We start from the raw sequence: 72,089 nt of genomic DNA on the forward strand, positions 1-72,089 counted from the left end.
TCGTAAACCAAATAAAACTGAGCAGTGGCGGCTCTCTCGCAATGAATCGATATCACTATTCATATGACCTTTGACTAATAAGCTGCTGTTGGTAGGCTGAGCCCTGTAGTGTGGCGGCTCCGCGAATTGTGGCCTGTTTGGTGGACGTATGTGCTGAGTATCGAGCCTTCCGTGGGGCCCCTGTACCTTGGTGTTGGCCCTTGGCGGGCGACAATCATTGAGGTGATGCTATCCCGCGTAAGTTGTCGAGTACTGACGTGGCTTGTGCTGCGATATATCAGAAGGGCGCCGAGCTGTCAAAGCAGTGTTCACAGTCGTTTTGCTTTGCCTTCATTCTATTTGTTGGGTATGGATGTCCGTGTCTCCAAGGTATTCGAAGGGCGATGTGATTGCAAGATCTGGTGGACATTTTAAACCGATTCATTGGCCGATATATACAATTTGTCTAATGCGCTGACCTTATGCGTCCGTGGTGCTTGTGAAACCGTAGACACTGGTAAGAATACATGTGTTAACTATTATCGTCCACCTTCCCTTAATTCTTCTGATTTTTAAAGTAAGTAATGTGTCATGTATTTTCAATTGGAGGCGCAGTGAAATGTTTGGTATTATCATTTACCACGGATGATGAATTGTTCGTGTAAGAATGTAGGTCTGTTTTGCTGTTTTATTGGCCTACTTATCATTTGTTTCAAGTTTATTTGAAGCTAATGCCAAAGGCCTATGTTGTTGAAGAAAGTGGCTCAGATAAATTTTAGTCTGTTCCAGAACGGATTACTTTTCCATTAATTGGTGGCTGGCTGGCTGGCTGTTTTGAAGGAAGAGACCAAACTGCTAGGTCATCGGTCTCATCGGTGTAGGGAAGGACGGGGAAGGAAGTCGGCCGTGCCCTTTCAAAGGAACCATCCCGGCATTTGCCTGGAGCGATTTAGGGAAATCACAGAAAACCTAAATCCGGATGGTCAGACGCGGGATCATTAATTGGTGGGGCTACTGTGTGTAGTGATGAGTTTTGAATGTCATGCGTGTGTCCTTGGAGATGATTGAATGGTTTGGCAGAAAGGAACACTTTTCTGATATTATTACCTTATTGCTGAAATTTGTTTTTAATATTTGTAGCTGGTTGATGTGTTAATGAATATTAACTCCTTTTTAGGGGTTAAAATAAACTTTAAAATTTTCTGTAAGTTATTTAAATTTGCACTGAATTTTAAATGAATTTCTCATTACTTGGTCCTTTAATTAATTAAAAAGGCTTAATCGGCGGCTATGTAATTTGTGCTCTACCACTCAACGAAGTGTCTGAAATCCTCACTGGTCCAGCCGTTCCCGGTTTTCGAACCTGGCTGAATTAAGAGGCCGTGGTTATCACCATTTCAAATGGTTTGTAAAGAGCGTATTTATGCTCTGGTCGGGCAAAAAGTTTCTACCTAAGCACCTTCATTCACTAGCTTTTTAGCCTCTCAGCTTGTTTTAATTCTTCTACTGTTCTATGGAGGCGAGTGTGCCCTGGAATACTTCCGCTTCGTAGCGAGCAACTCGAATATGAGTTAAAAATACATGGACAGGTAAATCATTGGAATATAAATGAATTGGGAGCGCGTTTGCGTCCTGCTACTGAGCACCCGGTGATCATCACTCCTGAAAGCATCGATGGGCTAGGTTAGTCTATTGCGTTTTACTCTTCATCCATTTTAGAACTGGCTCAAGGTATTCCCTTTCTTAGTGACATTTACTCTACCTATACGCGATAGTGTCGGGTGTAAGACTTCCTTACTTTCAGCCGAGCGTCAGGAACTGTTATCGATGTGGTAATCCATGGCATTTCGTGCGAGACTGCACGAGCAATCTTGGTCAACACGGTCGTCGGTATCGCACCCAAACCATCCAAACGGTGTGCCCATATTAGATCGGCACAGGGTAAGAAACTTCCTTGTAAAAAACTTCCTTGTTTCTGTGCGCAGTATTCTCACGAGCCTGTTTGTGCTCTTCTTTTCCATGCTTGAATATCAATGGTATCTCGAGTTTTGTGCCATTTGGAAGTTGCCGTCCTAGTGTGCCTCCGATCAGGGATGTCGTGCTGTCAGTGAGCAGATATTCTCCGACAGGTGAAATGCGAGAGAAATTTAATATCGTAGAGTTTTCATGGCCAGTTAATATTTTAGTAGTTAACGGTCTCACTGTTAATTTACCTTTGGGTTGCGATTTTACACCCCATACTGGGCTTGTTCTTGATTACTATGGTAACATGTTGAATCTCAAGTTTTGTCCTAGTGTACGTATTGCTCTTTGCTCTTGTTGGGCGCGTTTTATTGTTAATTACGTGCACCAGCGAGGTCATGGTTTCGATCTTGCTCACTTTGACTTTGACCGAGGGAGGAAGTTGTTGCAGGTACTTCAGGATTTTCCCGATGTTGTATCTGATAGACTTGGTGTTGCTAGTAGAATTGAGTATAACATCCATTTGAAAGAAGCTGTACCTGTTAGTCCAGCTACTTGTAGACTATCCACTCCCAAGGCCGTTTGGTATGATTCGCGAAGAGATTATTTGGGTGTCCACCTCCCCTTGTGCCTCTTCTACGGTTTCGGTTTCCAAGAGGCAGGGAGGCGATTGTAGAGCTATTGTCGAATATAGAATTCTCAAAGAAAAGGTCACCTTACAGTCCGTTTCTGTACAGGACCTACACAGTTGTTTTACTTGGTTTTCGGAGGCGCAATATTTTACTGTTTTAGATCTGAACCAATATTTTATCAGATACCCTTAGTTCAGGTCTGAAAACATGTAACCTCCATCTACACTTATTGGATCTTTACAAATTCAGTCGTGTTCCGTTCGGGCTTTACACCGGAGCCGCGGTATTATGTCGATTTTTAGATAACGTGCTCGGAGCAAATATGTTTAAATACGTCTACAACTAACCAGAATGTGTTTTTGTCTACAGTGCGAGGTTTGATTAACATTTGGTTGATCATCAGCGAGTGTTACTTCCTTTTAGAGAGGCAGGTCTTACGATCAAATCATCTAAGATCGACTTAGCTAGACCGCTGGCTTCCTTTTTGGGTCATTTAATTTTGGTTGAGAGAATCAGAATATATCAGGGCGTACTCGTGATCTGCGTAGCTTTCTACCATCTACGAATAAGAAGGGCGTAGCCAATTTTAATGGCATGGTCAATTTCCGAAACTGATCCCAAATTTTGCTCAGTTAGCCGATCCCTTCAATTAATTGCGTAACAAAGGAGAAGATTTTGTTTGGGGCGAAACACAACACGCCTCCTTTCAAGGTGTCAAGGAAGCTCTGGCTAAACTTCCCATTTTAGGAATTTCCAATTTTGAACTTCCGTTTGTCGTTCAAACCGACGCTTCGGACTTCGGTGTGAGTGCTGTACTTTAGCAGGAGATTGAGGGGCAAAGATGTCTTGTAGCTTAAGCCTCGAGAGGATTATCACCTGCAGAATTAAAATGTTCTGTGCATGAATGGGAAAGCCTTGTTGTTCTCTTCGCCCAAGAAAAGTTCAAATTTTATTTAGAGATAGTGAGTTTCAGTTCGAAACAAATAATTAGGCATTAAGCTGGGTTCTGGGACGATCCACAAGAACGGGAATAGTTGCCTGTTAAGATGCCCCTACATCCGCATTTAAGTTAAAGATTAGGCACATTAAAGGCACTGACTATCAAGTCACCGATGCCCTTAGCACAATGCTCGACGAACATGAGCATACTGAGCCAGTCGATGTTGTTCATAGAGTGAGGCATACGGGAGCCGTACTGACGGAAGTTCCGGAGTTATATGCTGATCTTAAACTTAACCAAGACCAAGTTCCTGTTATTCAACCTACTCCATGCCGCTTACAAGAGGAAGAGCAGGTTAAAGATTATGTTCTGAGCAAGGACATTGTTTGTCGTAAGGATACCCAATGCAAGAGACTAAAGATTTATCTCCCTAGTGAATTAATGCCTACCGTGTTTCATTATTTTCGTAACTCCGTTATAGGGGGCCACTTGGGACTATATAAAACACTTGTTAAAATTAGGGAACATGTTATTAAGATAAGGGACATGTAATGTGGCCTTTCTTGTATAAGGATGTTCTGCGTTGGTGGGGGAGTGTGAAAAATGCAAATTAGCTAAGCCTAATCCCGATTCTAGGAACGGTTTTTTGCATTCTGCTTGCGACGATCGCCCCGTGGACCAAAAATTGTATATATTATGTAGGTCCCCTCCCTCGTATCAGGAACGTTATGTTCTTGTGGTAGTAGATGCGTTTACCCACTTGACCATTGAACATCTAAAATCTTTTCTGTTTCGGTCAACCTAAAAGCTTGGTTAGCGACAGTACACTCGCATTTGTCTTTGAGTTCAGAAGATTTTCTTTTCAAAATGGCATTCAGCATGTTAAAACTATTCCTTATTATCGTCAGGGATTGTTTGCCGAGAGAGTGAATAGGAACCTTATATCGGCGCTTATCATCTTCCATACTATGGCCTAGAAGAAGTGGGACAGTTCCATCCCATGGCTTAATTTTGAGTTTATACCGCTCAGCATGAAGCTATTAGAACAACCCCAGCCAATGGCTAATTTATGAGGTCTTGATGAAATACTGACCGGCAAGATCAAATTTCTAAGGGACTAAACTGCTGAGGTCCTCGATTCCCAGACTTACACACTACTTAAACTAACTTATGCTAAGAACAACACACACTTACCCGAGGGAGGATTCGAACCTCCAACGGAGGGGCAGCGCAGTCTGTGACAAGGCTCCTCTAACCATGCGCCACTCCGCTCGGCAAGATCTAATCGGGAGTTATAGAACGTAAGTGGAGTAAGCTTACGAAGAAAATCGACTTAGCCCATCGAATGCAGCGTCTTAGATATAACTGGGGCAGGCACCCCTGTAAAAATAATGCTGGTGATAACGTACTGATGCATAACTTCGGCTTGGGCCAAGGACGGCAGCTAGAATCTTCTGGTAAATTGTCTCCCTGCTTCATGAGCACTTGTTGGGTTCTTCAGTTATTGATTCCAGTCAATTATACTAGTGTGTAAGCTTAAGACTGGCTGGTTATCTAGGGTACATGTTAGACAGGCTAAGGAAAGCCTTGAATTTTAGCCCTAAACTGCGCTAGGGTTCGGTATATTAGATTAGATACATTAGATTAGTTTTTCGTTCCATCGATCCGTGCTGAGGAGATCCTCGTGGATGTGGAAAATGTCAATTGTTTTAAAGCTGAAATGACAATACTAATAGTATGAGTATATACAATACATAATTTGTTTCTATTAATAAATTCGTCAATGGAGTAGAAGGTGTTAGCCACTAGTAAGTTTTAAACTGATCTTTATTTGTAACTAAATTTTTTATGTTTGCTGGAAAATTATTGAAGATCAGTGTTCCTGAGTAGTGGACCCCTTTTTGAACTAAAGTAAGTGCTTTTAAGTCCTTGTGCAGATCATTTTTGTTCCTGGTATTGTATGTATGAACTGAGCTGTTTGTTGGAAAAAGAGATATATTATTTACGACAAATTTCATTAAGGAGTAAACATACTGAGAGGCAGTCGTAAGTATAGCCAGTTCTTTGAAGAGGTTTCTAACGACGTCCGTGATTTTACTCCACAAATAATACGTTTTACACGCTTTTGGGCTCGGAAAACTTGTTTTGAGTTGAAGAGTTACCCCAAAATATTATGCCATATGACATTATGGAATGAAAGTAGGCAAAGTATGCAAGCTTTCATTTTTATGTCGCCTATGTCTGCTAACGCTCGAATTGCAAATACGGATTTGTTAAGGCGTTTCTGCACTTCTGTGGTGTGCTCATTCCAACTGAATTTATTATCAAGTTATAATCCCAGGGATTTAAGACTGTCAATCTCTTCTATCTGCTCTTCTTCATACATTATGCATATGCTGGGTGGAAACCTCTTGCGGGTTCTGAACTGCATATAATGAGTATTTTCGAAGTTTAAAGTCAGTGAGTTGGCTTTAAATCATTTATTAATATCCATGAAAATATCATTAGCAGATCTTTCTAGAACTACACTCGACATACTATTTATTGAAATACTTGTGTCATCTGCAAACAAAACGAACTCTGCTTCTGGCAGTGTAACTGATGAGAGATCATTAATGTACACAAGAAAAAGCAATGGCTCTAAGATGGATCCTTGTGGGACACTACAAGTAATTTCTTCCGATACTGATGATGACTGATGAATTAATTCACTAGTCCCTTGCACTGACACCCTTTGTTTCCTGTTAGCGAGGTATGACTTAAACCATTTTGCAGCACTGACTGTGACACCATAGAATTCTAATTTATTTAAAAGGATATTGTGGTTCACACAATCAAATGCCTTTGACAAACCACAGAAAATACCTGCTACTTGTAATTTATTATTTAATGAATTTAGTACATTTTCACTGTAGGTGTCGCAGGTTTGAATCCTGCCTCGGGCATGGATGTGTGTGACGTGCTTAGGTTAGTTAGGTTTGAGTAGTTCTATGTTTGAGGGGACTGATGACCTCAGATGTTGAGTCCCATAGTGCTCAGAGCCATTTGAGCCAACTGTAGGTGTAAATAGCCTTCTCGATATCAGAACCCTTCAGAAATCCAAACTGTGTTTTTGATAATATGTTATTTGTGGTCAGATGGGTGGGAAGCTGCCTGTACATTACTTTTCCTAAAATTTTTGAGAATGCTGGCAAAAGTGAAATCGGTCTGTAGTTCGATGGTATCTCTTTAATCCCTTTCTTGAATAGAGGCTTAACATCTGCATATTTTAGCCAGTCAGTAAATGTCCCAATTATAATTGATTGGTTACACAAGTAACTTAGAATTGTACTAAACTTACAAGAACATGCCTTAATTGACTTGGTTGATATTTCACTGTAACCACTAGAATGCTTTGATTTTAAGGATTTTAATATGGAAGTTATATCTTTTGGTGAAGTGAGTGACATATTCATGTACCTTGAGCTATTTGTAAAGACTAGTTTCAGATATTCAAGGGCATTATTTACTGATCCTGACAATCCCATTCTATCAGTAATGGATATAAAGTACTTGTTAAATAGATTTGCCACACTATGCCCATCGGTTAGTAATGTGTCATCTACGCTTAGTGCTATTTGCTCCTGTTCCTTTCTGGTTCTACCGGTCTCCTTCTTCACTATATCCCGTATTGTTTTTATTTTGTTCCCTGACATTCCTATCTTCTTCTCATAGTGCATTTGTTTAGATGTCTGAATTACTTTTTTAAATATTTTACAGTATTCCTTGTATTTAGCTAAATCATTAGCATTGGAGCTATTGTTGGTCGACAAATACATTTTCCTTCTTGTCTTACAGGAAATCTTTTTCCCTTGTGTAATCGATTGTTTTATTATCGACTTCTGTTTCATTTGAGTAACTTTTAGAGAAAAATAGTTTTCAAACATGGTACTGACATTGTTCATGAATGTGTTATATTTTTCATTCATGTCTTGAGCACTACAAACATCTTTACAGTTCATATCTTTGAGCAGTTTTCTAAAACACTCAAGTTTTGGTTGATTGACCACTCTCCTGTACTCAGATTTAGCAGTCTTGATAATCTGCTTAGAATTTAGATATAAAACAAGGAGCTGCATGTCATGATCTGATAGTCTATTTATTACATGTTTTATGATATGATTTTGTTCCTTTGATTTGCCTATAAAAATGTTTCAATGGCTGTCCTTGAGGATTTAGTGATCCTAGTTGGAAAGTTTACAGTATGAGTTAGATTGAAAGACAACATTACTGACTGCAGTAAATGTTTACTGGAAGATTACATTAGAAAAACTGTATTAAAGCCACCAGCAATCAAACTTTCTTTGTTTCTTCCGGTTAAATAACCCAAAAGAGCTTCTAGATGATTCATGAATAGATTATAATTTCCTGCAGGTGCTCGGTAAGTAGTTACTATTATATAGGATCTGCTACAGAACTCAAGTTCTGTTGCACATGCTTGTAGATGCTGCTCTAAAAAGATTTTATTAATGTCAATGTTCTTGAATTTATGGCAGTTTTTATAAATGCGGCAACTCCTCCTCCATCCATATCTACTCTGCAGGAGTAGGAAGCTAGCTTAAATTCTGAAATGTCTAACATATCTGTACCAGTGGTCACTTGATGTTCAGAGAGGCAGATTATGTCAATTTGGTTAGATGAATTAATTTCATCAGTACAAATGAGTAGTTCATCAAAAAAATGGTTCAAATGGCTGTGAGCACTATGGGACGTAACTTCTGAAGTCATCAGTCCCCTAGAACTTAGAACTACTTAAACCTAACTAACCAAATGACATTACACACATCCAATCCCGAGGCAGGATTCGAACCTGCGACCGTAGCGGTCGCGCGGTTCCAGACTGTAGCGCCTAGAACTGCTCGACGACTCCGGCCGGCAGTAGTTCATCAACTTTATTTCTGAGTCCCGGAATGTTCTGGTGTAATAAAGGTAACTGATACTGCATGGTAATGGGATTACAACTGCTTTGGCGAAGATGAACTGGCAGTTTCTGATTACTTTCTGTTAAACATTGTTTAAATGGAGGCTGTATGCTAAAATCTGACTCCTGTTCATCCGTATTCTCAAACTCAGTGTGTCTGCCAATCTCTCTTAAAACTCGTTTTCTTTCCTCCTTCCCTATCCTAAAAAAGGCATCCCTATGACAACTGTGACCACTGGTGTTTTACCACTTGTGACAGTGTCCCCCCCATTAAGTTTTCTGCAATCAACCCGGGCAGTTTTCCCTTCACTATGAGCTTTGGTTCGGGAGGCTGAGCCGTGGTAGCATTCTCGCAATATATCGATACCACTATTCATACGATCTTTGACTAACACGATGCTGATCGAGCGCAGCGAAAGCTAGTGCACCTGCTCCGAGCGTGGTGGGCAGTATAAACTGAGGACCGAGCTTTACGTGGGACCTCTTCGCCATGGTGTTGACTGCTGGCGGCCGACAAATATTGGGGTGATGTTAGCACTTGTAAGTTAACGAGTACCGACGTGACCTGTGCTGTGATTCATCAGAAGGGCACCGAGCTGTTACAGTAATGTTCACTGTTATTTTTTTGCATATGGATGCCCGTATCTCCATAGTATCGTAAGGGGAACGTGATTGCAAGATCTAGTAGACATTTTAAACAGACTCATTGCCGGTATGTCATTACAATTTATCTCATGTGTTAATCTTATGTATCCGTGGTGCTTGTGAACCTTTAGCCAGTGTTAAGCGTCGTGTTCCAGAAAGAAGCTCATTTTGAATGTTTAGGGTGTGTATTAGTATATGTTTTAACTGTTCTCGTCCACAATTCCTTATTTTTTCTGATTTTTAAGGTAAATGATGGTCATGTAGTTTTCAATTAGAGTCGCAGTGAAATGTTTGGTATTATCATTTACCTCGGATAATAAATTGTACGTGTCAGAATATATGTGTGTTTTGCTGTTTTATTGGCCTATTTATACACTGAAGCGCCAAATCATCTATTATAGTCACGCATATCCAATTACAGAGGTATATAAACAGGCATAAAACGGCACTGTGGTCAGCAACGCCTTTGTGAGACGAGTGGCCGGCGCAACTTTAGATCGGCACTGCTGCTACAATGGCACGTTGTCAAGTTTTAAATGAGTTTGAACGTGGCGTTACAGTCGGTGCACGAGCTTTAGCACAAAGCATCTCTGAGGTAGAGATGAAGTGGGGATTTTCCCGTGCGACCATTTCACTATCTCGCCTGCGCCCATCAATACCAAAATAGGGCTTTGATGACTTGCCTGGTAGGACGAGTCTTCTTCCAAATTGAGGCGAGCGAATGGACGTGTAGGGGTATGGAGACAACTTTGTAAGACGTATGCTTTGACGGCGATGGGCGAGGCATGACAAAATCTCTGACCAGAGAGTAGTTTATCGTTAGTTGTTGCCTGTCGCTAGTCTGCGCTTGACTGCGCGAGTGGACAGTAGCGAGTCGGTGGTAGTCTGGTGTAGTCTGCGTGAGTCGGCGGGAGTCGGCATGCGTCGGCTGTGTGCTCTGGTCGCGACTCTGGTCAGGATTCTAGAGGATGAGTGCTGTTGTAGAAGGTAAAGAAGCAGCCTTGCGCATATTTGGTAATGTATGTTAATTGTAATTTAATTTGTTCAGTAAAAATGCCCCAATAATAATTTTTATAATATAAAGTAACTCTTTTAAAGAAAAGCATTCATTTCAATTTCCAATGCATTATCATTGCTTCCAAGAATAAAAAAAAAGATATATATATATACGCCAGCATTGAACGAAGCTGTGTCGAAAAATGACTAATTAAGAGCAGATATAATTGCAGTTTTATTGAGGTAAGAATTTTTGCTTTTTTTATTCAGAATACAGGGCCGAAGGACAGCGCTGCTGTCCTTATAAAATTCAACAGGTTTCAAAATTTTTTATTATTTTTGGTGTTTAGGAATTTTTCTGTTTCGAACTTGACATTAAATGTGAATAGAATTTTTGTGATAACATTAAATGTGAATGCATTTCTGCACACAGACTATAAATGGGAGCCAACTTTGTTCTGAGGTTACAATATTAGAAAGATTCATTTAATAATTATTATTATTTTGTGGGGAGGCTACGCTTGGCACATTTCCATTTAACAATATTTTGTGGGTAGTTACACTTGGCTCCATTACCATTTTTGTATTTCTGCTGGGGAGGTTACACTTGGCGACATCCGGCCAGGATCGTATTTCTTTGTGAATCTTCTGATAAGTAGTCACATATCTGCTCTTATTTACTTAAACGTAGTTTGCATTTGGCGAAACGCATTTTACTAATTTCTTACTCTTTCTTTCACAGATCATCGGCAATTTGTTGTTCTTTGTTGTATTTGTGTTTGTTGCATTTTGCATTGTTTTTGTTTCATTTGTGAATAATTTTGATTAGTGAAAATGCCGCGAAAAACTGTTAACAGTACATCGCGATGTGTAATGAGTGAAATAGCCGACTCTAATAATTTGACCGATAATACACTCCTGGAAATTGAAATAAGAACACCGTGAATTCATTGTCCCAGGAAGGGGAAACTATATTGACACATTCCTGGGGTCAGATACATCACATGATCACACTGACAGAACCACAGGCACATAGACACAGGCAACAGAGCATGCACAGTGTCGGCACTAGTACAGTGTATATCCACCTTTCGCAGCAATGCAGGCTGCTATTCTCCCATGGAGACGATCGTAGAGATGCTGGATGTAGTCCTGTGGAACGGCTTGCCATGCCATTTCCACCTGGCGCCTCAGTTGGACCAGCGTTCGTGCTGGACGTGCAGACCGCGTGAGACGACGCTTCATCCAGTCCCAAACATGCTCAATGGGGGACAGATCCGGAGATCTTGCTGGCCAGGGTAGTTGACTTACACCTTCTAGAGCACGTTGGGTGGCACGGGATACATGTGGACGTGCATTGACCTGTTGGAACAGCAAGTTCCCTTGCCGGTCTAGGAATGGTAGAACGATGGGTTCGATGACGGTTTGGATGTACCGTGCACTATTCAGTGTCCCCTCGACGTTCACCAGTGGTGTACGGCCAGTGTAGGAGATCGCTCCCCACACCATGATGCCGGGTGTTGGCCCTGTGTGCCTCGGTCGTGTGCAGTCCTGATTGTGGCACTCACCTGCACGGCGCCAAACACGCATACGACCATCATTGGCACCAAGGCAGAAGCGACTCTCATCGCTGAAGACGACACGTCTCCATTCGTCCCTCCATTCACGCCTGTCGCGACACCACTGGAGGCGGGCTGCACGATGTTGGGGCGTGAGCGGAAGACGGCCTAACGGTGTGCGGGACCGTAGCCCAGCTTCATGGAGACGGTTGCGAATGGTCCTCGCCGATACCCCAGGAGCAACAGTGTCCCTAATTTGCTGGGAAGTGGCGGTGCGGTCCCCTACGGCACTGCGTAGGATCCTACGGTCTTGGCGTGCATCCGTGCGTCGCTGCGGTCCGGTCCGAGGTCGACGGGCACGTGCACCTTCCGCCGACCACTGGCGACAACATCGATGTACTGTGGAGACCTCACGCCCCACGTGTTGAGCAATTCGGCGGTACGTCCACCCGGCCTCCCGCATGCCCACTATACGCCCTCGCTCAAAGTCCGTCAACTGCACATACGGTTCACGTCCACGCTGTCGCGGCATGCTACCAGTGTTAAAGACTGCGATGGAGCTCCGTATGCCACGGCAAACTGGCTGACACTGACGGCTGCGGTGCACAAATGCTGCGCAGCTAGCGCCATTCGACGGCCAACACCGCGGTTCCTGGTGTGTCCGCTGTGCCGTGCGTGTGATCATTGCTTGTACAGCCCTCTCGCAGTGTCCGGAGCAAGTATGGTGGGTCTGACACACCGGTGTCAATGTGTTCTTTTTTCCATTTCCAGGAGTGTATTTGCGACACTCAGTGTAATGATGACAATCCTCCATTTACTGACAATCAGTGCGTACTGACCACTAATAATGATTTTTATCTTAATGATGAACAAACGAATTCAATTGTGTCCTCTGTTAATTTGAAGACAATTGATGATGCAGGACGTTCTGTTGCAATGAACGTTGCCCAGTTTAACACACCCGGTTTACAAAATTTACGTAATGAACAGACAAATTTTTCTAACGAAAATGAACAGTGTACTCAAAGTTCGGCAGATTTATTTGATTCCAAAGTAGTGACTAACAGTGCACATCCGATTGGCAAACCTTTTCGAGAATCACAAAATGACCGAATGGTTACACAAAATGTGACAATTGCAGGTACGCCATCAAACAGCACAGAGAATAGAGTAGGTAATATTGGCTTGGATCAAATTATGGCACTATTGCTACAACATAGTGCAAATTTCAAACAACTTAGTGAAAATTTCAAACAACAACTTAATGAAAATTCCATACAACAGAATGAAAAGCAAGACATCAATCACAAACAACTTAGTGAAAATCTCAAAAAACAACTTAATGAAAATAATGAAAATCTCAAACAACAACTTAATGAAAAATTAGACAACAATTCCAAACAATTGAATGAAAAATTAGACTACAATTTCAGACAGCTTAGTGAACAGATTACAGCCGTTGCCGCGCAATGTCATGATACTAAAGAACAATTGCGTGAGGAAATTGAGGCTTGTGCTAGGAAAAGTAGTGAAGAAATTAGATCTGTTGCTCCAGAATTGAGGGATATGCAAACAGCTACAATAGAAACACTTAGACACGAAATCAGTGCAGTCGCTAAACAATGCTCTGAAAACACAACACAGTTACGCGAGGAGTTTAAATTAATGTCAGCAGAACTTTCACGCACATTGGACGCAAAAGTAGATGCGAAATTCGACCAACAGAACAGTCAAATTGACGAACGCTTTAATCACCACCTACAAAACAGTGAAACGCGTTTCCGTAAATTTATACAGGAACAGAATAAAGGAAAGCAACAAGTTATGGAAACAATTACCGCACAGAGACAGGAAGATAAACGCAAATTGTTTACGAAAACAAAACCATACGTAGACAACAATATTGCTACTGTATCAGACGAAATTAATACAATCAAACAGTTGAACACCGAATTGCGTGATGAAATTTCCGATCTTAAAACAAAAACAGATACACTCACAGTACACTTTCAGACAGTGACCGACAGACTCGAACAATTAGAACTAACACAGGATTCCGATGTCATCAAAACTGACGTTAAAAAATTGAACAAAACCACACGTAAAATACAAAAACAAATTGATGCTTTTGACACTAAAAATGATGATCAGGTTAAAATACTGACTGAAAAATATGATGAATTGGCCAGTCGTATTGACGTTATTGAAAGTAATAATGACAGGAAATCAGACGATACTTCACCGATTTCGTTTAATCAAACACCTGAATTCCAAAATTCACAGCAGACGATCAGTGAGATAGATTCGTCTAATAATACATTACGTAGAAAACTGTCAACTTTACAGCAAGAAGTAACAGAAATGAAAAATGTTTCACTCAATAACACGGCACGGTATACGCCACATTACGAACATTTCTCACACTCGTACAGCCAGTATAACTTAAGTAATTTACAGAAACTACGTGACTTAAAATCCGAAAAGACACAGACAAACAGATTCTTATGCAATTCTGAACCTGTTCACACATTCAGTGACGATAACGTTGGTTATAAGCAATTTTTGTCCGTAAAAAAATCTAAGGTATTTGAAAATGACAGAACACAGTTACACGCATTGAACTGGATACATCGATTTATTTTTGTACTTTCACCGCCATTGCCTGTAATGCAGAAACTAGCTTTGGACTTGATACAACAACATGCTTTGAATTTTCACCGGCATTGCCTGTAACGCAAAAGCTAAAGTTTATTAGCAGCGCGTAATAGACCTCAGGGGATTCATTACGCTTTAATGAATATGTATCGTAGCGTACACAGGGCCCTGAGCCGTAGTAGTGCTGTTTCATCTTTAGTTTTCTGCACTGGTGCCTTCTCTTCTACTATCCTTTATATCTATTAAAACAGCTCTTCAACTATTGCCCTATCTAGGATTAAGAATGTGTAAAGAAAACCCGATAAGACAAGTTTTACCGAAAGTGACAATTTATCTTTAGACATTCCAGAAATGACAACCACGAGAACTGTAATATCAGAGAAAATTTTAATCATCAGTATGTGTAAAATTATCAGCAACAGGTACCACATTTTGGTAACAATACAGGTTTTTCTCCGCAACAGCAACAAAACCAACCGGTTAGCATACCTAACTAACAATGCAGTCTACAAGGTCAACCAAGCTTTAATGTTTCGCCGCGTACGCATATAGCGTCAGCTCCAACAAATAATAACGCACAGCAACAAGGAAATAAGTACGTACAGAGAACACACTACTTCAATTCCTATCGTACTGCACCATATAGAAATGACTATCACGACAGACGTAAAAATAATGAGCACAATTTTCAGCGTACATTTAATAACAGTCTATCTTATCAGCAGCAAGAACATCAGCAACAACATATTATTATGAATGAACCAGACAGTAGGTATCATCCAAAACGTAAGACGTCAGGAAGAAATAACAGAACAGTTCAAATAGTGGAAATGCCACAGTATCCTCCCGAAAATAATGACACGTCAGATGGAATTTGACTAGATACGGTACAGGTTGCATATTCCAGTAACGCAAACAATACTTTTGACACGCAGAATCTTGTTGGCGAGAATGTTATTTGAAACATGCTTTGTTGAATGCACCACTTTTATCGCACCCAGATCTTACTAGAAATTTTTCCATTGCCACCGACAGTTCTAACACCACTTTAGGCATACACATTTTTCAGGAAATTGAAGAAGATGGTTGCACAGTAATTAAAAACATCGCTTTTGCAAGTCGCATTCTGTCACCTGCTGAACGAAATTATTCTGTTACAGAACTTGAAACATTATGTGTTGTATGGGCTTTTACCAGATTTAGGCATTTTCTTTATGGAAGACACACTACCGTTTACACAGATCATAGAGCGATACAATTTTTACTTTCGGCTAAATTTACACACGACAGGTTAAGTAGATGGAAACTTTATTTGCAGGAATTTAATTTTACAATTGTTCACATTCCCGGCACACAAAATATTGTAGCAGACGCACTATCCAGTTCTCTTAACAACAATCAGCAAGACATCGCAACCAACTTCTGCAAAGCAAATTACAGCGTCATGTACATTCAACAAGTAGCATTTGAAAATTTCATTTCGTCGTCATTACAAGACATAGCACAAGAGCAGAGTAAAGACAACGTTTGGAAAGAAATTAAACACCTTTGGCAAGATAGGAATAATGTTACCCTTAGAAACCATTACACTGTACGCAATGACATTCTGTTTCGCCGCCCTCATCCTGACAGCAACAATTGTTTATTATGCATTCGTGACGAACTTGTTAACAAATTAATCTGGTATACTCATTTAAGTTACGCACATTACGGAGCCAGAAAATGTTTTCCTATACTGTGACAGAACTGTTATTTTACCAACATGGAGAAACGTATTCGACGAGTTTTAGCGTCATGTAAAATTTGCCAGAAAGCTAAATCAGACACGACTTCACATATTCCTCCACTACATCCCATTGTACCTGTTAAATCGAGACACATGGCTGCTGTAGATATTTGTGGTCCGATTCCCAGAACTAATAGAGGTTTTTGCTACATCTTTGTCGCTGTTGAACTCACTTCAAAATTTGTTACCTTCAGTCCGTTTCGCAAAGCCACTGCTAAAAATGTTTCGAAAGCATTTGTAAAACATTTTTTATTTCATGTAGGGCATGTGTTGAAAGTAATTTCCGACAATGGACCACAGTTTCGATCTGCTATATGAACACGTATGTAACGAGCTAGAAACATTTCTCCGATCTATATATCTGGGTACCATGCTTCTTCGAACCCTTGTGAACGATTAATGAAAGAAACTGGTAAACTGTGTAGAATATACTGCCATAAAAAACATATTGATTGGGACACACACATAATATCATTCCAGGATGTAATTAATTCCATACCAAATGAATCTACTGTGCTATCTCCGTCTGTTATACTGAAAAATGTTGAACCACCTAACAAAATTAAGGAATTAGTAACCTTTCCTACATCTCGTCGACTACTACACCATGAAATAATTGACATTGCGCTGAACAACATCAAACGTGCCGCAGAGCGCCGGAGAATACAGCAAAAACAGGTTTGTACACGCCGTGACTTTCAGATTGGACAGAAGATATTAGTACGTACACACTATTTACCCAATAGAGGAAAAGGTAGGTGCAGTAAATTTGAGCTTCTATACGCAGGTCCATATCGGATTCGCAGCATTCCTCACCCCAATGTAGTACACGTCGAAACTTTGAAAACCAGAAAAACCAAAGGGAACTACCACATGTCGAACATCAAACCTTTTATTGAATGAACATACTTTGTGATTTATCACACTGTAATGCCATTTTCTAATTTTTTTATGACCACTTAAGCAATTATATTCACATGAACACTTACTGATAAGTATCGTATTTTTTCTTGGCAAGTGCCCGGCAAGGTAAGGTTAGCAGGTCGCTTTTCTTGTCGTTACACATCAGACCGTGCATATTTTCCATTTTTTATGTATGTATGATTGTTTTAATGTTTTGTTTGTATGCACTATGAAATAGTTAAGATATAACAAACACCAGTTGACTTTAACATTTTTGCCATATGATATCTCAACATTGTGACTACTTTACTTTTTTTTTTTTGCTGCTACATTGTGATACACTGTGTACACTTTTGCTTCTGAACACTGTCGATGTTTTTGACATATTACGTTTTCTGTCATGCTATGCTGTATGCTCAATTATGTTACTATAAACCAGGTTTTATTTAGTGGGTACATGAATTAAATGTAAGACATTAATCTTTGTTCATCATTTTCAGAAAGAAATAACGTGCAAACGAAATAAATTTAACAGAAATGGGAATTTCACCTTCGGAATGAACGAAAGAGGATGCAATACTTCGTGATGAAGAGTAAATGGGTCAGAATTAACAAGCATTAACAAGAATATACTACACACATCGTAGAATATCAGTGTTAACTAATTTTTTCTTTCAGAATACGAGGCGATTGATGCAGGCTGTCAGACAGAACTACACATCTCAGTTTTAGTGATGAAATATGCTAGAAATAAGGAATATTTGTATACTGAATAATGAAGTGACTTTTTTGCAGATGATAAAGAATGGTGATGAATAATGATGAAGAATATGCTACTATGGATAATGAAGTTTTTCTTTACAGGTGATGATAATAATGGAGTTATGATAATATGAAAATAATGATGAAGTTTATATATGCTACTATGGATAATGTTTTTCTTTACAGGTGATGATAGTAATGAAGTTATGGTAGTATGAATAATGAAGTTTTATCTTTACAGATGCAGATAATGATGAAGTTTATATAATTACTGTTAGTTAAGTGATGCTATGTAGTCATTTAAGTATTTGTTGCAGTTCGTTTTGACAATATGTCTTATATCGCATGGTATGATGACTGAAGGTTTTGGAAAGGACTGCTAGAGAACATATATTTTTTATACACATTTCACTACCTGTTAATTCGAAGTTCACTACTTTTCAGCATAATATGCGTTTCTTCTTTCAGTTGAATAATCCATTTTATATTTTTGCAGGATAAATTATTCATGAAATTAATATGCTATAAGCAGTTGTTCATTAAACCTATGTCATTTATGAATGTGATCACATATACTCTACTTGTTTCATAACCTTGCTACACCTGACTTATGACGAATGACGTTACACATCTTCGTTTCCAGCGATAAGTCAAAAGCAAATATTTTCATGCCCCTGTAATTAATTATCGATCCCAACGCAATGCATTGCTAGCACAAAATAAGTGTATTATCAGTCCCAAATAATGCTACCAATTTAACAGAATTCTGAGTAATACTGATCAGCTCTGAATAGTATGTCACTTCAATAATGACTTCTGAATAATACTGAATGATGCTTTGTAATAATGCATAAATACTATGCACATAATTTCTGTAAGTAATATTTTTGTTATCCTCTATAAATGCTATGCCAATAATTAACGCTTGTTTTGAATGATCACTTCTGAAGAATACATAAAAAAATGCTCTGTAACTGGCCAATGAATGCCACTGATTACTGTAATAAGATGACCTATGATGCCAATGATTACTATAATTAGATTAATTATGTATAAATGCTAGGCCAATAATTATCTCATTTTGAATGATCATTTCTGAATAATGCATAAAAAATGCTTTGTAACTGGCCAATGAATGCCACCGATTACAGTAATAACATGACCTATGATGCCAATGATTACTATAATTAGGTTAATTATGTTTAAATGCTATACCAATAATTAACTCATTTTGAATGATCACTTCTGAATAATGCATAAAAAAATGCTTTGTAACTGGCCAATGAATGCCACTGATTACTGTAATAAGATGACCTATGATGCCAATGATTACTATAATTAGATTAATTATGTACAAATGCTATGCCAATAATTAACTCATTTTGAATGATCACTTCTGAATAATGCATAAAAAAATGCTTTGTAACTGGCCAACGAATGCCACTGATTACTGTAATAACATGACCTATGATGCCAATGATCACTACAATTAGGTTAATTATGTTTAAATGCTATACCAATAATTAACTCATTTTGAATGATCAGTTCTGAATAATGCATAAAAAAATGCTTTGTAACTGGCCAATGAATGCCACTGATTACTGTAATAAGATGACCTATGATGCCAATGATTACTATAATTAGATTAATTATGTACAAATGCTATGCCAATAATTAAATCATTTTCAATGATCACTTCTGAATAATGCATAAAAATGCTTTGTAACTGGCCAATGAATGCCACTAATTACTGTAATAAGATGACCTATGATGCCAATGATTACTATAATTAGGTTAATTATGTTTAAATGCTATAACAACAATTAACTCAGTATGAATAATGACTTCTGAATAATGCGTAGAACGATGCTTTGTATCTGGCCAATGAGTGCCAATAATTATTATATTCAGATAATTTATGAACATTATTCTATAATACTACATACATGGTACAGAAATGTTCAGTAACTGGGCGATGAGTGCAAATGAGAATAGAATTTTTGTGGTAACATTAAATGTGAATGCATTTCTGCACACAGACTATAAATGGGAGCCAACTTTGTACTGAGGTTACAATATTAGAAAAATTCATTTAATAATTATTATTATTTTGTGGTGAGGCTACGCTTGGCACATTTCCATTTAACAATATTTTGTGGGTAGTTACACTTGGCTCCATTACCATTTTTGTATTTCTGCTGGGGAGGTTACAACTTCATTAATCCATAGAACCTGTATGTCAGCAGGAAACTGTTCAAGCTGTTGGAGGCTCTGTAATAGTGTGGGGCGTGTGCAGTTCGAGTGTTATGGAACACCTGACATGCCTAGATACGACTCTAACAGGTGACACGTACGTAAGCACCCTGTTTCATCACCTGTATCCATTCATGTCCATTGTGCATTCCGACGGACTTGGGCAATTCCAGAATGGCAATGCGACAGCCACCAAGGTCCAGGGTTGCTACAGAGTGGCTCCAGGAACACTCATCTGAGTTTAAACACTTCTGCTGACCACCAAATTCCCCAGACATTAACATTACTTAGCGTATCTGGGGTGCCTTGCAACGTGCTTCTCTGAAGAGATCTCCAAACCCCACACTCTTACGGACAGCCCTGCAGGATTCATGTTGTAAGTTCTCTCTAGCACTACTTCAGACATTAGTCAAATCCATGTCACGTGGTGTTGCTCACTTCTGCGTGTTCGCGGGAGACCTACAAGATATTATGCAGTTGTATACGTTTCTTTGGATCTTCAGTTTAATTTGCTTTTTTGTTCTGCTTTCTTTGAAGGCAATGCTAAAGTCCTACGTTTTTTAAGAAATAATATAGTGCGTCTGTACTCTTTAAGTGGCTCAGATAAATTTTAGGCTGTTCCAGGACGGATTTGTTCTCTCAGAACTGTTATGGGCTAATGTGTATGCCGATGAGTTTTGATTGCCATGCTGCTTTAACGGTTTGGCAGAAAGGATTATTTTTCCTATATTATTACCTTATTATTGAAATTATTTTTTTAGATATTTGTAGGTCGTATCTTAAATCCTTCGGTTAACATGTTAAAGACATTTAAGTTGTCAAGTTTTGTAATAAGAGCCAGATTAATTAATTATATCCACTGAGTATTTATTTAATGCATGGCTGTGACTTGGAGTTCTGTGTAAGTAAAATTATTTGTGCTGCAGAAAACTGTGGTTAATAACATCGTGTAGACCACTGCTGGTACGTGTGAGCTGGGATCGGGCGTCTCTTACTCACGCCTCATCGGCTTGCTTAGCCTGCTGTTTACGTCATCTGGAGTGCAGACGCTCGGCAGCTCTCACCGCTATCTGTCTTTCACGCTGTTTGTTCCAAACGCTGCCACACTACTTAATGTACTTGTTCAAGTTAAGTTTACACTTAGAAGGGAAATGGACAGGTTAAAGTTAGATACAGTGGGAGTTAGTGAAGGTCGGTGGGAGGGACAGGACTTCTGGTAGGCGAATACAGGGCTATAAATACAAAATCGAATAAAGGTAACTCAGGAGTAGGTTACTAATGAATAAAAAAAACATAGGAACTCCGATAAGCTCTTATGAACACCACAGCAAACACATTATTACAGCCAAGAAGCCCACGCCCATCACATTAGTTCAGGGTTATACACTCCTGGAAATGGAAAAAAGAATACATTGACACCGGTGTGTCAGACCCACCATACTTGCTCCGGACACTGCGAGAGGGCTGTACAAGCAATGATCACACGCACGGCACAGCGGACACACCAGGAACCGCGGTGTTGGCCGTCGAATGGCGCTAGCTGCGCAGCATTTGTGCACCGCCGCCGTCAGTGTCAGCCAGTTTGCCGTGGCATACGGAGCTCCATCGCAGTCTTTAACACTGGTAGCATGCCGCGACAGCGTGGACGTGAACCGTATGTGCAGTTGACGGACTTTGAGCGAGGGCGTATAGTGGGCATGCGGGAGGCCGGGTGGACGTACCGCCGAATTGCTCAACACGTGGGGCGTGAGGTCTCCACAGTACATCGATGTTGTCGCCAGTGGTCGGCGGAAGGTGCACGTGCTCGTCGACCTGGGACCGGACCGCAGCGACGCACGGATGCACGCCAAGACCGTAGGATCCTACGCAGTGCCGTAGGGGACCGCACCGCCACTTCCCAGCAAATTAGGGACACTGTTGCTCCTGGGGTATCGGCGAGGACCATTCGCAACCGTCTCCATGAAGCTGGGCTACGGTCCCGCACACCGTTAGGCCGTCTTCCGCTCACGCCCCAACATCGTGCAGCCCGCCTCCAGTGGTGTCGCGACAGGCGTGAATGGAGGGACGAATGGAGACGTGTCGTCTTCAGCGATGAGAGTCGCTTCTGCCTTGGTGCCAATGATGGTTGTATGCGTGTTTGGCGCCGTGCAGGTGAGCGCCACAATCAGGACTGCATATGACCGAGGCACACAGGGCCAACACCCGGCATCATGGTGTGGGGAGCGATCTCCTACACTGGCCATACACCACTGGTGATCGTCGAGGGGACACTGAATAGTGCACGGTACATCCAAACCGTCATCGAACCCATCGTTCTACCATTCCTAGACCGGCAAGGGAACTTGCTGTTCCAACAGGTCAATGCACGTCCACATGTATCCCGTGCCGCCCAACGTGCTCTAGAAGGTGTAAGTCAACTACCCTGGTCAGCAAGATCTCCGGATCTGCCCCCATTGAGCATGTTTGGGACTGGATGAAGCGTCGTCTCACGCGGTCTGCACGTCCAGCACGAACGCTGGTCCAACTGAGGCGCCAGGTGGAAATGGCATGGCAAGCCGTTCCACAGGACTACATCCAGCATCTCTACGATCGTCTCCATGGGAGAATAGCAGCCTGCATTTGCTGCGAAAGGTGGATATACACTGTACTAGTGCCGACATTGTGCAAGCTCTGTTGCCTGTGTCTATGTGCCTGTGGTTCTGTCAGTGTGATCATGTGATGTATCTGACCCCAGGAATGTGTCAATAAAGTTTCCCCTTCCCGGGACAATGAATTCACGGTGTTCTTATTTCAATTTCCAGGTGTGTATTTGGCCGTAGGGCTAGGTACTGGCCCGTCCGACCGGTTAGCCTGCTAGTTTGCGATAAATAACGCACAGCGATATCTCCAATGCTGAGATGACAAGGTCTTTATTCGTTCGTTCGGCAATTAATACAGGACGTCTTTGAGACGCAGTGTAGTCGAGGCAAGATTGGAGCGAAAACGAATAAGTGACTTGTTGAATTGTTAGTCACGAACTAAGTATGTAATGGTACTTAAGAACTAACATGGAGAAAACAAGAACATGTAAAGAACTATATACTAACAAGGGAACCTCCCCATCGCACCCCCCTCAGATTTTGTTATAAGTTGGCACAGTGGATAGGAGTTGAAAAATTGAACACATATCAATCGAGAAAACAGGAAGAAGTTGTGTGGAACTATGAAAAAAATAAGCAAAATATACAAACTGGGTAGTCCATGCGCAAGATAGGCAACATCAAGGAGAATATGAGCTCAAGAGCGCCATGGTTGCGTCGTTAGAGTGAGCAGCTGCGGAATGAGGGGTCCTTGGTTCAAGTCTTCGCGCGAGTGAAAAGTTTACTTTCTCCATTTTCGCAAACCTATGATCTGTCCGTTCGTTCATTGATGTCTCTGTTTTAGTGAAATAAGTTTAGTGTTTGTGTTTTGCGAACGCACCGCAAAACCATGCTATTAGTAAACGAAAATACGTGCCTTTCCAATGGGAACGGAAACCTTTGATCGCAAGGTCATAGGTCAACCGATTCCTCCACAGGAAAACACGTCTTATATATTCTATACGACAATGGTGACGGCATGTGCGTCACATGACTGGAATGTATTGTCGACCCACCTAACTTGTACACTTGGCGAAAGGGTAAAAAGATTCTTCTACCTTGCCCGATTTAGGTTTTCTTGTGGATACATACTACGCCACATTTACCTCGCATCGGACGGACGGACAGATAATAATTGTCTGAAAATAAAAAGTTACACTTTTCACTCGAGGGAAGACTTGAACCAAGGACTTCACGTTCCGCAGCTGCTCACTCTAACCACGGGATCACGGCGCTCCTGAACTCAGTGAGCTCACACTATCCTTGATGTTGCCTATCATGCACATGGACTACTCAGTTTGTAAATTTTTTTTTATTTTTTTTCATAGTTCCACACAACTTCTTCCTGTTTTCTCGATTGATCTGTGTTCAGTTTTTCAAGGCCTATCCGCTGTGCCATCTCATAACTATATCTGAGGGGGGTGCGATGGCGAGGTTCTCTTGTAAGAATAAACGGCACGGAGTAACGGACACAACACAGCGCTCCTAGCGGCCGGCGCGGAAGTAATTTATCCGCGCAAAATAATAAACTTGCGGTGTGACACACGGGTGGAGCACTCGTGAACCAACTACACTGCAGTGCACTGCGCTGCACTGCTAATTGTAGTCGCTACAACAGCCGCTTCGGCAGGAGCGCAGCGCCATCCAGGAAGCGCGCCGGGAAGAGGACGCGTCGAGCAAACCTGGAGTGCGCTGGTCCCCTGGAGCTGACGTCATTTTCAGTGGTGACGTCGGAGCTGCTGTTGCCGGACCACGTTCTGGGCGATGCTGTGTTCCCCGAATTTCAGTGGGGAGGGGGGGATGGCTCGTTGAAGATGTAGGCTGGTTTGACCCTATCTGTTACAACAGTGGCTCGTTTTCCAACAAGAATATCCAGTGTGCGACTTCCCCTACAGATGATTCGATGTAACCCGGTGTAAGGCGTCGGGAGGGTCGGTTTGACGCCATCAGTTTGTAACATAACGTGAGTGCACGTCCTGATGTCTCTGTGTACAAAGGAGGCTACAGATCCGTGCCTAGACGGTTGCAGAGGTCGGATTTTCCCGACATGATCACGAAGGCGACTGGCGAAAATAGAGGGGACTACATCAGGCTGTGGAGTTACGACTACAAATTCGCCAGGCAGTCGTAACGATTCTCCATACTCTAGTTCTCCAGAGGAACTGTCTAGATCTGGTTTGCATGAGTTTCGTAAGCCAAGCAGGACCATCGGACCACCCGGCATCGTGCACATCAGGGCTGCTTTGAATGTGCGGTGCCATCTCTCTATCATGCCGTTACTGGCTGCATGATAACTGTTTGTGTTGTGGTACCTCATTCCACAGAACGCTGTTAGATTTGCGAACAAATCAGATTCATATTGCTTACCAGGATCTGTGGTGATGTGCAGACAGCCAAATCGTGACACCCAGCTTAATGTGAAGGCATACGCCAAGGTTTCTGCAGAGACATTGTCCACTGGGGCCGCTTTTGGCCAACGCGTGTATCGGTCGATCATCGTCAGCAAAAATGTATGAATGTTTGAAGGTGGTAACGGTCGCACGAGGTCGATGTGTACGGGTGGTGGTTTCAGGAAAGTTTCCTATAGGTGCGTGCACCTGGCGGCCGACCTTACTGCGCTGGCACTGCGTACAACATCAGCTCCACTCACGGCAGTCATTCTTCATCCCTAGCCAAACGAAGCGATCTGAGATTAGGCGTATTGTAGTTAGGACTCCAAGACAGCACAGGTTGTGCAAAGATGTAAGGGTGTTTTTCCTGAATCTTGCGAGTAAAAAGAGTCATGGTTTGGCTGCGGACAGCCGGCCGGAGTGGCCAAGCGGTTCTAGGCGCTACAGTCTGGAACCGCGCGACCGCTACGGTCGCAGGTTCGAATCTTGCCTCGGGCATGGACGTGTGTGATGTCCTTAGGTTAGTTAGGTTTAAGTAGCTCTAAGTTCTAGATGACTGATTATCTCAGCAGTTAAGTCCCATAGTGTTCAGAGCCATTTGAACCATTTGGCTGTGGAAACGTCACAGTGCAACTCGATGCCTGTGCGAGGAACGTTGACTAACTGCGGATCCTATGTAGACTGTTTTTCTGCAACAACTCTTGTAGTTCCGGGTCTGTAAGTTGTCCTTCTGTGACTTCAGTGTAGTCTGTGGTGGAGACGCTGCTGACACGGGAGAGGCAATCAGCTACTACATTCTGAATTCCGGATATATGCTGGATATTCGTGTTGAACTGCGTGATATACAGTAGTTGGTTGTGCTGCCTTGGTGAACAGTTAAAACTGTTCTGTCGAAAGGCTTATATCAGCGGCTTACGATCTGCGAATATGGTGAACTCAGGGCCTTCAGCTGAGGACGGAAATATTTGATTGCCTCGTATATCGCTAAGAGTTCTCGATCACAGGCTTACACTGAGAAGGCGACAATTTCTTCGAAAAGAAGGCAAGAGGCTGCTACGCCTCATTGTTGTATTGTTGCAACGCTGCACCCGCAGCTGTCTGGTTTGCATCTACTACCAACGACAACTGTGCACTCGACTCAGGATGCGCCAACAACGCGTCGTCAGCTGTTTCTTGTTTAGCCTGTTCAAACGCAGCTGTCCTGCGGTATGTCCACTGTATTGTTGCGTTACCTTTGCATTTCGGACCTGCCAGCATAGCCACTGTATGTGGTAGATGTCTGCGGTAAAAGTTCCACATCCGCAAAAATCATCACAGCTCCTTAACTGTGGACTGCCGTGAGATCTGTAGGATGGCTTCCACTTTTTCAGGTAAAGATACTGAGCTAGACAGAGGGATTCGATGGCCAAGGAACTCTACTTGTAGTTGACCAAAAATACAGTTTGCTCTGTTAACAATGACGCCGTATTTTCTAACCGTTTAAAAACTTGTAGGAGACGCTGGCGATGTTACTCTGGGGAGACTGAAAATACCAATATATCGTCAACGTAAGCAAACCAGAATGGCAGACGTTGCAACACTGAATTGATAAATCCCTGCCAAGTGTGTGCAGCTTTTCTGAGGCCTAAAGTCATGAATTTACTTTCAAACAGGCCGAATGGCGTAATTACAGCCGTCTTCAGGATGTCTTCTTCGGCGGCAGGTATCTGTGTGTATGCCTTGGCGCAGTCCAACACGCTGTACAGGCGGGCATCGCTCAACACTTAGTTGTAATCGAGAAGCAACGCAACTGGGTAACGATCGGGCGCTGTACGGGGGTTAAGTGCTCTATAGTCCCCGCACGGACGCCACGCACCGCACATATTAGGCACGAGATGTAACGGCGATGACCAAGGGCTACTGGACGGTCGCATGGTACCCTCTCGAACCATATTATCAAACCCGGCCTTGGCGATAGCTAACCGATCCGGGGCCAACCGTCGTGGTCTAGAGGATGATGGCGACCCCTCGGTGGTCATTATACAGTACAATGTGCAATGCTTCACTTCTTTAGGTTTACCAGCAGGTTTTGTCAGCGCTGGAAAATCCCGAAGTAAAGCGGCGTACTCACTGTCTGCTGCTTCAGTGAGCTTGGCGGATTGGATGGTTGTGTGGTGCCAGAATCCTGCATCCGTTAGTCCAGTGGTTTGGTCGACCAGGTGTGTGTTGGTGATGTCAGGCAGAAGATTGTAATGTGCCAGGAAACCCGCTCCTATTATCCGGTCGGCGACGTCCGCGATCGTGAAATCCTGCGCAATCGCTGTTACTGGCCCGTCCGACCGGTTAGCCTGCTAGTTTGCGATAAATAACGCACAACGATATCTCCAGTGCAGAGATCACAAGATCTTTATTCGTTCGTTCGGCAATTAATACAGGACGTCTTTTAGACGCAGTGTACGTCGAGGCAAGATTCGCGCGAAAACGAATAAGTGACTTGTTCACTGCTTACTAAAGAACTAAGTATTGAACACGTACTCAAGAACTAACATGAAGAAAACAAGAACATGAAAAAAACTATATACTAAGAATAAAAGGCACTAACGGACACAACACTGTGCTGCTGGCGGCATGCGCAAAATAAAATACTTGTGGTGTGACACATGAGTGATGTACACGTGAACCGAACTACACTGCATTGCACTGAGCTACACTGCTAATTGTAGTCGCTACATATATGCCAAATAGCTCCACAGATGAGAACGAGATAAAGGAAATGTGTTATTAGATAAAACAAATTATTCAGACAGTTGAGGGAGACGAAAATTTAATAGTCATGGGGGACTGGAATTCGATAGTAGGAAAAGAAAGAGATGGAAAAGTAGTAGGTGAACGTGGACTGGGGGAAAGGAAAGAAAGAGGGAACCGCCTTTTGGAATTTTGCACAGAGCATAATTTAATCATAGCTAAAACTTAGTTTAAGAATAATGAAAGAGGCCTGGAGATTCTGGAAGGTTTCAGATAGATTACATAATGATAACACAGGGATTTAGGAACCACGTTGTAAATTGTAAGACATTTGCAGGGGCAAATGTGGAGCCTCACCACAATTTATTTATTATGAACTGCAGATTAAAAGTGAAAAAACTGCAGAGAGGCAGGAATCTACGGAGATGGAACTTGATAAACTGAAAGAACTAGAAGTTCTAGAGACTTTAAAATAGAGCACCAAGTAACGATTGACTAGAGCAGGGGAAATGATTACAGTGGAACAAGAATCGGTAGCTCTGAGAGACGAAATAGTGAAGGCAGCAGAGGATCAAGTAGGTAAAAAGACGAGGACTAGTTGAAAGCCTTGGGTAATACTTGAGATACTGAAATTAATCGATGAAATGTGAAAATAGAAAAATGCAAAAATGAAGCAGGTGAAAGGGAATAAAAATGTCTAACAAATGTGACCGACAGCAAGTGCAAAATGGCTAAGCTGGATAACTGTAAGGATGTAGAAGCATACATCACTAGGGGTAAGACAGAGACTGCCAACAGGAAAATTAAAGAAATCTTTGGAGAAAAAAGAATCACCTGTATAGATACCAAGAGCTCAGCAGGAAGACCAGTCCTCACAAAGCAGAGAACTGGAAGAAGTATATAGAGAGTCTATGCGAGAACGATGTTCTTCAGGGCAATATTAAGAAAATGGAAGAGGACGTAGAGGAAGACGAGCAGGGAGATATGATGCTGCATCAAGAATTTGACAAAGCACTGAAAGACGTAAGTCGAATAAAAGCCTCGGGAGTAGACAAAACTCCGTTAGTGTTACTGATAGCGTTGGGAGAACCAGCCAGGACGAAACTCTTCCATCTGATGAGCAGGATGTATGAAATAGGCAAACTACCCTCAGACTTCAAGAATAGTATAATGCTCCTAGTTCCAAAGAAAGCAGCTCCTGACCGGGGTGAAATTTACCGAACTATCAGTTTAAAAAGTCACGGCTGGAAAATAATAACACGAATAATTTACAGAAGAAGGAAAAAATTCGTAGAAGCCAACCTCGGGGAAGAGTAGTTTGATTTTCGGAGAATGTAGGAATACGTGAGGCAATACTGACCCTCCAAATTCTCATAGAAGATATGTTAAGAAAAGGTCAACCTATGTTTATAGCATTCGTAGACTTAGAGAAAGTTTTTGTCAATGTTGACTGGAATTCTCTCCTCCAAATTCTAAAGGTGGAGGAGTAAAAGGCTATTTACAATTTGTACAGAAACCCGAGGGCAGTTATAAGATTCGAGGGGCACGAAAGAGAAGCAGTGGTTCAGAAGAGAGTGAGACAGGGTTGTAGCTTGTCTCCGATGTTATTCAATCTGTTTATTGAGCTAGCAATAAAGGAAAGAAAAGAAAAATTTGGAGTTAGATTTAAAGTCCAGGGAGAAGAAATAAAGACTTTGACGTTTGCCGATGGCACTGCAATTTTGGCAGAGACAGCAAAGGATTGGAAGAGCAGTTGAACGAAATGGACATTATTTTGAAAGGACGATGTAAGATGAACATCAACAAAAAACAAACGAGGTTAATGGATTGTAGTGTAATTAAATTAGGTGATACTTAGGGAATTAGATTAGGAAATGAGACACTTAAAGTTGTAAATGAGTTTTGCATTTTGGGGAAGCAAAATAACTAATGATGGTGGAAGTAGGGAGGATATAAAATGCTGACTGTCAATGGCAAGAAAAGCGTTTCTAAAGATGAAAAATTTGTGAACGTCGAGTATAGATTTAAGTGTCAGGAACTCCTTTCTGAAAGTATTTGTATCGAGTGTAGTCACGTGTGCAAGTGAAACATGGACCATAAGCAGTTTAGACAAGAAGAGAATAGAAGCATTTGAAATGTTGTGCTACAGAGAAACGCTGAAGATTAGATGGGCAGATCACATAACTAATGAGGATGAACTGAATAGAATTGGAGAGAAGAGAAGTTTGTTGTGCAGCCTGACTAAAAGAAGGGATCGGTTGGTAGGACACATTCTGAGACATCAGAAGTCACCAGTTTAATACTGGAGATAAGCGTGTGGGGTAAAAATCCTAGAGGGAGACCAAGAGATGAATATGGTAAGCAGATTCAGAGGGATGTAAGTTGCAGTAGCTACTCAGAGATAACGAGGCTTGCACAAGATAGAGTAGCATGGAGAGTTGCATCAAACCAGTCTTCAGACTGAAGACCACAGCAACGACAAGAGAAAAACCTCACAGCTAAAACTGCTTTCATTCTGCAGTATGAAGGAAGGAAGGAAGGAAAGAAGTAAAGATATACGGAAGGGAGGAAGGAAGAGTAGGGTTTAACATATCATGGACTTCGAGCATAAGCTTAGAATGTTTCAAGTACAGGAATGCAAATTTGCCGTTCCATTTTCATAGTATCCATCCCGGCGTTTGCTGGAGCGGTTTAGAGGACCTATGGGAATCCTGCATTCTAGTGGCTGGACTTGTGGATTTCTGCGTCGTCCTCTTTCCTGTGGTGACAGTATCTACTAGGTGTATTTCATGACATCGAAAAGTACTCTTGGACAGGCTCATACATGGGCTACTCAGAGTGATGTTTGATTTTCTGCTAGTAAGTATATATGTGTTGATTTTAACCATTCTCGCCGAAATTTTAATTTACTTTACCAGATATTAGAGAGTGTATCTCAAGTTTTAAAGATCACTTAGGTATCTGAGCCACATTCTGAAGTCAAAGCTATCGTGGCTACCACTCCCAGGGGACCATCAGGTGTGGTTTGCTTAGCGAACATCATTTGTTCTCTAGGAGAGGTGGGGACGGTCAGCTTGATGGTGCCTCACCGGTTGGATTAGCCAGGGTGAAAATAGCATATGCAACTCATTCACACAGAATTAATGGGTTACAAAAGTAGAGTTATACATCACCAAAAGTAACACACTTAATATTCCAAGAGTTCACCTATTAAGATAAGATTACAAACATGAATGACTTACATTGACTCGGAGCAAAAAATGAAGAATTATGTAACTGAAGAGGCGTTTAGGGTATAAAGAGAAAGTTGCCAAAGCAAAATCAGTTGTCCGAAACTGCACACCATTGCACAACTGTGATACCAAAATTAGCTTTGCCTAACACTCAGTACCAAGCTGCTCCATCCGATGGGTTGTAACATTCTTCCTTGATATGTCGACAGTTAGTTGAGGCCTTACTGGTAAAGCCGCCCTGCGGTCATCCGTTGTGTGAGTAACGTTACTTTGGTGACGCATTGCACGTTTCAACCGGTGTCAAGAATGCTCGGTCGCTTTCGTGTCATCAGATATCGCAAGCAATTCCATTCGGCTGTTTGCCGTATCCTAGAGGAAAATTTTCAGGAGATGAACTCGATGTACTCGAGGATTATTGTCTTGAGGGACGAAAGGTTGTTTGTAGGGCTCAACAATAGGCATGAGGATTCTGTCTATCGGTAGTGATGAGCAGAGTCCAATATGCGTATATGATACCAGCCCTAAATAGGTTTGACTCGCCTCCTCGTTGAATCCATGAGGCTCAGTGCTTGAGACTTTGTGTTGATACCCCTCCACTATGTTCTTCTGCAAAGATCATAAGGCGTAGGATAAATCCTGCACTCTTCGGTGAAAACATTGGGTCGACATTAATTCAAGTTATATTCCATGTGTACCATTACCAAGTTTCTTCACACGTCACGTTGATGTGGCATTTGTACTGTTGCTCGTAATGGATACTTAGAGGTTAAGTTGTTCGTGTCTGGATCGACGTACCCCCATTCACCTCATCTTATCCCATACTCTGGAATGGAAGAGCGCAGAACTGGTAGATTCTCCTCGATATACCTACAAACCATAATTCGTAGGTAGCAGTCATCAGCCAATGTTGTTGGTCACAGACGACCTCTAAGATTCAAATCTTTAGTGTTTTGCGTCTCACTATAACTGTGTAATGTTCGAAAGGCCTCGCTGTGATGTATATCAATAAGACGGGACACCCTGATCTCCTGAAAGCAGCAGCGTAAGCACTGTCCAACCTAGAAATGATTTTTTGAAACCTGAGCACAATCCGCACTGTCCCTTTCACGATTGAAGACTCTGGGCACTCTATGCAGTTGGCTGTGCTGTCGATTTCCTGTGTCAAGAGAGTATTGCTAATGAAATTCCCGAAAAAATTAGTTTCAGATTACGACGGAGGTGCGAGACTCTTTTTGTATACTCGTACATACTTCAACAACTTAAATGGATGCACCCGTTTAGTGAGGCACATTATCTGACGAGAAGTATCCGGACACCTATGAATGGACATTGATACGGGATGTTCCGCTTGTATTATAGCTTAAACTTCGTTGAAATACTGTCAGTAAAGTATCTGTGCGTGGAGAAGGCAGCCCGTTGTTCCTCAGGACTCGAATCCAGAGAACGCAGTGATGAAGGACACTGTGGACTGAAGCGAGGTGCACGGTCTGAACCATCTCAAAGTAGTTCTATTGAATTCAGATCTGTACTCTGGGCAAACGTATCCATTTCAGGAGTGTTGTTGACGACAAAACACTGTCTTCCAGTGTCAGGGTGCATTGTCATGCTAATATAATTATCATCCACGAAGTGATCTTCTACCACATGAAGTACACTATGCTGTAAATTGTGTTGATTTCCTTATGGATTTAACGTTTTCTTAAGCGCACTGTGGGAACTGTACCCTACCCACGAGGAACACCCCTCCTGCGTTCTTCAGTCTTTGGAATTCGCCAACCGATACCCTGCCATCTTACTGCCACAGGGTATAGAGCGATACCTCATTCACTATGAGTCAGCCAGTATCACGTGACGTCCTTCTACTCCACCTCAGGTGTCGCTTAGCACTTACTTCAGAAATTTGTTGGTTATGAAGATCTGCTGACCAACAGTCGACTTGACAACCCATTACCATCAACTGCCACCCATGACTAGTCATAGCTGCTTCTATGGCACCTCACTGGACGTTGTAATACATGATCACAGTAGGAATAAGGTGGGAGATCATATACGTTTCCTCAAATACCTGTAGTAATGATGCAGCTATCCTGAAACACTCTGTGCTCTAGACAAGAGGGAGGGGGCTGGGGACAGGCACTCTAGTGTGGTTCATCATGTTTATACAGTTTGAGGACCGAGTGTGTGAATACGATATTGTAGTGCCTGTGTTCATGATAAGTGCGATGCAATGTTCCTTAGGCACGGCAGCGGCTAAAGATCTTGTGACACACATGACATGTATACGCAGTTGCGATTATGGACGATCGTCAGTTCTATAATGGATTGATGGAATGAAAATTTGTTCCCGACCGGGCTTCGAACCACGATTTCCCGCTTATCGCGAGCGGTCGCTTTAGCATTCGGCTATCGGAACGCGACTCACTGCCAAACCCAAACTTTCACATTTCGTCAGCCATGTACATACAACCTGCGACTGTACATTTATTATGTATATTCCCATTCAGGGGATACATTTTAACTGCAAATCGCATGCGCGGTGATGGCAGATAAGTACGATGCTGCAGCACCCATGTTGCTCAGAAGTACGATGCAGTGTTCCTGTGCACATGCATGCGTGTGAATATCTTTGAAATGATGCGAGAGGGAAAGCCTTTTATTTCAATTAAATATGGAGTGGGCAACGACAAGAATATGTGACGGGGATTAGTAGGAAAACGTATCAGTGGTCTACTCAGGCAAGACGGTTATGATTGTCGAAATCATTTGTAACCACACTGCAAGGTTACGACTCCACACTGCTGTATAAAATGCTAAGCAGATTTGAAACGCCACGCATTGCCCGAAAATGGCAACATAGCGTTTAACACATAAAGTAACCCCATCCATGCACCAACGAGACAAGAAAGACAGCGGTGTAAACGGATGCCAGTCGCACTGGGCTCGAACGACCCAGGTGCATGATTTCTGTCTTATCGAAGTTTGAAAGACTGACTCAGAACCACGCTGGCCAGTAGCCAGAAGAAGTCATGGAAGCGAGAGGGTACGTGCAGAGCGTTCCAGACTCGGTCACTTGGTGAACAGCTGACCACTGGAGGCTGTTGTTTTGTAAGTTGTCGTCGATTGTAAACTATGCGTATGATGAGATGAGCGTCAGGATTATTACATATCATAATTAGATGCTAGCTCAATTCATTAACTACAAATATGACAGTAATGATTATTAAATTAACTCATTGCAACTAATTAAGCTTGATTTGACGTACCAGACAGGTGAATATTTCGCTCTTCGAAGCACGTGCCTGTATTCAATTTCTTTGCGCAACATTACTTTCCGACTGTTGCGGCAAAGATTTAAGTCGGAGTGTAGTAATCTGTTTGGCTCTTAGAAATTTTCTTCTGGCTCACTTCGTAGCATTACAGGAGGATCCGTGAGGTGATCTATGAGGCAGAGCACCTGCACCAACAACGTACAACTCACACACAAAGATCCGTGAGATACGTTCCGAATAATTAACTGAAGTTTGATTACTGTATGTGTAATTGTTTTCCTTATACGGGTTTATTAAATGGTCGTGCAGTGTGTGTTTCATTCAGACTAATGCACAGTGCTGTCTAGAAAGTCCATTGACGTCCATACGCAGCTAATCTATATTTACGGCTGTCCCCCTCATTTTTTAACACAAACGAAACTTGTCAAGTGACAGAGGACATCATCTCTCTCAGATGACACACACGATGGACATCATAAATGATACTGCAGACATTGTGATGCCACCAGTATGTAACTTATTTCAGACGAGAGATGTCAGACGGTCCACGGTTTAGATACCTCATCTGACAAGAAGACCGCGATTAACCCTATCTTTTCTTGTGATACCTGCGAGGTGTTCAATAAATTCATTTTTAGTCACCCCGAAGTGGGCCTCTGAAAACAAGCTCGATACATTGGTGGTACAGGTGTTTTAATATTTTGTAACGATTTCGCCTATCACTCCAAATTATTTTATTTAAATTAACATCGACCGTGGAAGCCTAAGAACATATTACTGCTGAGAGAATCTGAGTCCAATCAAGGATATTGGCGCACACTGTGGTAGTCACGCTCCGTACATCGCCAACTCTAAATCAAATTGTGCAAGTAAGTTATTTCTCTACCAGTATTCGCCCCTCTAAAAGTCTTTTCGTGCAGCGTGAAATTAGCGACCGTGGACACTGACATTCCTGCATGTTTTTCAGAATGATTAACGGATAGTGTTTCTTCGCAGTGGCAGTAAGAGCGAGAAGAGTTAAGTTATCCGGTGCTCCGCATGCATTCTTCTAATTATTCAGCTTCAGTAAACGGTTTCATGAAAATTTCAGAGTAGATTGTGGGTTCTGTGGCGTCACCTTGGACAGACAGCAACAAAAAATAGACTATGGGAATGTAACAAGGTTAACAAACGAGAAGTAGCCATAAAGTTGTGATTTTCACCTCTAAAAAATAAAGTTAGGTTATTATACTTTTTGTTTGTGTGAATGGCTCCAGTTCTAGTACACACTGAAATTTCCGTGCCGCGATACCCTAAATCGCTCTGGCGGGACCAAAACAATAAGGCCCAACCTATCGGCAAAGCGGAGTAACACGTGGTACTTCGAGTTCTGCTTTTGAAAACAAATAGCGCTGCGGCAGTCCTAGATCAGTTCGTACGAGTTTACAACAACTATGTACCACAATACACCGCGGAGACCAGCCTCATGGTTTATCTCCTAATATCATGTCGGACGTCCTTCTGCCCGGCGTAGTGCCGCCCCTCCACGTGGCATGGACTCAATTCGAAAGCCCCCTGCCGAAATATTAAGCCATAGCGCGTCTGTAGCCGTGTGTAATTGCGAATGTGCCGCCGGTGCACGATTTGGTACACGAACTGACCTCTCGATGGGGGCCATGACTCATAAATGTTCAAAGGTATGCTTCTCGAGTGATCTGGGTGACTAAATCATTCACTATAATTGTTCAGAACGTTCTTAAAGTCTATCGCGTACAACTGTGGCCCGGCGACATGGTGCATTGTCATTCATAACACAAAATCCAGTACAGGAATAGCTGCAAATGGTTTCCATGTAGCCTAACATACCAATTTCCTGTCAGAGATCGGTTCAGTTGGACGAGAGGACCAGGTACATGACATGTAAACACAGTCTTCAGCAATAAGGAGCCACCACTAGCTTGCACAGTGCCTTGTTAAAAACTTGGCTAAGGACTTCGTGAAGTCCGCGCCTCACTAAGCTCTTACTATTCTACTGGCCATTAAAATTGCTACACCGCGAAGCTGACGTGCTACAGACGCGAAATTTAACCGAGAGGAAGAAGATGCTGTGATATGCAAATGATTAGCTTTTCAGAGCATTCACACAAGGTTGGCGCCAGTGACGACACCTACAACGTGCTGACATGAGGAAAGTTTCCAATCGATTTCTCATACACAAACAGCAGTTGACCGGCATTGCCTCGTGAAATGTTGTTGTCATGCCCCGTGTAAGGAGGAGAAATGCGTACCATCACGTTTCCGACATTGATAAAGCTCGGATTGTGGCCTATCGCGACTGCGGTTTATCGTATCGCAACATTGCTGCTCGCGTTGGTCGAGATCCAATGACGGTTAGCAGAATATAGAATCACTGGGTTCAGGAGGGTAATACGGAACGCCGTGCTGGATCCCAACGGTCTCGTATCACTAGCAGTCGAGATGAAAGGCATCTTATCCGCATAGCTGCAACGGATCATGCAGCCACGTCTCGATCCCTGAGTCAACAGATGGGGACGTTTGCAAGACAACAGCCATCTGCACGAACAGTTCGACGACGTTGGCAGCAGCATGGACTATCAGCTCGGAGACCATGGCTGCAGTTACCTTTCACGCTGCATCACAGACAGGAACGCCTGCGATGATGTACTCAACGACGAACCTGTGGGCACGAATGGCAAAACGTCATTATTTTCGGATGAGTCCAGGTTCTGTTTACAGCATCATGATGGTCGCATCCGTACTTGGCGACATCGCGGTGAACGCACATTGGAAGCGTGTATTCGTCATCGACATACTGGCGCATCACCCGGCGTGATGGTATGGGGTGCCATTGGTTACACGTCTCGGTCACCTCTTGTTCGTATTGATGGCATTTTGAACAGTGGACGTTGCAATTCAGATGTGTTATGACCCGTGGCTCTACCCTTCATTCGATCCCTGCGAAACCCTACATTTCAACAGGATAATGCACGACTGCATGTTGCCGGTCCTGTACGGGCCTTTCTGGATACAGAAAATGTTCGACTGCTGCCCCGGCCAGCACATTCTCCAGATCGCTCACCACTTTAAAACGTCTGGTCAATAGTGGCCGAGCAACTGGCTTGTCGCAATACGCCAGTCACTACTGTCGATGAAGTGTGGTATCGTGTTGAAGCTGCATGGGGAGCTGTACCTGTACACGCCATCCAAGCTCTGTTTGACTCAATGCCCAGGCGTATTAATGCCGTTATTACGGCCAAAGGTGGTTGTTCTGGGTACTGATTTCTCAGGATCTATGCACCCAAATTGCATGAAAATGTAATCACATGTCAGTTCTATTACAATATATTTCTCCAATGTATACCCGTTTATCATCTGCATTTCTTCTTGGTGTAGCAATTTTAATGGCCAGTAGTGTAAGTAAAATAGGAAGCAGGGCACGGATTTCCAGTTGTGGAGGATCCAACCGATATGGTCACAAACCCAGCAGAAGCGCTGCAGGTGATGTCGTGCTTTTACCAAAGGCACTTGCGTCGGTCGTCTGCGGCTGTAGCCTACTAATGTCAGATTTCGCCGCACTGTCCTAAAGGATATGTTAGTCAGTCCCACATGGATTCCTGCCGTTACTTTACAGAGTGTTGCTTGTCTGTTAGCACTGACAAACTCTACGCAAACGACACTGGCGTCAGTTAAGTGAAAGTCGTTGGCCACTATTTTGCCCGTCCTGAGTGTAATACCTGAAATTTTTTTCAGCACACTCTTGACAATCTGGATTTCGTAATACCGAATCGCTGACGATTACCGAAATGTAATGTTCCATGCGTCAATTTCAAACTACTAACCGCATTCAAAGTGTGTTAATTTCCGTGATGTGGTCATAATCACGTCGTAAACCTTTCCACTTGTATCCCATGAGGTACAAATGACAGCTCCCACAATGCACTACCCATTTATACATTGTGTCCCTGATACTGCAGCCGTATGTACACGAACGTATCGCTTCCGCATGACTATGTTACCTCAGTGCATGAATCAGAGGGTGGATGGCAGATTCTGGTCCAACAAGTCTGAAATACAAAAACTGAAATGTCTGGCCATCGCTCTGTGAACGATCGACTACTGGCGCAACCCTACCGAAACGATGATCGACAGAATTGTTTGCAACATCTTGCACGACGTTATGAAGAAACCAACATCATTGGCCGCTAAGTTCCGTGATTGTTCACATCCACCGAAGAAGTGCGCCGAACCTACGGAGTAGCATAAATTTATCAGCTGTGTCAGGGCTACCCAGACGACATCTTTAGCAGCCTAATCACCACGTACGGGAGCCTAATGAAACCTAAGGTAAAGAAGAAAAGCATATGGTGGAACATATGGATTAACCACTGCCTAAAATCGCGAGGACTAAAAAATCTTCGTGCAAAATCCTGCCAAAGTGACGGGGGGGAAGCTGTCCACGTCTGTGTTTCTCCCCTACGAAAACGATCCACCTACTGTACGCAGGACTGAAATTCTGCTTTCTTGGAGTATCAGATTCACCACGCTTCTCTCTCGTCATAATATTTTTCCCTGGTATGGAATCGACGAACTTCATCTCTTTTTCTCGTAGAAGAGTTATGCAATGAATAACGGGATATTTGTTTAAGAATTGGTAATGGTGTGAGAGTGACCAGATATGCACTGATGCCTGGATTTCATTGTCCTTTAGTGGGATAAAAATTTGTTAGTGTGAAAGTGCCAGATCCGATGAATACGTGTGCTTAGGCAAGCAGAAGAACTTCAACTGTCCCTACACGCGTCCACTAGCCTTTATTTCATTTCTGGTGTCAAAACGTTTGGAACTCACCTCACACACACTTTCTTCAACGCGTCCGTCATGAACAATGTGGTGCTCCGATCCGACACTAGTGTTTATCGTTGTTGCGTTATGGCTCATCATAATAAACCTGTTTTCACAAATTACCACTGGTTTCAACCCTTCAGCTAACAGAAACCTAAGGATACGCCACTTCTCTACGTTGCTGTAGATCTGCAAGTGTGCCTCCATCTTGTTTTCCTGATTCCCAGTATCCCGTTCATGGCGCAGGCATGCCAGACGCATTGGGTTACAGTTCGAGGACACCGCGAAAAACTAACAAAGAAGCACGAACTTCGTATTTTATACAATTTTTTCGGTTATTTACTGAATGGATCTTGTACTAAGACAACATTTGGATGACAGATATACGAGAATGATGACAAGGCGATTTTGGAGGAAGAACCTATCCTGAACAGTCAAAATGCCACCTAAGTTCCCGCAAAATCATACATCGTTGCGGAAAATATCTAGAATTGAAGCGTAGATATGTAGTGGAAACTGACATCCAAGATCGTGGTGGCAGCTTGATATTAAATAATCGTCTGTGCTCTATTCTCACTCAGAGCTTTTTTCTTTTTTTTTTTTTTTTGTAACCTTTCCACTGCTACACTGGAGAAATATGATATGTAATACTTCAGAATATACCAGCAGAGAGCGAGATCATTTGACAGCAATAATGTGTACCACGTTATCTGGAGGCTAAAGAATGTTAAGCGTCAAACATAAGTAAAGGCACACTCGAGGAATGGGATGCTTTTTCCAGTGTTATCCTTAGCGCGTTACTTGATAACAGTAGCTTTATCCGATAAAACAGCTTTTACTGGCAACCCGAGACAACGCTTTTGGAGTAATAAAATCTGGCCACTCTCTCCGATTGTTTGTTTGTGAGAAAGGCCTTTTATGAAGCTGAAACTTCGTAGCTACTGGCGACACGTTTGTCGCAGGTGATCAAATGCCGATCTTCACGTGAATATTTAGGAGCCCTTCTTTCGAGTATTTGGTAACCTAGTAAAAGGAACATAACATAAGAGGGCGTGCTGAAAAGTTCGAATTTTTTATGTGAATGCTCTAACAGATTTTGAAATAAAACAAACGATATTAACATTCTGAATGATAATCAGTGCGGTGTAGTCAAGTTTCGAATTCAACATATGGAGCATACTCTTCTTAATCATGGCAGTGACAGACCACACACGAGCACGGCGACATCCGCAGCAATCCGATGCCTTGTGTTAGCACATGCTATGTGGGAGATCTGCTGCTGTGGTTCTGTGTCATCGATCATCCTCCATGTAGCCCCGACTTGGCCCCATCCGATTTTCATCTGTTTCAAAAACTTAAAGACGACCTTCGGGGACTTCAGTTTGATACTGATGAAGCAGTGCAAGCCGAGTTGAGGTTTTGGCTCCGCCAACAAAGTCAGTGTACAGTGACTGAATCAACAAAGCTGTCTCTTGAAACGGAAATTGTTCATTGCCAGTATGACTGTGTTGACAAAGATATATGTAGACATGAAGACTAAGAATGTACAATATTATTAAGATTTGTTTTATTTAAAAAGATTTAAGAGTTTTCACATAAAAATTCGCCGTCACTGCTTTTCAGCATGTCCTCGTAATTTATTCAGTGGAGATGTAAAGTTAACATTCAAGTCGTTAATGACAGATCGTTATCCATGAAACATCTTCGCTTTAATTGTCGTGTTCTCACACGAGGATATTAATTCATCATAACTAAGCGCAACGTAATAATACCGATAAACTCATACGTTATAAGAAAATCAGTAGTAATTTTTGTCCGATTTTGCGATAATGCAGAAATATGATGTTCGAAATTACACTTGTGAACGAAATAACTTATTCAGTGAGATAACTGTTGTACCAAACATGGAGTTTAAAACTCTCATGAGGTTAGATATTTCGGAAAGTGGCCAAAACACGACGAACATTTTGTTTTCTTGTTTAAAAAATATAAAATACTAAAAAAATTGTTTTAAAAGGATGTGATATTTACATTGTAATGTAATGCACGTTTTGCATTTCACTCTTTGAAAATGTAATTAAAATTTTATGGTAAAATTTTTAAAAAGACTTATACTTAGTGAGTCTGAAAAGTTGTCGCCAGAATCGCACCACTACTAAAAATGATCAAAATAGCACTAAACAAAACCGAAAAAAACGTATTTAACCAGAATAAACGTAAGCTATTTTCTCAGTAGATATAATATATCATCGAGAAGTTTATAGAATTTCTCTTCGTTTCTTTTGCTGAAGCCATGAGTCCTGCTATTGGCTGTTCCTCTGTTCTTTGTTTATGACAGTTTTGTTTTGTGCCGTTTAAGAACAAGACTCACTTTTCCCGATCAGTTTCATCTTTGAAAGGGTGCTCAGTGTTATTTCTCTCTGCCACTGTAAGGCCGCTCTTAACAAGTCGTTACAAGCAGGCCCAAAGAAATACTTCCGGAGCAAAATAATACTAAATCATCTTTTCTTCAAGGACTTACCGAAAACTGCAGATCAGCCGCCCTTTGTTCTTCCTTCTTTCTACGTTGTACCGTGTTTGATGTTGGACAACCCATAAGTTTTGTTTTTGGAAGATTAAATTTTTTACTGTCCTTCTTACTACCCACCTTCGTTTTCTGGACTGCATCAATAGCTTTAGTTATTTTAGACGGAAATCCATCTTCTTTAATCATCTTGGGATTTTCAGTAGAAGTCCAAAACAATAAGAGCATGAACTAATACCGGAAGACTTTTCACGTGAAAAAGTAATGTGTCTGGTTTAAGCAAATGAAAGGGATTTATGCAACTGTAGTCTACGCGTTGCTCACCAATTAAAATTCTAACCAATCGTCGAAACGAAACGATTTAGTCATAGACATTAAACTTAAACCTTAGCACTGAAGAACACAGTGGGTTGAAATGCTTACCAATCAAGATCTAGGAGAAATAACGAAAGATGTAGCTAAATGTGTGCCCTCCTACTGTTTACGCCAGCTCCCACTAGAGTTCACGAGAGTGCAGATTGAAGAGAATAAGGGCTCTGTTTTGGGGGAAGGGGTGCTTTCCTCTTATGTCAGATTTTGCCTGAAATATAGAAACTGCAATGTGAAGACGGAGAACGCGTTTGTATGGCCGATTACTTTCTCACAGTGTCTGGCATCGGTCGAGGTGGCGCAGTAGCGAGATAGTGGACTCGTAGATCGACAACCCTTTGGCCAGCCGGATCCAGGTTATCTTTATTTTCGTAAATCCCTTTAGACAAATACAAATGTTCTCTCTGTAAAAATACACACCTGATTCTCTTTGTCGTCCTCTACCCAAACCGAGATTGCGCCCCGTCTCCAATGACCCCGACGTCGACGGGGCGTTAAACGTAATCTTCCTTTCTCGTAGTACTTGGTCGCCAGTATTGCATCTGCTTAGAATTTTCTCCGTCGTGTTTCATTTTCAGTCTTTCGTCGCAACTCCTCCTGTTCTAAAGCGACACTGTCAGGAACTATACATTTCAGCCCTCAATTGGCAGAGGCTGTGTTGATAAATGAATCCCGTATCAACTTTCTTATTTAAAGTACGTGCACTGTACGTGCGAAAATAAAGTTCTCCTCGTTGTTTGGAGATTGTATTCGCAAGTTAGTTTTATCAGTAATCACACAAACTATAATGCAGTGAACAGATGTCAGGTGGTCTTGTTGAGCAAAGTACAACATCAGCGATGATCCGATGTCCGCGGTGGCTTCCACACTCGGTGCTACAGAATGTTCATGAACTAAATTTACTTGCATGTACATCCCATTCTTCGATTCGATATCGCGCAATTACTCCAGTAGTAATTGCAGATAAAAAATAAGGTCGCAAAAGGCATGGAATAGCAACTAAAATCGTGTCCGACCCCCTTTTGCCTGGCGTAGTGCTTTACCTTGATGTACCATGGACTCAAGAAGTCGTTGGAAATCTACTGCAGAGATATTGACCCATACTACCTCTGCAGCCATCCAAAATTGCGAAAGTGTTGCAGGTGCACGATTCTGTGTACCAACTGACCTCTCGATTTTGTCCCATAGGTGTTCCATGGGCTTCAGGTTTGGCCAGCTGAGTGGCGAACTCATTCTCTGGTATTGTCCAGAATGTTCTTCAAACTAATCGGCCCGGTGACAGGATGAATTGTCATCCATAAAAATTCCAAAGTCGTATGGGGACATGAAGTCCACGAATGGTTGTAAATGGTCACCAAATAGCCGAACATAACCATTTCCAGTCAATCGTGGGTTCGTTAGTCCAGAGGACCCATAGCATTCCATGTAAACACAGTCCACACCATTATGAAGTCATCACCAGCTTGCACAGTGCCTTATCATCCTGGGTCCATGGCTTCGTGGGGTCTGCGCCACACTCGAATCCAACCATCAGCTCTTGCTGACCAGTCCACGTTTCTCCACTCCTCTAGAGACCAACCAGTATGGTCACAAATCCAGGAGAAGCGCTCCAGGCGACGTCGTGCTGTCAATAAAGGCACTCGCGTCAGTCGTCTGCTACCGTAGCCCATTAACTCCAAATTTCGCCGCAACGTCCTGAAGGATACGTTCGTCTCACATGGATTTCAGCGGTTTTTTCACAGAGTTGCTCGTCTGTTAACACTAAAAACTTTACGCAAACGCCGCTGTACTTGGCCGTTAAATGAAGGCCGTCGGCAATTTCGTTGTCCATGGTGAGAGGTAATGTCTGAATGTGGTATTCTCGGCACACTCTTGAGACTGTGGATCCCAGAATATTTAATTATCCAACGATTTCCGAAATTGAATGTTGGATGCATCAAGCTCCAACTACTATTCCGCGTTCAAAGTTTGTTGTTTCCAGTCGTGCCGCCGCAATCATGTCGGAAAGCTGCTTACATGGATCACCTGAGTACAAATGACCACCCCGCCAACGCACTTCCCTCTTACACGTTGTGTACGTCATACTACCGCTACTATACTATATATGTGCACATCGCTATCCTATGACCTTTGTCGCCCCTAGTGTAGTGCTCTGTTAAGAGACTTGTGTACAATAATTTCACTAACGGACGTCAGTCACAGTATGCAAATGTTGCAACGGCCAATCCCGGTCATTTCATTGGCACTATCAGAATACTGTGTATATTGCGTCCCTTCTTGAAAATGGTGTATTACGTCTTTCCTTAAAAGTGGTATCTGTTAGCCGGTTGTAGCATATGCTCGTTTCGTCATGAAACAATGTGTTAAACCAGCTTAGGAATTCAAGTAACTGTGTCTGTTCACGATATACGCAAAGGACATGTCAGAAATTGTTTTACGCTCTTGCAGGCTGTTCGCTCACGATTTTATTAGGCATCGTTAGAAGCATTTTGTAACATTCAGGAATATCTAAAGATTATCTATGATTCCTGCAAGGAATGGAAGCTGTTCCTCAACTCAAATGAAGGTAGTGTAATGAGCGTAAATACACAAAAACGTCCGATACTGACTTCACGGGCCGAGGTGTTCACTGGTATCAGTTACTACAGGTCGACGTGTAGTAGTACCTGAAAATTTAGATTTAACACGTACTGAACGCTAATTTTAGGTTTGGGAATGGAAAATTTGAAACCGATTTATCGGAAAGATGATAAGAAACAGTAATTCAACCTGAAACCTGATTGATTACGAGCTTTCTTTCAGCCTTTTGTTTGGTACTGTTCGTCATTTAACGCCGCTTACAATGTGGCATTAGTGGAAAAGATGGAGAAGATTCAAAGAAAAGCCTCGTGTTTCGTTGCTCGCTTTTATCAAGCTGTATGACACAAAGGGGCAAGTGCTTTTCTCTATAGACAGTGCTCTATTTTTATCTAGCGAGGTATCGTCATGAACCCGCTATAATTTTATACATTTTTTACTTGATGAGAGATTGTGGTTCTATCAGTTTGTTTGAATTATTTATCATCTTCAACAGCAGTGTTCAGCAATGCTAATCTTATAATTATATAATTTGTACCTTCCCAGATAGATCTCAAAACCACAAACGCGTTCTGTGTACAATAACGTAATTTGCATTATTTTGCACTATGCTTAAAGCTGACAAACAACTTTCAAATGCGATTGCGTTTCGAGATGCAGCTATGTAAAGGTATTAGAAAGCCTTAACCTTTAGTGATACGGCACTTATTTTGGTTTTCATTGCAATTTTCGCAAAAAAGTCATTAACATCCTGCATTTCTAGATCAAGGTTGCCACCACAGGGAAAAAGTGACCCGTGAAAGTGTGCTACGCCGAAGTATGATAGATTGGTCTCTCATCTGTCATATTAATGGCTTGTTTATTACAAAAAGTTTAACGGCGAAAGCTACCTATCAACATCCACACACACACACACACACACACGCACACAGACACACACACATGCACACCTATATGTACCAGTTACTATTAAAAGAAATTGATGTTCCGATTAATAAACATTATTTTGCAGGTACTAGCTACTTCATCCGAAACATGGCCTCGATATTTTCAAATTTTCTAAAAATATTTGAGGATAACCGCTTACGTTATTCATCATGAAACATACGTTATGCTGTTTGGTCTGTGAATCGAAGGAACTGTTAAGTAATAGTTTCGTAAATGATCTATTTATAACACAATTTTTTCCATAAGAATATGATTTATTTGTAGACGAACTAACTTTAACACCACCCTTGTAATATTACAAATAAGGATGTGGACTAGATGAAACTGAAAACGGTCTTCATATACAGTAGTGTACATAATACAGGCACTTTGCAATAACAGGATATATTTTTAAAATGCAGGAACATCTACAAATAATCAGCGCCTGGTGTGAAGGATGAAAACATAATTCAGTGAGACGAATTGGTGGACATTAGCAGAAACGGAGTACCACACCCTTTGGTGTTTCTTTCAAAAATAATTGTCTATTCCAAAAGCAAGGAGATGGAGCCGGAATCACCCGCCGAACCCAACATCTGCGAACGGAACAAAGAAGTCGGTAAACTGTGCCAATGCATTATTAAGCATCGCACGCCACGCATTTACTGTGTGATCAGATAGCGACTTCTCTTCGGTAGAATGTCAGCAGCCATGTGACGCGTAATGTATTTCCATTCTATCTGAGACGTAGCGGTCACATAATATTAAATATGGCGCGAAAGCGGAGGGGTGCTTGTATCCAAAGGTATACAGTAGGTTTCATGCTGGGATGCTGAGTACGTCACACGAGCAAATCCATCCGGAATTCCTCAACCCACAAAGCAATCATACCCGCGTATGAGATTTGTGCATTAAAAGTCTGAGAGACTAATGGTCGGTTAGGACATGCCACTGTCTGAAATAATTGCTTCCGCGTTTCTGTTCATTTTACAATGAGAAGCCTGATCAGTAAATACAAGCCTGGAATATGACATCATTTGTGCCATATTTCACAGGATGAGAAATACTGTATCAGTGGAATACCAAGTATTCTCCAAGTACACACGACACCTGTGAGCAAAACCAAGCTGTGACTCGTGAATAGCTGATGTCTTCTGCCACTGCTGTGTCTGATAGCGACGGTGACTGATGATGAGTAGCGAGAACCATCGCATTTCCGCAGATTTCTTTACCATTGACGTGCCTCGGAAGTTGCTGTTGTCAACAGTGAAGTACCGCGTGTGGTTAACGCCAGATGCTGCACAGTTCGATGGCCACGTAATAATCTCCTAAACCGGATGGAATGCGCTGGATGTAGCTTCTGTACTCTCTTGTGCTGCCACTAGAATCATACGGCTGATACTGCTAGCAGACTTCATCGGAATGAATGAGATGAGACGCTGGTATCACGTACGGCGGTCGTAAATTGTATTGAAATGGACTCCGGCCGTGATAGCTTCCGGTCATACGTCAGCCGGTCACATTACGCGCACTCAGGTGATGGCTCTGAGTGTGATAAATATGTGAACTTGTGGCGTGGTTGGAAACGTTTAGCGATACTGTGTATGGAAACCATGTACAGAAGCGTACTGCTCAAAACATACGAGAAATCTCAAAATCAACTTCACTGTCGATACGACATACTTGACACCGTAATGAAGGCATAAGGCTGCTGTCACTACTCTATGTGCTATGTGTATTTATAGCGTGACACTGGACTACTCGACATGCTCTCGCGTCCTCACCTAAGGCCGCCAGAAGGACGGCGCAGGTCCGCCCCCAGCAGCCCCGTGGCGGACGGCCGCCGCAAGTCCGCTCCCAGCAACCCCGAGCCGGAGGGTCGCCGTAGCTCAGCGCCCAGCAGCCCAGAGCCGGAAGGTCGCCGTAAGTCAGCTCCGAGCTGCCCAGAGCCAGAGGGCCGAAGGAGATCCATCCCGAGCAGCCCAGAGCCGGAGGATCGCCGGAGGTCCGCTCCCAGCAGGCCGGACGCCGGCTCTGGGGGCAGCAGGAGGCGGTCGCCGGCTGGGGGCGGCGGCGCCGCCGCCGGCGCAGCGGCGGCCTCCGCGGCCACGTCCACCTCCACGGCGCGCGCGCTCGCCACACGCCACGCCACGGCCCGGCCTCGCGGCCCGCTCACCGCTCCCCCGCTCGCTGTGTCCCGCGGGCCCGCCGGCTATCGACTGGCTGCCGGCTGGCGGCCGCCCGCTGCCGCTGCCGCTCTGCCGCCGCCGGCGCGGTGGGGGCGGGGCGCCCGACAAGTCCACCGCCCTCCTCGCGACGCCGCCACAGGACGCCGCCGTCCCTGTACTGGCAGCTCGTGCGGTGTGGAACGCCTTCAATAGAAGCGGCTACCCCGCGACGAAATAAAGCTTGTTCAGTTGTCGAGAGCGTGAAAGGATGCCCACAGGGCTCAGTGTGAGGCCCAGCCTTAAGAATTGCTATTAGGTGGCTTTCTGTTTTCGGGGAAGGGGTGCTTTCCTCTTATGTCAAATTTTGCCTGAAATATAGAAACTGCAATGTGAAGACAGAAAACGCGTTTGTATGGCCGATTACTTTGTCATAGTGTCTGGCATCGCTATCAGTTTTGCAGTTTTTTTTAACTAGAGCCTTGAAACTTTCATCATATCTCAGAACTAGATGACAATACAATATTAATGTGCTTTCTTTTCCGGTGTGTGGCCGTGGGTACTTTGTTTATCCTTGTTACTTCTCGTTGAGCCTGAGATTTCAAATTTACAATATGACTCAGAACTGGATGATAATACAATATTAACTCGCTTTTTTGTCTAGTGTGTGGCAGAGGGTATTTCGTTTGCCACCGTTATTTCTCGGCGAGCTAGATACTCCAAACTTTCTGTATGACTCAGTAGTGGGTGACAATGAATTGTTAACCCTCTTTCCTGTCTGGTGTGACTGTGCCACTGCCATTTCCCCACTTTCTTGTTACCGTCACAAATGGCTCGCGTGAAGAATGATTGCACGTAAGTCACAGTATGGGCTCTCATTTATTTTATCTCTAATTTCACGATTTCGCGAGATATGTCCGTAGGGGGAAGCAGTATATTGGTTGACTCAGTTCAAGAGAAGCTCAATTAAACCTGAAATTTATCACATGTCACTGTTGTAATCTAAACAGGACGTTTGAAATAGAGTGAGAACTTTCACACAGAATACAGAAAAGCTCGAAATACTTATTTAATGAAAATCAAGTTTTGGTGTATCACGCTTATGAAACGGAGAAAAATGTGTAAAATAATTTATTTTTAACTACATTCGGCTCAACATGGAAACCATTAAGTCTCAATGTTCGTTATGAGAAGTACAATAATGTCCAGTTAAAAATATCTCGTTGTGAATGCCAAAAAAATTCAGACCTACTGCAATTCGGAGTAGCCGAGCGGTTCTAGGCGCTACAGTCTGGAACCGCGACCGCTCCTGTTACAGGTTCGAATCCTGCCTCGGGCATGGATGTGTGTCATGACCTTAGGTTAGTTAGGTTTAAGTAGTTCTAAGTTCTAGGGGACTGATGACCCCAGCAGCTAAGTCCCATAGTGCTCAGAGCCATTCGAACCATTGTTTTTACTGCGATTAGAATTCAATGTGAGAAAATGAAAACTTATGTTGTTCTTTGACACTGTTCGTCTCAAGATACTGTCATTACTAAACATGGTTTTGAATCAAAGAAAAGATGCCTATTATGGGAAAGTTCGCTAAAGCGAGACAGGTAGGTTATGACTAAAGTGCTCAGCTGTTTGGGAAGCATCATAACTTAGTTCTAAGACCACGTGAAGTCTAGAGTAATGAATGTAAGACCGTTACCGAGCTGGAAATTTTCCAGAGTGTTCGATTTTAAAAGTATTGAATTTCAAGGTTTTTGAATCTACGTGCTTGGAGAACTTTAATATCTGAAGCAGAGTAGCTGTTGCAATAATATTAATCCCTATATATAAAAGGATGTGCCCTTACTGACGGACACACAATCGACCAGCCCAAACCTCTAAGGATAAATACTTCAAATTTGGAAAGGGTATTATCCTCTTCAGTTAGTATCATTTATGAAGGCTTATTTTGAAATTTCACCGCTGAGAGGGTGAAATAGGGGATGAAAGATTTTTTGAAAGTATGTTGCTATTAAAGCAACTTGGAAGCCATATCTACGAAAATTGGTATTTTGTTTATCGGTAAGAAATACATAAATACGTGTTTCAGCATTTTCGGAAATTCTACCCTCAAGGGTGTGAAATAGTAGCTGAAAGATTTTTTGAAAATAAATCATTATTAAAGAAGTACTAAAGCATTTTTATAACTACAGCTTTAACAATTGTTATTTGATACCTCGGTTAGAAATAAGAGTACGTGTTTATTGTTTCTGGAACATTTGACCCCTAATTGGGTGAAATAGGGATGAAAATTTTAGGAAATATATCACTACTGAAACATTTTTGAAGCTAAATCTATGAAAACTTGTACTTGGCGTCTCGGCTGGAAATAAAAAATTGCGTGTTTAAGCGTTTTTGGAAATACAGCCATGTGACGGTTCGATTCTGGCTGCAGCGGCCACCGCTTTGAATTCCTGCCCAGTGGCGCCTCCAGCGGCCGCAATGACTGAGAGGGCGCTCCGGGATAGGCCGCGACGGTGTTGCTGGCAGCGCGCGTGCAGGTCCTTCCGGAGGTGGACGACGGAAATTTCTCGCTGCGACAGAGACGGCTGATGAAGAGTGGCTGCAGTCCTTTCCCTGGTGATCCATTGGACTGGTCGGGGCACATGACCGGTCAACCAGGCTCCAACTCGTTGGAACGAGTGGGCATGAGGAGTTTCACGATGGCGCCCGCTGGAACTGGTGCATACTGCCATTCGCCGAACTGCGAACTCTGAGCGACCTTAGACAGCCACATAAAAATGTGATGTTAGTCGAGATGACCGGTTGCAACTCGATTCGAGTGGCCGTTCCAGCATGTAAAGGTGAATTCACTGCTCAGATGCGTAGTCGATTGTACTGAAATACGTTGATGCTTCGCATTGTGGTTATTGTAGTGAGTCCACGTAGTTTTGAATGGGCGTGCTTGTCTTGACAAAAATTATATTTATTGCACTATGTTCTATTCACGTGTGTATTGCGTATCCTGTTATTCACTTGATTATTGTTGAAAAAAGTGTCGTTCGCATTCTGGGAGGAGGGCTGTATATGGGTAATGTTACCGTGTGAGCTATCAATTCAATGTAGTAATGGACTTGTCTATCGTATAAGGATTACCAATAGTCATTTTAACATTATGTATTCTTAAATGCAGGTTGGTGAACGTAGTGCAGGGCAGTGAACTTAGTGCGTAAATTTAAATCTTTCATTGTTAATTGCTAGTGAGATCTGTGCGGTTTCTCTGTGTAATGTTAGTGGATGGAATTGGTTTTCCATGTATAGATTATCTGTGGACCCTTTCAAAATTGTTTATTCTAAATGCAGAAAGTGAACCCAGTAGATAAATTGAAAGTCGTTCTGACTGATTCCAAGTACGCTTATGTCATGCTGGTTCATTAGCTGCTGTCTTAATAATAGCTGTTTCTTAAAGATAAAAGGGGAATTAAGGTTTAAACTGAAATTTTCCCTGTCATTGATCTTAAAAGTTTTATTAAAACAGTCATGTTATGTAACCGTTTTATCGATTGTCTTCTAAGTGTAACAGAGGTTCACCTCTTGAAAGAAGTATCTGTTCAGATATTTGTGTGTAATAAACGCAAGAAACTTTGTTCATTGCAATGTCATTACGTATGCCTGTAAACCCCAGTACAACGCCTTATTGCTATGTCTCAAACTACTAAGGGGGTAAACTAGAAGTGTTTTCATGTAAATACTTCATTATGAAAGCATTTTAAAAACCAAATCTCAGAAAATTTGTATTTGGCTTCTCTGTCAGAAATTTGTGTTTCAGTGTTTTTCGAAAATTCAACTACTAAGCAAGTGCTATAGCGGATGAAAACTTTTCTTCAAAATATTTCGTTAAATTACAACATATTGGAAACCAAATCTATGAAAACTAGTACTTGAGTTTTAAAGTAATTGTTAAATTGGTTTAGACGATGAAAGTTGTTTGGAAATATCGCCACAAGAACTCAAAAGGTAGCATTAACGAAGACCTCTGACTCCAACTACCAAAATCACGTTCAGGTCAGAAATAAATTCGGAAAAGACAATGCTTCTCTGGCCTTAATTAGCGTGAAATGCTTAGAAGATGTTGCGATTTGTGAACAACACAAAAATTCGTTAAAAGTTAACCAAAAATATTGTGCAGATTATATAGTCTATGTGTGCGAAGCAACAGGTGGTAAGCTAGTATGATTATATTCTTCGAAAGGTACTAATTAATTAGCTATAATGAATTGGCCTTCAATGCGAGAGACGTAACAGTGAGGCTAGGTTTCTAGAGTATCGCGTATTAAGGCATACTACCTCATATTAAGATACCCTCAGTTTTTCACCCTGGATGCTGATTTAGACTCAGTTTCTATTAAATGGCTGGTTCAAATGGCTCTGAGCACTATGGGACTTAACAGCTGTGGTCATCAGTCCCCTAGAACTTACAACTACTTAAACCTAACTAACCTAAGGACATCACACACATCCATGCCCGAAGCAGGATTCGAACCTGCGACCGTAGCAGTCGCACGGTTCCGGACTGCGCGCCTAGAACCGCGAGACCACCGCGGCCGGCTATTAAATGGTTGGACAATTTTGCGAACTTTGTGAAGCTATCTGGTGATGATGCTTTAGTGTTTGTCTCTGTATGATAGACAAACGAGAGAAAATCATGACCACATCATCTGCTTATCACCCCATTCCACACATAAAATGCAGCTTCTTCTGTGTAATTCATGGGATGGTTTGAAACTCATTATCATCAGGGAATAAAAATACGGCGCGAAAATAAGCCAAGTCTAGTTGTAACCTCATTTTGATTATAGAATTATTTTAAGTGGGCAGCTTGAGAGCAGAAACAATGAAAAATGCTATACATGGCCCCTAGAAAATGGGACTCTTCCCATGTAGTAGGCATAGAGTTAGGTACAATGGCTTTACACCAGAGTTTAAGCTACAAGATCAGAGTAGTGGAGTCCAAATGGTATCTGCCGTCTTCCAAAATCAGCAAGCCACGCCAAAAGCCACCAGCTCTGGCAAAATCAGAATTTTCTGAATCTGTCAAGTACTTAACGTTGCGTTGTAGGGAACGTCTATAACGATTGAAAGAGAAAAATGTTTTTGCGGAATTAAAGGAGACAGAAGAGAAAGTCTTGTTCTTGAAAAAGAAAAATAGAAAAACACAGGAAACTTCATCTTCCATTCCTTCGAAGTCTGATACAAATTTAATTACGCTAAACATTTCAGATATGTGACATGAAGGAGACAGTGCCTGCATGTCCTGCAGAGACTGTTTCTCTGAAGACTAACATAAAGAAATAGCGACAGTGCATTGAATGCTATTCTTGGGGTGCCGAAGAACGTTAACCTGAGAAATAGATTTTGTATACTCTGGCTGCAGGTATTTTGTACAATAAATGCGGAAAATGTTGGACAGGCGGTAAGGAAGGGAAAATTATCGTTTTAGGAGTAGCCTGTTTTTATATAGCTCGATATTGTTTTCTGTGACTGTCTCATTGTAGGACACCATTTCTGTTTGGATTCAAATTTACCTATTTATGATTCCTTTTTTTATTAACTGCTACGTAACACAAGATAAATAAATAAAATTTAAAGTAAAATGAATTTACTTAGAATTCCAATTAACAAACATACAGTTTCATGAAATTTCGTAAAATACGGTAATGTGAGATGAGAAAAATTTTCACTTTAGGATGAGGCTAGTACGAAGTTCATCCACCATTGACATTAATTACCTGCCTCAACAGATGAGGCATGGAGGCAGTCAGCCTCTGGAAATTTCTGATCCTCTGTGAGACCTTCCCAATGATCCAACACTAGGTTCAACAATCGCGAGTGCGCGGAGTCAGTACAAATTCATATGACGCTACATTTTGACCCACAGATTTTCAATGAGATTCAAGTTAAATGTCCGAACAACCAAGCCGAAGAGGTCGATGCTAGACTGTTGCGAAAACTATTGCTGAACGATTCGACTCGTGTGAACTGGAGAGTGGTCGTGCTGGAACTGGATCACTTCATTGGTACGACACATCATCTGCCGCGGCACCATAGTATTTTTCGTGATGTGAACATACTGATCTGCAGCGATATGACAACACATTCTTTTTAGTATCCATGCCCCATCTGACGGTATCCAAACGCAGCACGAGCATGTGTTACGGGCAACACGTGAATGGTGAATGGTGCATGAATGGTGCATTACGTACTGTGGGTCGTAGCGTGCTCTCCATATCGTGTAGACCATCGCCGGACTGTAATTCACTGAACTACATATTGAGTCATCTGAAAAGAAGACGTGGTGGCAGTCGTATTCTACATTCAATACAGCGAAGATACTCCTATAAAATTTGTCAGTAGAGAGTAGCGCAATTGGCTCTGAGGCGAACTTCACATAAGCGGTAGTGAACGATTTGCGAGCATCCAGGTAATTTGGTCTCATTCTTGAGCTGGCCAACGTTTTAAAACGGAAGTTCCATACCGGTGTCAACTAACACGTCGTCGTTCTGAGGCATCGACGCTTTTCCTGAGTCCAGTTCTCAAAGCCAGCCAGTTACCTCTGCCTCACACTAACGCTATATCCACTTCTGGGCTCAGAGAGGATGAACGTAGCAACTGACAGACGCTTCACGCTCACTGAAGTGATCATACTGGTGAGTGCCAGCGGGATGTTTTCTTCTGCTGCCTGTGGATGCTGAGACAACCTGCAGTAAACGACTGCTTTTCATATACTTGCTTGTGGCTTAGTGTGACACATTCGGCATGCCGCGGCTATAAGTGAATTACGCTTGTAACACACCAATCAACAGTATAATGCAAAAAGAAAGAAAGTATCGAGAGGATGTCAACCACAATTACTTCAGTGAACAAGTTTACAATGTCTGTATTTTTCAGAGTTTATGTAGTACTATGCACTGTCCTGCAGATATACATGAAAGCTACAATGTGACTATAGATTTATTCTTATTTATTTATTCAAGGCAGAAGGACCTCGGTGTTTCAAGCAGATAAATGTATGTAGCATAAAGTACTTATAAATCAATATGCTATTATTATGCACTGTCACAGGGAATCTAAACGTTCTCCAAGTAAAATCTTTAGGATAAAAAGGGAACAAATACATTGCTAAAAGTGTGTTATACGAGCAGCCTCCATGGTTTTCGGTGTACATTGTGTTACCATTAGTGCACGGTGTACACAACTAAAATTACCCGTGATTATCAAGACAGGCGAAAAAGTTTGTTTTGTCGACTCTAAATAGTGTGACAAGTACTTTTCAATTCATGGGTAATCTTTGCATTTTGACTGCGACGAAGTGTTTTGTATGGCACTGAATTCTGGGCACTAAAAATGACCAGATAGTTCAGCAGATTTAGAGGTTTTCTATCGTAATTGCAATCGCGACGACTGTTATCAACGGGAATAATGCAATAAGTGATCTTTCCTGAGATCGGAAAGGATTTTTGAAATATTTTTATGAATTTTAACACTAACTAAGCAAGTAATAAGTGACGTGCCATAACTTATTTTTAAGAAATTTACCTGTAATAGTTACCATACCTGAAAGAGATGTGGTATTTTTTCTGTTAGCTGGTTCCTGAACGCTACTGGCAATCACTCTCATTTCTGAGGAAGAGCTTGGGTATTCCTGTCCGGTTGCAGTTCGTTCCCTTAGCGCTGTACAGTATTCCAGTGCGGGAACTTCGGTTTCCAGGCTATGGTGTGCATATCACCAACTGCAAGAACGTAATTGCAAGTGGAGCTCCAAAAGCTATTGTCGTTCACTAAGGAGAAATCAGGATCGACTGAAAAGATTTATTTGTGCTTATGTACCTCATCTCTATACATGTGTAAATGTTCTCATCCCATTATCAGTGAAGCTATGACCACACCATATTGCTGTCAAGCAAATCTATTGGCTTCAAGTAACAATGAATTTTATTAGTTGCTTCCTTTTAGTGAAAGACGGATTGCTGACTTGAATATTTACTTTCCTCCAAAGTTTGACGAGACGCCTTCACCACCACCACCACCACCACCACCACCACCATCACGACGGTGTTTCTTCTATGGCTGCGGATATCTTTGTCCATCGGAAGGAGTGTTTAGTAAAATCATTCTCCAAACTCTAGCAGCGTTTATTTGTGGATAGCACATTCCCTATTCATGTCCTTGCAATTAAATTACAACCTTGCCACCCAATAAAAAATGGATTCGTCTCTATGGTTCTGTTAAGTTTGAAAGAAGTTTGATACACATTTCAATTACTCTGTTTGTTCAACATACTGTTTGTCTGGTAAATGAGACCGTGTGCAACTGTTCTACGTAGATAGTTGCTATGCGAACATTATTATATTTCCGAGTAGAATAAAAATCAATCACTTATTTACTCGTGGACAGGTAACTCTTTGTGGGACTTGTTTGCGACGGTTGCTTCCTGTCCCTCTTTAACATCACCAAACCATGGTAATGAGCCCATTACATCCAAGACTGCTGAGAATATGGACTGTGTCCATATTATTACGAGGTGAGCGAAAATTGCTAACTGTAACACAATTTTGCCATTCTGCTGTTATGGGTGGAGTTGTCATGAGGAACGATTGGCATATTCAATTTGTAATGAGGAGATATGATCTTCAAATATACTGAACATGAACTGGAATGAAGTAGTCAAATACTTTTGTTCACCTATGTTGTTTGAACCCCCCATGACCCATGGACCTTTTCACTGTTGGGAAGACTTGTGTTCCTCAGCGATACAGATAGCCGTGCCGTAGGTGCAACCACAGTGGAGGGGTGTCTTTTGAGAGGCCATACCAACGTATGGTTCCTGAAGAGGGGCAGCAGATTTTTCAGTAGTTGTAGGGGCAATAGTCTGGATGATTGACTGATATGGCCTTGTAACATCAACCAAAACGGCCTTGCTGCGCTGGTACTGCGAAGGGCTGAAAGCAAGACGAAACTACAGCCGTAATTTCTACCGAGGGCATGCAGCTCTACTGTTCGTAGCACGGAGAGTTGCAACAAAGCAGTTTTTTGCTTAAGACGACAACAACAAAATATTGTTTTAATACGAGGGGCATTCAGTTAGTAATGCAATACATTTTTTTCTGAAAGCAGGTTGGTTTTATTCCGCATTCCAATACACCATATTATTCCCCACGCTTTTAGCTACAAACCCTACTTTTCAACATAATCTGTCTTTAACGCGACGCTCTTCGACCACCTTACTGCGAGGGCACGTACGCCTGCACGGCACCAATCTACTGGTTGACGTCGGACCCAGTGTCTTGCTGCATCAACAACCTCCTCATCATCCACGTACTGCTTCACGCGGAGTGTATCCTTCATTGGGCGACACAGATGCAAGTCGGAAGGTGCGGTATCCGAGCTGTAAGGCGGATGAGAACGATGAGTCCAGTGAAGTTTGGCGAGCTCCTCTCGGGTGTGCAGACTTTTGTAAGGCCTTGCGCAATCATGGAGAAGGATAACTTAGTATCTATTTTTGTAGCGGCGAACACGCTAAAGTCGTTTCCGCAAAGTCCTCAAGGTAGGGATTGGGTTGTTTGGTGAAGGAGACCAGACAGCGAGGTCATCGGTCTCATCGGATTAGTGAAGTACGGGGTTGGAAGTCGCCCGTGCCCTTTCAAAGGAACCATCCCGGCATTTGCCTGGAGCGATGTAGGGAAATCACGGAAAACCTAAATCAGGATAGTGGGACGCGGGATTGAACCGTCGTCCTCCCGAATGCGAGTCCAGTGCACTAGCCACTGCGCCACCTCGCTCGGCCCTGAGGGTAGAATTTACACGTCAGAGTTGATCGTTTCAGAGTGAGGGAGGCCAGAACAACACCTTCAAAGACCGCAGCCATGACTTTACCAGTTGAGGGCACGGCCTTAAACTCTTTTTTCGGAGGAGTGGTGGCGTGGCCCTCTCCATGGATTGTAGTTCTGTTTCTGGTTCGTAAAGATGAACCCGTGTTTAATCACCTGCAACGATGGTCGACACTGTGGGCACACACGTTTGGGGCACTACCAACAGAGATGTCTAGTTGTGCAGCGAGGTGTTTCATTGTGATCAGCAGATCACCTCGAATGAGAGTGTCCGCACGTTCCATCGTTATGGGAGTCACAGCCGTGTGCGACCGGCCGGGCACGCGGGAGACTAGACAGATCTGCGCGACCTTGTGGCGATGATGGCAGACGAACCGCCCAACGACTCACCGTTCACTGCCAGGTCTCCGTAGTCATTCTAAAATCACCTGTGAATATCAGCGATGCTGCGTTTTTCCGCCAAAAGAAACTCATCCATAGCTCTCTGGTACAAACCGGTACAAACGTCGTATGCCTACGTATAGCACCACCACCTACTGGAAGTTCATGAAACTACAGAGGCTGAAACGGGAATATTTCACGTTGTCCCACTGCAAACACAGCATTTCTTTAAACGAAATTGGTCGAGACATCACTTATTCAACAGTCCCCGTATTCCATGGTAATACATCGTAAACTTGACCAAGATATTATATTTGTGTTCTAATACAATGTAGATAAATGAGGCTCATCTGAACCAGGTTTTAGTACTTCTCCGCGCAAAGCAGATTCTGATGTATGCGTTGATAATCGCACAATTTCCTGTATTGATCTCATTTTCCCTTACCATTTCCGTCTTTAGCTCATTCATGTATAATACAGTATGACTGAAATATGTTTGTAATCACTTATTTTTTCACACAGAACTCGTTCTTTTGGAGCGTTGCGAGATTAGCACTTGATGCAAACATTTAATAAACTGATAGCAAGCAGGAAGACACTTGTCGTGACAGTATACTAGTATTTACAAAAGCAAACCATTTTCGTTGCAATTGGGATGAGACTCCACAATGCCAAGTTCAGAAACAATATGATTAACTCTAGTTTTTATTACAGTACTCTTGAGTGTTATTCGTCGGTAATTTCCCCACAAACTTGAGGAGAGCTGCTAACTCATAATAAACGCCGTGCTCCCTTATTCGAGCAATTAAGGGAAGCTCCGCTGCAATTAAGTTCTGCCAGGTTGAATTAAATACTGTTGCGTGTAATCACGTCCGCCACATTACCTTCTTCCGTGGTATTCTCAAATAGAATAACATAAAGGTCTATTACAATCGAGCAACCTACTTCCGTTTGGATTAAGACAGCTGTAACTTGCTAGGGCAAAAATATGGAGAAGCCAACACACCACAACGTTGCCGTAGAGCAACGATCATCTGTAGCTTCGACAAAATTACAAGAATCAGCACTTGGTCTACGGCTTACTTCCATTGAGTTCTATCATAGAGGTTATGAGCTCCCCCATGCGGCAGGTTTACAGCCACTGAAACTGGATTAGGCCAACTGAAAAGCTGCAGTGCTTGAAAATATACATTAAATCGACAAGTAAAAAGCCGAATTGATAGGAAGTAGAAAATGGTGGTCCACAGAATGGTTATTATTGTTGTCATATTATAATATTTGTTACTGGTAATCTCCATACTACGTATCTGCATCTCTTAATGGAATATTTAGTTTAATCAGTGCATAGGAAACCGGTATTTCTTTTCTTTCGGTAGCACCTTTTCTTGCATTACCTCAGCAGCATAGAGTTTTATAGGTCTGGTGGAAAGAGAATGCACCTCCTGCTTACTGGCTAATATCAAACATTTAAGCGTTCATTCATTAAAATTATTTGGTAATATTTTTCTGTAAAATAAATCAGTTTTATGTTTTTAATTTTATAAATATGTCAAAAGTCCATGTTTAAAATGAATTCCTATAAACTGAAGTTTATGAAGCTTCAAAGAAATTATATCTAGGGGGCGGAACACTTAATTAACGGAATGAGGTTACCCAACGGTCGGTCTTCAGTTATTCTGTATAGATTAAAGGCGGACAAGCTGCAGTTACACTAAGGAACAGCGAGCGAATTCTTTATGTGGCATAACATTCTACGAAAGCTGCCATGTTTGAGCAGAATAATGCAACACAGTGAACAGTGAAGAATACAGACTCTGCTTTGCCTTAGCAGTATAGAGTCTTAATGCTCTGGTAAAGAGAATGTGCCTGTTGTCAACTGGCTAATTTCAACACTTCGTGGAAGACTGTGGTGATGCACTGCACTGACAAGAAGTCCTCAGCCAGGTCGCATTACATAGATAATATTGTGTCACCTTCCTGGGTGGCGTTACAGGTATTGACGCTAATTAGGTGCCGGACGTGGCATGTCTGCGCAAGAATGAGCTCACGTATGAGGTTGTGGTATGGGACCAGATCCCCACGAGTACTGCAATGGAGCTATCCCAGAATCTTCGGCAGGTGAAAGGAAATCCGACGTACCTGACGCAGGAGAAGGCGAGGTCGTGTGTAGCGAGATCAGCACTATACGGTCGGCCTTCTCGGAGTTTCAGTTAGCAGTGCAATTCCTGAAACGTGATTCATCTCCCTGGGGCCAGATGCATATGTTACAAGAAAAGAGATCACATTATGTTAATAAAATCAGCGATTTGTTTGGCGTAATTGACAAGGAGGCTTGTGGTAAGTCAGTTAACTGATCACTGGTGTTGAACACCTCAGACGGTGTGTGTGTTGTTGTTGTTGTGGTCTTCAGTCCTGAGACTGGTTTGATGCAGCTCTCCATGCTACTCTGTCCTGTGCAAGCTTCTTCACCTCCCAGTACCTACTGCAACCTACATACTTTTGAATCTGCTTAGTGTATTCGTCTCTTGGTCTCCCTCTACGAGTTTTACCCTCCACACTGCCCTCCAATACTAAACTGGTGATCCCTTGATGCCTCAGAACATGTCCTACCAACCGATCCCTTCTTCTAGTCAAGTTGTGCCACAAACTACTCTTCTCCTCAATCCTATTCAACACTTCCTCATTAGTTATGTGATCTACCAGTCTAATCTTCAGCATTCTTCTGCAGCACCACATTTCGAAAAATACTATTCTCTTCTTGTCCAAAATATTTATCGTCCATGTTTCACTTCCATACATGGCTACACTCCATACAAATACTTTCAGAAATGGCTTCCTGACACTTAAATCAATACTCGATGTTAACAAATTTCTTTTCTTCAGAAATGCTTTCCTTGCAATTGTCAGTCTACATTTTATATCCTCTCTACTTCGACCATCATCAGTTATTTTGGTTCCCAAATAGCAAAACTTCTTTACTACTTTAAGTGTCTCATTTCCTAATCCAAGTCCCTCAGCATCACCTGACTTAATTCGACTACATTCCATTATCCTCGTTTTGCTTTCGTTGATGTTCATCTTATATCCTCCTTTCAAGACACTATCCATTCCGTTCAACTGCTCTTCCAAGTCCTTTGCTGTTTCTGACAGAATTACAATGTCATCGGCGAACCTCAAAGTTTTTATTTCTCCTCCATGGATTTTAATACCTACTCCGAACTTTTCCTTTGTTCCCTTCACAGCTTGCTCAATATACAGATTGAATAACATCGGGGAGAGGCTACAACCCTGTCTCACTCCCTTCCCAACCACTGCTTCCCTTTGATGTCCCTCGACTGTTATGACTGCCATCTGGTTTCTGTACAAATTGTAAATAGCCTTTCGCTCCCTATATTTTACCCCTGCCACCTTCAGAATTTGAAAGAGGGTATTCCAGTCAACATTGTCAAAAGCTTTTTCTAAGTCTACAAATGCTAGAAACTTAGGTTTGCCTTTCCTTAATCTAGCTTATAAGATAAGTCGTAGGATCAGTATTGCCTCACGTGTTCCTACATTTTTACGGAATCCAAACTGATCTTCCCCGAGGTCAGCTTCTGCTAATTTTTCCATTCGTCTGTAAAGAATTAGCGTTAGTATTTTGTAGCCGTGGCTTATTAAACTGACAGTTCGGTTATTTTCACATCTGTCAACACCTGCTTTCTTTGGTGCGTGTGCCAGTGGCCGAATTTTTAATCTGGCTGACTCTTCTGAATTGAAGGCCAGTTCTAGTGCCTTGCAGATATTGCAGCGGATTTTTCCTAAGTTTGCATCCTTCACAGGGAAAACAGATATAGCGGTAGTAGCGGAGAGGTGCTCTGATGGACAGGGTGTTAGTTCTGATATAATTAGGAGACTCGTATTGGGCGCAGCATTTCTTCACCTTCCCGTTTTGCGAAAATATGACATTAGATTTTGCGCTCGTTCTGAAATTGCTTGTAGCAGCGGTAAAACAGAAGGATGGGGTGTCTGTGGAAAGACAGCCATGTCGCTGTTGCCACAGTAAATGAAGGAACTCGAATGTCTTGCGGAAAAGATATTGCAGCAAACAGTTTTCACCCATATTACAAATCTGGCTAATCATGGCCAGTGGCAGATTACAGAGAACTGAACAGGAAGCTGATCCTCTATTGCATTCAGCTGCCAGACACGCATGCCTTTTATGACCGATTCGTATGCACCTGTGTTTTTTTACTACACTATGTTAGAACCTTGCAGATTCTGTTGAATGAGGAATCAAAGAAGACCATGATGTTTGCCACTGAGTTGAACTTGTTTGAGTTGAAAAGTATTTGTTTTAAGGTCACCACAGATGCAGCAGTGTTATCCGGATATTGGATATATTGTTCCCTCATACGAAGATCAAATTCGTGTACCATTATCTGGAAGATACAGTGATTTTCTTAAAATCTGGCAGAATTATGTGGAAAACATGAGGGAAGTGTTCATGTGCCTTAAGAAAGTAAATTGACGGTCACACCTGTAAAGGTGAGGGCTGAGTTCCCTGACTTATCATTTATAGGGCATATCCTGACGTTGAAGGAATTCAAAACTGATCCATTGCACCATAGCAATTACAGAATACTCATCAACAAGAAATTCCAAGTAAAACGCTAGATTTGTGAGAATGGTTTATTTGTTAGGAAGTCTGTAGCGGATTTCGCTAACGGTCAGGAGATTGCGTGACTTGCGGAGAAAGGGTGCCAAGCTCGATTGGGGCTAGTCCCAAAAAGTAGCATTCGAAGGTCTTAAGGGCGCCTTCGTAGATGCTCCTCTGTTGGCAATACCAAAGCTGGTAAGGGCATCATCATGTAAACTGATGTATTATGGCATTAAGGACTGCTCTGCCAGTTGAATTACTTCAAAAGTACCTAGGTGGGAGAAGTCTGTCATTGTATGCCTCTAGAGGACTAAACCTTTGAAGAAGAAGTACATTAAGGAACTTTAGGCATTGGCAGTGAAATTCATCATGGAAAAATTTAAGTTCGGTGTAGAAGATAAGACCTTTCAGTCGGAGACCAACAATCAAGCTCTGAGTTGAGTGCTGGCCTGTATTGCCCAGGGGCTACGCGAATTTTGGCTTTTCAGTCTGAGATCAGACATGTAAAATGGAGTGACTGTGTTATTTTGGACGGTTGAGCCGCAAGATTCAAAGGGAACTGTAAAGCAACTAAGGTCAGTACGCCAGGTCAAGACAGCAAGATAGAAGGACTGAACCGCATTTTTGGGGATATCCTGACTTGGTTTAAAGGTATCGCCAATATCCTGACTTCGTTTAAAGGTATCGCCAGTATCAAGAAGGGGGTTAAACCTTGAGGACAGCTAAGCAAGAAGGAGGAGGAGAGGAAGTGATAGGCGTATTCTGTAAGGAATGGTACTTCGCCGTTTAATGCTAACCAGGCGAGGACACTGTTACCTCCTGAAATTGTACCTACTTTATTCGAGTAATATCACCAGTTTACTGTGATAGCCACTTAAATGTTTTTCAAACGTGACACAATTTGTTAAATTTTCGAAAGAAAGGTTATGAACGGAGATATTTGGTTTACGATCAAAGTGTATACAACTTTCCCAACGAGCAAGTTCTCACAAAATACAAAATATCATGTACTAGTTTCTAAATCTATAGAGAGCCCGGTGGAGATTTTGCACATCAATCTTATGGCTCTTTCCCTGTATTGCGGGCATTAAAGAAGTGCGCTTTGGTATGCCTAGGTGCCTTCTCGATGTTCTCCTGGTAGTTTTCTAATAGAACGGCGACCATTCAATCAGCGATATACTCGCTAAAGAGAGCTTGCAGCACCTTTGGCTCTTGCAGAACGTTAGATTTTGGTAACGCCACAGCATCTAAATCCAGAATTTTCAAGGACTTCATTTTGGGATTTAGAACCACACATTCTACCACCAAGCCAAATTACGTAAACGCATCCTTCACGGAGAGATTGAACCATGGCTTTAAGGGTGCCTAGATTGCTCATCACTTCTCCGACTAGTTCAGCTGAGGCAATATTCGAGAATGGTTTTAATGTAAGCATTTAAAACTAGGAATGAGATGCGCAAGGGACGTATTCAGAACTAACACTCCAGTGGCTAACTTGTGGATGGTGAATGATTTGCTGTCGAGTATGATAATCCCCCAAGGAGATAAGGGAGATATGGCTACGACACAAAAAAATACATGTGTGTTTCATGAGCATGGGGCTGAAGTTCACAACCAGGGAAGATACACGATACCGCAAAGAGTGTAGGATCAGGGATATACACCAGGAATTTTGAAAAGCTGAGTAAAGCAGAGTCTAAGCTTTATGGGGCTTCGGCCACTGTTTCCATTAAGGACGCTTTTGAAGTAAGGGAATCCAGGGCATATATCTTTCAAAAAGGCATATCACTAAATGTTGGATGTTGCCGTAAGTTATTTCTTCATGTTATTAAATTTTTGTGGTGCCTCCTTCTGCCGGCTGGGGTGGGGGGTGCGGGGGGCGGAAGGAGGCAGGAGCTTTTGAGCTATTGGGGAGGTGTAACGGGTGATTGTGCAGTGACGAGTGGCGCAATTGTATCATCCATGGCCAGACATATCTTTAGTGGCTTATCGCACTGGCACCGCAAGACGGGAGGCTGTCCGCACACGTGATTGAAGACGGCACCATTGGGGCTAGGGTGGAAGGAGCTGTGAGATGGTGGAAGGCCAAGAACTGGATGCCTTCTCCAAGCTGGTATGCGAAGGAACTGTTTCCAGTACCTGCTCAGAGTCAGCATGGGTTGTGGTCACTTTATAAACACAGACAACATGGTGGGACGTTTGGTGTCTTTTCCCGACGTAGAGGACGCCGATTCCATTGGAAACGTAGACAGTTACCCGAATGCATTAGTGACTGACAACAGTATTTTGGTCGGTCGAGCTATGTAACATAGTGTACAGTGAAGAGTACAGGCTTTGCATTCATATATTGGATGATAAGTAAGAAGACACATGGAATGTCCATAGGTACAGGGTAACAAGGTTGTTGCACTGTACGTGCGAATGTTTTCTTTACAAGCAAAAGCCATACAAAAAATTGGTATTTATATGCCGTGAGTATAACTGCTGTTGTACAGAATAGTATCGTGTTATTATTTGCTGTGAGTGACTAATTTTATTTATTCCATTAATTATTGCCGTGAGAGATAAGTTTTACTGTCATAGCGTACGGGATATATTAACGAGAAATCTCAGAAGTAACTTTGCTTTGGTTGGCTGGCTCTGAGCACTATGGGACTTAACATATATGGTCATCAGTCCCCTAGAACTTAGAACTACTTAAACCTAACTAACCTAAGGACATCACACACATCCATGCCCGAGGCAGGATTCGAACCTGCGACCGTAGCAGTCGCGCGGTTCCGGACTGAGCGTCTGAACCGCTAGACCACCGCGGCCGGCGCCTAGTTGGTACTGGGACTGATAACAGATCTATATTTAGTCGACTACTAATGTACGTAGCGTTAACTAAATCAGTTTGTTGTTCTGAGGTTTCTTGCAAAAGTTATATTCCCATTTTTCTGTCTGCAGCCAGGGGCCAGATCTTTAAACTATTATTGGCCTGGTACTATCTGCTGCTGCGAAGCCTGTTGGAATTTTGTTTTCATTGTGTTAAAGCTACTATACGTTGCTCTTACAGAGATGAAATTGCTGACCACACAATAATAATAATTACTGTATAAATTTTGTTTAAGCGGAAAAATTAAAAACAACCTAAAAGGGATGTGTAACAAAGAGCAGGTGGAAGCGGGTCGCATGAAATGTGCTATCGAGGAAAATATTCCGTTATTTAGTAGAATATTATGTCGTTTTATATCCCAAATTCCACTGACTGATATTTTTATGATCTACATACGAGTGTAATAAGTTTCTAAGGAATTTTTAAAACTTCCAGAAGATTAATCCTCGAATTGATTGGCAGTTAGCATCTTTGTGGGCAGGACGTAATTGTGATTAAGATCTTTAGAAGAGGACCTTGATGTAATGGAAAATCTATGATGCTATACTGCTAAATACTCGCATCACAATGTGACTTAATGTTTGTTTCACAGCGTTAAAGAGCATGGTTATTTTGATGTCGAACTAGTGCAGCATCATTTTTCCTGGCCGAGTGGCGCAGTAGAGAGCGAAAGTGAGTCTCAGTCGGACAACTCATGCATTGATAGCCTTACTACAATTTGTGTCAACCAGTCAGTGGAGCAGCAGGGCATCTCAGGAAAATAAGACTGTATCACAGAAAATAGACCATTAAACTCGCAGCCATTGTAAGACAAATAGAGAGCGAAGATGTCAGAAGCATTTCCCACAAAATGTGGTTCATGTAAGTCAGAAATTGAAGCAAATGAACACCGGACAAAAGAAAAGGAACATTACTTATCACTGTGTTATGTGTGACAACTGTGACAGGATACATTAGTTGAAAGTCTTCATTCCATTCCATTGTTATAAGTCTTTATTAAAAACAAAGAAATTGCATCAGACATGTGAATGTTGACGGTTTTGTGGAGGGGTGTAGCATTACATATCTACGCACAGGTCATGTAACTGACTGAAATAACTGGCCGCTAAATTGCGTACGTGGTGGTGGCTCCCAATAACGACCTAGATGGTTTCCATAGGATTTACGTTAGGCAATACATCCACGTGGGTGTACCATAATGCTTCTCAAACCACTGTAGCACGGTTGGCCCCAAGACACGGACAATTACACTGCTGAAAGATGACATGGTCGGGGAAGACATCAAACATGAATGAATGTAGGTGGTCCGCAGCTGTCTTCGATACAACCACAGGCCCCATGGCCGGCCGGTGTGGCCGTGCGGTTCTAGGCGCTTCAGTCTGGAACCGCGTGACCGCTACGGTCGCAGGTTCGAATCCTGCCTCGGGCATGGATGTGTGTGATATCCTTAGTTAGGTTTAATTAGTTCTAAGTTGTGGGCGACTGATGACCTCAGATTTTAAGCCCCATAGTGCTCAGAGCCATTTTTGAACTTGCTTTTCGTCGGCATGGTAGGGGTGACAGACCGATACAGAAAACTCGAAAGTCAGATGAACGACATGTATCGTAATCAGCCTACTTTGTTGATGCAAATCATGGGATCTCTTCGTTATTGCGACATTTGTCTTCTTCATATTTGACTATCGAGAGAGTCCAAAAACAGTTTGCCCGCAATATTATTAGACGATACTTATTTATTTAGTTATCTGGATTACATCATATTTATTAATGCTGACGTTTGTTTGTCAGTATCTGTATCAATCGTTGACCTTGTTATTATTTTTAAGTAAAGAATCTTTTAAGTCTCCCCTAAACTTCCTTCTGCACTAATGATTACGTTGTAACATTTATACTGATCCGTAATGTCTTCATTCTGTTTTCGTCTTCATTCACAGCACAAACGTAGCGTAGAACAATTCTGAATGGCTACCACAGTTTCTTCACTTTCTCCTATCCGTAGCTAAACACTTGCCGCTGGTTGCATAGTTGGTTCTAATACTTTTGTTGTCCTACTGAGTAATTGGAAATATTCTTATATTTATTTTTTAATTTATGTTTAGCAGCAACGATCAAAGAGAGTAACTTCCGCTCACTCATACATTTCTCTAATTTCACTCTTTGAGGTTGTTTATGCTATCAGTTACTATAGATTTCCCTCAAAGTAGGTTCTTATATTCCGGAAATTCCCTTTTCACAGTGACACAGGAGTCTGTGCCCACGCCATTATTTTACTGAAATACACCCACCACTGTGTGGATGTTACAATCTTGTTTCCCTTTTACTATGGCTTCCTTGTTGCATCTCAATACACGATGTCTCTGAATCCTACTGCTTTCGGGCATTTATGGAAGAGAATAATCGCCATCTAATCAGGTGCTACACTTGCCAATATGTCGTTGGGATCCACAAAGTAGTAGAAATTATTACGTGAGATTCCAAGCCCAAGGGTTGGATCACTTGAGTAACAGTGTAGACTGGGCACCGAACACAACAGAGCTTAAGTTAAGTATGATGAGCTTGCACTTGTATCGGTGGCATCACACGCATTCTACGCTAATAAATAAGACGTTTAGTTGTGCAGGAAATGTATACGCAACTGCGAATATAAACCACCATCAGCTTTATATTTGAATAACGACAACAAAAATCTGTGGACCCGGACTCGAGTTTGATTTCCCGCTTTACCCCAGAGATCGCCTTAACCGCTTTGGCTATCATTGCACAAATCACGAATATGTGGTCGCACAGGCGTTATAATCTGCACGCGTACATCACGTACATTTCCGTCCAAGAAGGACATATTTATGGAATGTCTGGTATTGGCGAATAAATACAAGTAGCAGCGCCTGCGTTATTGCGAAATATGATGTAATGTTCCTTCGGGCATGCACGCATGTCGAAAGGGAGAGTGTGGCGTACTTATTAATAACACAGACTCTGATGCTTCGTGTAGTTATGGACTTAGTTGCTAAATTTATAGTAGTTTCAAATTACATTAACCACGTGACGGACCAGTTTATTACATGGCACATTTGAACACAGAAGGTTCCAAAATCGCTTAGGAATGAGAATTTATTTATAAATGATCTTGCATATATTTGTGGGAAAAAGTGAATTAGCGTTAGCACAGTTTCTTTAATTATGCAACTGCTGCATTTTTGGAGTCCAGCAGCAAACGAATAAGGGATTTGCCCACGGAGAGTGGAACACTGAATAGATACTCTATGTTATGTCTCTGTAAATAGCTCTGTGTGAGTGGGTAAGCAGCGTAAAACTAGTTGTGCGGGTATCTGGTTTTCAACTTGCGAGGGCTATTCGGAAAGTAAGGAACTATAGGTCACGAAATGGAAACCACAGTGAAAATCGAAACTCTTTTGTTTGCAACGGTTAGCTACACCTTCTAGCTACTCTCTACACAGTCGCCATTCAGAGTCACACATCTGTCGTAGCGTTGTACCAACTTTTCAGTTCCCTCGTTATAGAAGACAGCCGTCATTGCTTTTCGACAATTTTCTACTCTGGACTCCAGCTCGTGGTCTGTGTGAAAACGTTTTCTTTATAGCCAGCAGATCTATAATTAGTAAAATAATGTTTGAAATTAGCAAATGTTTCTAATTTCTATCTCACAGAACATTTTTACAAGATGTGTATAAATAGTATTAACTTACGATAACCAGAAGTGCCGAAACGTAATGACCACTGCCCAAGGCGAGTTTGAGTGCCACCAGGTGGCCTTGCGGGGACGTAAACAGTGAGGAAAGTAGGAGCCAATGGGGAATCTAAGTGACGAGAGCGAGATGCCGTGCACAGTGCACGCTAGGAATGCAGACTCGGCTTCGGCCGAGAATACTCGGGGACTGGTCGGTCGGCGATCTCCGGACACGGGCTCGTTGTAAGCCGCAGTCGGCCGTCACGTTGCGATGGCTAAGGCTATGGAAAAGGACAACCAGCGGAAAAATGATCAGGAGACGTGTAGGGGCGACGGAACGGACGACTATTTGGAACCAATGGAACAGGAAATAGCTTCCGTATTAATACTAGTAAAGAAGGCCATATACGGGAAATTCAGCACTTCAGCTGGCGCTGATGTGGGCTCGCGTAAGTGACTGATGTCACCGACGCAGCAGTCCTCACCAAGCACAGACACCAATCACTGAGGACATAGCTTTCAGAGTCTTAAACGGACCGTAAGTGATCGTCGCTTTCAAGAATCAAGCCGCCGTTGATGTCAAACTGCTTCGCAGTCGTGGATGAAGAAGTTGCCTCTGAGAGTCGGACGGCGCCGACAGAATCTACATCGACGCCCAAGAGTCCGATACGATCTTCTTTGTTGATACCGCTAGGAATTCAACAAGGAAAGGTCCGTACAAGGTCAGCTGGCGGTCAACAAAATGGCAGAACCACTTTCCATTCTGCACATGCGGAACAGCCCTGAGAAGCCACTAAATATATTTATAGGATACGCTTCAAAAAGTTAACAGCGCCGTGACTGAGGAGGATTCATTCGGATGCAGTCACCAAAGACTAACTCTGAAGTATCATTGTTCCTTGTAGTGATCTCACATACGTAATTCAGCAACAAGCTGACATACATCACCTCAATTGCCACCTGTAAAGCGACGTGGTAAATGGAAGACCTACATGCCAAAAGTGCCCCTCCCCCTTCAAACGCTTCATGTTGCCTTATACTGGGGTATGCCAGCTAGGATTGTTAAATACACTGGCCGACATCCACCGCAGACTGTACTCTCCAGCATGAAGCCGACACTCCAAAATGCGTGAACGGTATAGGCACATACGTTGCCAGCTGCAGGTGATGTATGGCATTTAAGCACATCGCGGCAAGGTAACAAGGTGTTACTAAAACACATCTTAAGAAATGATGCGCAGCACAGGTATGCTCTCCCGTTTCCTTCAGTAATAGAGGCAACTAATCAAGATAGCCAGAAATCTATAGAAAGACTACACACTGGTTATTTATAACATGTACAATTAATAACTGAGATAATATAACTTCGTACAGCTATATGTTTTGCTGTGGTGTACCCAATGAGATCAGTGCTCTTGAATGTAACAAATAGTCTTGAGTGCTGTCACTCTTCGACAGTCTCTCAATATTAGTAATGTTTAGTGTTGTTGTGCTACAGCTATGCATTGTTGTCTCTAAGTTTCTCAATATTAATATAGATGCACTGAATCTGGGGTGAATCCCTGCCTTGCAGCTGCTTGAAAAGACATGCTGGCCAGAGTCACACACAGTAAGCTTATGTCAATTCCGTGTCCTCTGGTGGCATGTAGGCATGGCACTCCCATTCCTCTTCCCACCATTGGAGGCCACAAGCAATGGAACAGCAAGCTCACCCAGTGGATTCCTTGTACGATATTCTTACATGCTGTCTATCGCTTAGCTCGAACCGCGTGCTGAGTGCAGTCGATGAAGTCGCTGTCGACACCGCACTGGCAGCTGGTAAGAAGACTCTGCTGCAGAAGACATATGCGACGACGTTAATGTCTCAACCAGCGCAACGACCAACCAGTAACAGGGAACCACATGTGGATGTGTACAGACCTTTCAGACATTCCCCCCCCCCCCCACCACCACCACCACCATCACCACACCAAACCCCCAGGTGGACCAGCAGCCAGTGCCTACATGATTCAATAATGGTGTCTCCTGTCACATAAGCAACGATGCTCCACCTAGCAGCAGAAAGAGATCATGTTGCACTGCAGGGGGAAGCATACACTCGAACAGCAAGCTCACCTGTTTGCTGCTAATGGTTAAAATGATGACACTGCTCCTCGATTAAGATTGGGAGTAAAATTCCACAACACTACAGCAGTATAGCATGGGACAGGCGCGCTACGTCTGCTATTGCTCGATGAAAGCATCTCCTTCAAGGGAGATTTTAATACCAAGGATACTGTTTGGAGCTCCAGGGCGCCCAGCAGTTATAAGGTTTTCAGCACCAGTCTAAGACTCCTGCTTCAAGTGGTCAAGCTACACCAAGCGTGGTTGACTCATGTTGTCCAATGATGACTGGACAACATGTGCTGACCATGTTCCCAATGGCCCTGAGAGGACACTTCGACGTCTTGGACTTCGCTATCTGCTAGAATATGCTGTACATGGTATCAAGGAGCACCAGTGATGCCTTTTCGTTTGACCACACCAATACCGCTGCTATACGACAGCATGGATTACTGCTGACAAAGCTGACAATGATGCACACCATCAGACAGTAATAGACGACCTGCAACAGTTGCCAGACTGGGATGTTCTGTGTAGAGGCGCAACTCTACAACACGTCTCAAAAGTATTTTAAAAGCATTCACCAACATGGTGCTTTAGTTGGGGAAGAGGGGCCTCGAGACAAATCGCAGGAGCAGCCACAACACTAGTGTGTGCACTATGTTTCGAGACGAAACTGCATAGGGGGAGATACTGTTCTTCCTCTGTAACATACATCAAATACCGGCACTCCATGTAACCATTGCTGAAAATGTCATTGGGGTGGAACATTCCTCCTTCCATGCCTATACTTAGCGGATACAATAACATTTTATGACGTATTTGGCGACAAAAAATGGCAACATCTACACATCAAGGGAGAAGACGTTCCACTC

This window comes from Schistocerca piceifrons, chromosome 5, assembly GCF_021461385.2.
Source record: "Schistocerca piceifrons isolate TAMUIC-IGC-003096 chromosome 5, iqSchPice1.1, whole genome shotgun sequence".
Lineage (NCBI taxonomy): Eukaryota > Metazoa > Arthropoda > Insecta > Orthoptera > Acrididae > Schistocerca > Schistocerca piceifrons.